This window comes from Chelmon rostratus, chromosome 12 (assembly GCF_017976325.1).
Source record: "Chelmon rostratus isolate fCheRos1 chromosome 12, fCheRos1.pri, whole genome shotgun sequence".
Taxonomy (NCBI): domain Eukaryota; kingdom Metazoa; phylum Chordata; class Actinopteri; order Chaetodontiformes; family Chaetodontidae; genus Chelmon; species Chelmon rostratus.
Window position 1 is genome coordinate 7,196,002 of NC_055669.1, and position 61,903 is coordinate 7,257,904.

General features: G+C 42.8%; 4 protein-coding genes across 4 annotated transcripts; 3 read left to right on the forward strand and 1 right to left on the reverse strand.

The window, feature by feature from the left end:
• Positions 1–5,603: 5,603 nt before the first annotated feature.
• On the reverse strand, positions 5,604–10,902 carry LOC121614997 (kidney mitochondrial carrier protein 1). Its single transcript, XM_041949117.1, has 9 exons — positions 10,727–10,902; positions 10,464–10,611; positions 10,004–10,098; positions 9,649–9,734; positions 8,717–8,812; positions 8,470–8,594; positions 8,196–8,319; positions 7,506–7,586; positions 5,604–6,961 (listed from the first exon to the last, which is right to left on the reverse strand). Exons 1-9 carry the CDS (start codon positions 10,788–10,790, stop codon positions 6,920–6,922), a joined length of 861 nt encoding a protein of 286 aa, XP_041805051.1. The 5' UTR covers positions 10,791–10,902; the 3' UTR covers positions 5,604–6,919.
• An 18,911-nt stretch (positions 10,903–29,813) lies between these two features.
• Positions 29,814–32,186, forward strand: erich2 (glutamate-rich 2). The gene is made up of 7 exons (XM_041948922.1): positions 29,814–29,822; positions 30,559–30,598; positions 30,686–30,777; positions 30,910–31,013; positions 31,209–31,266; positions 31,362–31,433; positions 32,101–32,186. The coding sequence occupies exons 3-7, from the start codon at positions 30,744–30,746 to the stop codon at positions 32,184–32,186; spliced, it is 354 nt and encodes a 117-aa protein (XP_041804856.1). The 5' UTR covers positions 29,814–29,822; positions 30,559–30,598; positions 30,686–30,743.
• A 1,263-nt stretch (positions 32,187–33,449) lies between these two features.
• Positions 33,450–49,816, forward strand: LOC121615566 (glutamate decarboxylase 1-like). The gene is made up of 16 exons (XM_041949949.1): positions 33,450–33,572; positions 34,618–34,734; positions 38,362–38,499; positions 39,419–39,661; positions 41,040–41,130; positions 44,931–45,043; positions 45,242–45,357; positions 45,695–45,774; positions 45,898–45,952; positions 46,079–46,195; positions 46,298–46,362; positions 46,473–46,551; positions 46,854–47,003; positions 47,155–47,262; positions 47,519–47,608; positions 47,890–49,816. Exons 2-16 carry the CDS (start codon positions 34,659–34,661, stop codon positions 48,061–48,063), a joined length of 1,695 nt encoding a protein of 564 aa, XP_041805883.1. The 5' UTR covers positions 33,450–33,572; positions 34,618–34,658; the 3' UTR covers positions 48,064–49,816.
• A 2,337-nt stretch (positions 49,817–52,153) lies between these two features.
• LOC121615120 (Golgi reassembly-stacking protein 2-like) lies at positions 52,154–60,556 on the forward strand. The gene is made up of 10 exons (XM_041949308.1): positions 52,154–52,302; positions 53,034–53,114; positions 53,215–53,418; positions 53,510–53,596; positions 53,723–53,853; positions 55,490–55,622; positions 56,034–56,157; positions 56,289–56,396; positions 57,010–57,126; positions 59,091–60,556. The coding sequence occupies exons 1-10, from the start codon at positions 52,240–52,242 to the stop codon at positions 59,360–59,362; spliced, it is 1,320 nt and encodes a 439-aa protein (XP_041805242.1). The 5' UTR covers positions 52,154–52,239; the 3' UTR covers positions 59,363–60,556.
• Positions 60,557–61,903: the final 1,347 nt, after the last annotated feature.

The following is a 61,903-nucleotide window of genomic DNA, read 5'->3' on the forward strand; positions in this document are numbered from 1 at the left end:
TGAGCTGAACTCCTGGTCTAACCTATAAAGCCGACAGTGTGAAAATTTCTTCGTGGCAGCAAGAAAATGGTGAAAGTGGCACAAATACACTCCTAATTTTAGCAGCAAGACTGAGACTCCTGCAGAAAATGTTTCTTGAGAATATGCCCTCAACTCTTACATTATTTAAGAGTGTTCGAGAGGCACACTAACTTGACTGGTGGCAGGCAGGTGGCTGCTTATCTATACACAGGCGGTGAGTCCTCACAGTATTTGTGACTGTTTTTTTCCCCTTAAGCCCACAGATGACATGGAGCTAAGAGATTCAGTGAGACATCCTTAAATACATCAAGCACGGCGCAGCATCCGACTCTCGCTGCAGATATTAAGGCTCCACAAGCAGCAGCGCACAGACGACGACTTTCTTTGCAATGAGCGGCAAACTTGAGTCGGTAAACGTCTGGATTCGACAGGTAATTTTCCTTTCAGTCATCATTTTGTCTCGATCAGTGAAAGGGAAATTGGGTTAAGATCTGGCGACTGCGGCAAAGGCATGTGATTCGCATTGCTTTTATGCTCTTCAGTCCATTCAGTGGTCTGTATTCATTATGCTTCTCTGATGATTTATTATGGGTTTTTTTCCTTGTTTTGTGAAATTTTTGCATCCCACATAACAACAGTGACAAAAATATGTCCTCATTTGACAACACAGTCCCAACTCAAGGCCTACTTAGTAGTTTTTTATATGCTTTAATCATAAGGCTGAGCTTCAATGTCAACAGTTCCATCTGCATTACATCTGAGTAAACTCAGTTGATGAGGGCCTTGTTTTACAGCTGAAAGCTCTGGAAGAAGCGTCTCAGTGGCCCTTGCACTGGAATTGTTTTATCAAACTACTATTTCCAAAGTCAAGAATTAACCAGGTGGAGCTATCTTGACTGTCTTGTCTGAGTTAAGCACCATGAAATGGTTCATCCTACAATTCCCATAATGCAACCAACAACTTCTCTTTAAGAGACCTGGTGAACGTCCATGTCTTGTAAACCCCGAGCCCCGTTTGTAAGGCAGACTCTGCGATAGATTTGTCTCCAGGCTGACACTGCAGTAACCCTGATGACATCGCCATGACCTCATTCGGGTTATTTTGTCATACTTGACAAAGTTTCACGCACATGATTTCACAGACTGAGTGCTACACCTCATGATCAGTAAACTGATCTTCATGATTAGATGAGGCTCAGTTTACCTCTTTTCTCCTGAGCTTGTCAACTTGCATCATAATGTATCGTAGCGTTTGACGGCTTACGATATCGGCGAAGATCTGCTTGAGAGTCGGATTCTGGTTTAAGTTTGTCTAACCAATTAAAAAAAAATCCTTTATCAACCAATGTATAAGCATTTCTTGTAGGAGTAACCATGCTTGCTTGTGTTTTTCAGATTTGGACTGAGAGTAAATACTGCTCTGGCTAACATTTGCTGGCATCTGGCATCATAAAAAAAACATTCTTTCCAATTTTACCTAGTTCTTAGACTGTTGTCAAGTCAAATAATGTCAGGGCCGGTAACCCTTTTTCTCGCAGCCCATTTGTGTCTTCAGTCCTTGGCACAGTGGCTGACAACCACTGTCTTAGAGGCTTCATATGGATGCTAATTGGAGCGCAGCAGAGAATCAGGACATATGTTGCATCCTCTCCCCTCTCCTTCCGATCCTTCTCTTCTTGTCATCTTCAATTCTCTTTCTTCGGGCACTCATCCTCAGCTTCCACGTCAGCTGAGTTCCAGTAAAGTTTTTTTTTTATCTCCTCGTTGACTCCACCTAACGTCTCATTCCATCGCTTCATTTTTTTTATCCCCGCTCCCCACCTCAGTCTTTCACCTCTTTCCTGCCTCCTCTCACTTTATCCTCCATCCCTCTCCCTCTTTAAAAAAAAAGGAAAGCGAGAGATAAACAGAAGAGGAGAACAGCAGCTTCAGACTGTAGTGTATATGTGGGAGGGCTCTGGTGTCAGCGAGCAATCCCACTAACGCCACCAACACACATCAGAGGCCCCAGTGTGTGTGTGTGTGTGTGTGTTTGTATGGATTGTGCATACTGTGCCTGCTGTGCCTGAGGGCAGGGAATTTTAAATCAGGCGTCCAAGGAAACTGATACCGCTGAATATTTGAATATTTATTCCTTATCAGCAGCTGGGATATTAATGAGGGAGCCGTGACTGAGCGGGTTATGGAAAGAGAGCGCGAGGGAGAGAGAGTCAGGCGGATGTGTGACAGGCAGATGGTGTGTTTACGCCTCTGTTTTCATGTCGCAGCTGAAGGAAAGCACATGAGCTCTGCCTAGTGTTTCTCCTCTGGAATTACACAAGGCCGAACACATCTAACAAGGATGTGGCGATGTTGTGATGGCTGTATTCCCTGCTCATCTGCAGTCAAGTCATTTTTTTTCCTCTAGCCCAGTTTTTTGGATGGAGCCTCCAGAAATAAGGAGGATAACCTGAGAATAAGACGGGAAAACCTGCTAATAGGTTCCCACGACAATTTTTAGAAAGAGCCATGAAAATACTTTTGTCGTACAGAGATAAAAACAACATGAAGTACAATTAAGTTACAATAAAGTCACTGCTGAGCACCGGGGACACACTATAAATCTCTGTCAGCATTTTGGGAAACATGCTTATTCACTTTCTTGCAAAGTTAGATGAGAAGACTGATACCACTTTCATGTTTGTCTGTTATGGTTTGCTTAATGTAGCTTAGTAAGATCACAACATCCTGTGCAGATTAAACAAAAACGGCCAAATTAGAGAGCCTTATGATTTTATGACCTTCGTACAGAGCCAGGTTAGGGTTAGTCTTTATGCTAAGCTAAGCTAACCAGCTGCTGGCTCTAGCTCCATATTTACTGTACAGACATGAGAGTGGTATCAATCTTATCATCTGACTCTGGATAAGGAATGGGCATATTTTATTTTAACAAGTGAATAACATTTCAAAGTATTTCTTTAAAGGAACCTAAAGGTCACTTAAACCTACAGGAACATTAAAGCGCCTTCAAGTGACACAACTGTCCCTGAATCTTGGAGTCAAAGAAGCCAACATGTGGAACAAATCTCCCCTCCCTTTATCTCCTTTAACATTCACTCTGTTGGCCTGTTCCCGTCTTAATGGAACAATGGAACAGCATTACCAGCGGCTCATCCTTGTGATCCTGTCTCCCTGGGGTCCCAGTCCCCTTCCAGTGGTGTGTAAATGTAGGTCGACTGCGCTGTGATTTAGCGGGCCTGTTGTTTGTTTGGATGAGGAGTTTCGGTCGAGATGAATTATCGGCTCAGGCACTTGAGCATGTTTACGGGCGGAACAGACAAGGACTGTAAGCACCTTTCTCAAATGGTCTCTTAGTAATGCTGATGTACAGCCAGCTGACAGAATTCAGTGGGGAGTCATAAAGTGCTTTTCCATCCACCTGTTTTTAATGCACATTTTCAATTTGCACATTAAAAAAAGTGAAGAGTTGGTCTATCATAAAGACATAATGCAGTGAAATGGAAACAGACATCAGATCTGTGTGCATGGATGAGAAAACTGTGATTTTCTTTGAATGAACACATGAAACAAGCACAGACATGAATTTTCTATCATGTTTTCTCCAGTTTTGAGGTTCTTCTGGTGCTCTTTTAATTCCATCATCTCATTGCAAATCTGTACTATATTTGGGGGGAAACTTGACTATAGTGTCTCTGTGGTTTCTCAGCAGGGACAGAAATTGTTCATCATTTTGGGGAATGCGATTCATTTTCTCGCTGAGAGTTAGACAAGATGATTGATGCCACTCGCATGCTCACATGCTAAAATTGAGGCTACAGCCAGCAGCTGGATAGCTTAGCTTAGCATAAAGACTGGAAACAAGGGGAAAGAGATTTTATCCAAAAGTAACACAATTCACCTAGTAGCACCTCTAAAGCTTGCTAATTAAAAAGTTATAACTTGTTTATTTAATCATTACAAAATTTGTTGTTTTAGGGATCGTGCTAGAAGATTTCTTGGCTTTTATTTTCCAAAACACTGAATCTCTTCTTGAGATTTACTACAGAATTACCTCTGATGTTTTTCAAGGAAAAGAGTTCCTGAAGCATCGTTTGGCATTTTTGCAGGATCTATCGCCTCCCCTTGTTTGAAATCCACACTGTGTCAGCTTGTTGTTCGCAGACCAGACGTACCAGCACAATTTATCACAGCGTTCACTACAGGCACAATTTTAAATTGCAGAAGGCTGCACTTTTTTCTCCGTGAGAAAGATGTTTCAGACGGCGTCCTAAGTAAGGTATTTGATGTTATGCAGAATGCGTGGCCTATAAACAATGTGTTTTCTGGAGTGAAAATCATTCATTTCACTCAAACTAAGCACTCGGGCATTTTCTGAGCATCTTTCAAAAGCTGAGAAAGAAAAACTGTTGTGTTGTATTTCAGCCCATATCTCAACTGCAATATTGAGCAAAAAAGAAATGGCAATAGGCCAGTGATTTTTTTTTCTTTGTCAGCACTGTGCAGCACAGCGCTCGTTCAAAATGGATCAACAGACTGCTATACATTTGTCTCCTTGTCTACATTTCCATCCGCTCGTCCATTCATTCACCCGTGTGTTGCAGCGAGCCGAGGAACGGCTGAAAGAACAAAAAAAGAAGAAGAGAAAAGGGGCAGGCTGTTTGCAGCAGAGCAGAGCCTTATCCCTGACACAAAAGCTCACTCTGATCCCTGGAACACAATAGAGCCAGCCCTCTGCACCCTTGGGCCAGGCAGCAAATAATACCCATAATGCAGCATGTCTGTGACTGCCGGAATCCCCCATGGCCATACTTGTCCAGCTTGTAGAGGACTGTGCCAGAGACATGATGCCAAGCAGCAGCCTATAATGCCAACTTATAGATGCCAAATCCTGGCACACACTCTATTCTTATTCTCTCGTTCATCTCGCCTTACAGACAGTTTGGGATGTTTTCGCGCCTACAGTTGACATAGATGTCAGCTGGTCTTGTAGAACAGCATGACCTTCGGTGCCATAATGCACGTACACATGCTCACACCAGCACACAGACCCTCGTCTCCTCCATCGCGCTCTGTGGGAGAATTGAGTTATTCAGCGCAGCCATGCTTGTCACACCAGCAATAATGTGGCAGCTCAGATGGAGCAGATACAACAGTTCTCACACAAGTAATAAGTCCCATGACAATGCTCCCTAAATAAAAGAACAAGGCACACACGCACGAAGAGAGACTGCGAAGTTTTCCCCTGCACTCCCTTGAGCTCCCATCATCTCCTCAAAACAGCTCTGACGAGGGAAAACTGGGAATTTACCCACAGAAATAAAAGAGCAATTACATCTTAGATTCCTCTGAATAATTCATGAGTCATTGTTTGTGGGATGCTGCGTGAACATGTGTGTTTGAAAGGAAGTGGGCAATCCCTCAGAAACAACACAACTGTGCTACATTTGTGGCCTCAAAGTTGAGGGTTGGGAATATAAGTAGACTCATAAACAGCTATTGGTTTCAACTGGGTCGAGCTGTGGCGGGCCATTTCACAGCTCCACAGCGCCACACTGTGGTGAAAACTAAGTACAACACTGACATAGTGGATTTTTCTCTTTTATTTCAAATATACAGGGCTACAGCAGCGTTTACATCAAAAGTATGACAAAGTTCCACTGGCTTACACTTTGGCAGCAATGGCAGCTCACGCACGACAGCCAGCAACATATTCATTCTTTGCAATGAAAGCTCACAAATAAGCATACAGCGTGCAAATACAGTACATGAAAATGCTCCTGGCGTTAACCACGGATCATGTGCAGTGGTTTCAGTGCATTCAAGCAATAAACATCGTCGTATGGCGAAACCTTGGATGCTCTAATCTGTCCCAGTGCTCAAAAGCGGTGTCAGAGATAATATGTAGGTTTACATAACATCAGAATGTGTTTGTAATGAGATTCTACAGCAACGTATATGAAAACACCAGAAGCCAGGCAGTGCAGACTCAACGTCCAGCTGCCCCAGGTTATATTTACTGTTTGCACTTGCTGGCATGAGGGACCACTAGTCTCGCCACATATGGGCATGTGATGTGTGCGTGTGTCTGTCTGTCTCAGAACCCACCATGGTTTGCAGGCTGTTTATAATACTGTTATTTATTACAGTGCACCGTGATGTATTCTTGGCTCTTGACTCTGTAAATACTCCAGGGAGACTCTTAGAATAAATAATTTCACACACCCAACTCCCAATTTAGAAATATAGAAAAAGAAAAGAAAAACACCAGATCCTAGTCCAAGTTTGTTGACTCATGCACACAAACATTTTCAAAAGGGAATGATGCGATTGTCAGCTGCTATCTGACATTCTCAGTCCTTATGCAACCCGGGCGCAAACAGCCTGTGTCACAAACTAAGGCACTCAATGTGGAGACCACTTAAGTGTAGAAGACTGGAAACCCTCATGTGTTTTCCTCATGACATTAGACTCATTTATAAAAGCAGCTTTTGACTGAAAACAAAAGGCGTCATGATGAAGTCTGAGCTTGTTTTTACATCTTACAGTTCTCTCCCATTTACAAGTCAATAAATTAGGTGACATGAGGGGGCTATTATTAAATCTAAATGAGCAGTTAAGCTGACCATAGCATTTGGATGAGCCAAAAACATCAGGTATGAGTGTCTTCCACACTTGCCATAGGCTTTAGGCGACAAGTAGCCCAAACAGGAATCAGGCGAAATTCTCATGCCTCCCCTCATACATGGGTCTACAGTGTAGACTCGACACCAACACTCATCCCCCGTTCGGCGGTTCCGTCAAGGATCCATCCCCGTGCAGACATTCCTGATTTTGGTCCTCTCAGCTCGTCGGAGCGCATGCTCATACTCATCTCTTCCTCACCCTCTCATTCTGTCCGTCACACATTGATCTTCTTCAGCTGTTCATAAGTGAGGAAGAACTGGAGACAGAGTTAAGGAAGACGGCTAAAAGGAGCGGATATGTTTGTTGAGCAGAATGTGAGGCACATTGAGGAGTTTTGGCTCTTACTGTGCTTCAGCTCAAAGCCTCCCTTGTTACTGTTTCATTGTTACCTCAGCCTACTCTGCTGTAACAAGTCAATAATCTCATTACATTTTTCAGGCCTGGTTGGAGCACACTGACGGCCTGCCAGCACGTCTCCACCCCTGTAACTCTCTGACCTTTGCAGAAGGCTTTCATAAAGTTCAGTCTCCACCCTTCCTCTTACCCCACCTAGAGGGGCCCCATACTGCCCCTCTAACCAGGGGCAATGGGGTACTGAGGCAGTAGTTACACAAGTTACATAACGGAGTTAGCTAGCATCAAGTGAAGCTTTCATCCACTGGAGCTTGGAATCCCACACGCCACTGAATGCATAACAGAATTTACAACTTTCCCTGCTGATTTCTCCAGTTCAAAAGATATTGCATCACAGAGGATATATGTAAACAGACTGGTGCACTAATGAGATGGTTAAAGGATACAATGATGTTCCACGGTCCCAGGCGGAGCCAGTTGGGAAAGAAACCCTTGTAGAGGGCCATGAAGCCCTCAGAGCGCCATGTCTGAAAAGAAACAAACATGTTAAAAACCCGTTTTATCTTATTTTTCTCTGATGATTGTTCTAAAGTCATCCCTGGGAATTTTTTAAAGGGATTGGAAAATCTGTGGCAGTAAGGTTCGATCTAGATAATTAAACATTACTTCATTATATTAAATATTCATTGTCACAGGAGGCGAAAATCAAATGTACACACCCAGCAATTCTTCATGTAAATAGTGTAAAAATCAAACTACTTTGACATTGTTGGTTGGATTGAATGTCAAAACATTTGCATGATCATTCATACAGTAGATTAAGAGTCATGCCTCTGCTACAAGTTGTGGGGATCACAAGAGACAAAAAAGATACATTGAATTTGAAGTAGTGGACGGTGAGACACCCGGACTATTAGTCTCTAGTGTGAGTTAATTTCTCAGACTTTAAAAGCTCCCTCCAGAGTGACAGAAAACATTCTGCATGACATTATCCAACGGGCTGAATAGCAGTCCCCATACTGTACACCGATCTTCATTTACAAAATCAGTGGCACCCTCTCTAATTTAGTCATCTACAAACACAACCTGAACAGGTGTGCGACGCTGAATTTCTCCAATCAGAGAACATTGCTGACCTGCAGTATACAGTCCAGCGTTCCCTGGTACAGAGCTCCTCCTCTCTGGTTCATCATGCGCGTCCGGACTACGTCCACTGGATTGGAGGCCAAAGCCCCTGCCAGACCACACACAAAGCTGGACCTGAGGGACAATGAGACACGGGCTCACATGATAATCTGTAGATTCTTCATGATATAGAAAAATGTCTTGCCCTGACAAGCAATTACCTCCAATTGATAACCATCACATGAAAAACAGCAGGATGATGTCCATGTGACTTGGGAAACTTACAAGAAGTGTGTGTACACGGTGTCCCCCATGTAACCCGACAGGATCAGATGCTTCTTGGTGATGTCATAGACTGGTAGCTCCACCCCGACCACGATGGCTGCCCGCTGAGCCGTTAGCGAGACGCCCTGATGCAGAAAGAGAGGGAACGTTACAATACTGAAGAGCCAAGTATTAAAGAGCAGAGTCGGTGCTACCTGAAACCCATGTAAAATGAGCTAATTTATTGATAAAATGAAGCTTTCTGTACCTTCCACAGTCCTCTTGTTCCCTCCTCCTGGTAGATGTTGATAAAGTTGCCCATCATACTGCCCTGGATCACATTTCCCTGAGCCTGCATGCGAATCTGGAAGGACAGACAGAGGTAATGTCCATAAACTTGATCTTGAGACAATGAAACCAGACACAACCAGTGCAGAATGTTGCAGGCCCACCAAGCCAAGCCTGGGGGAGTATTAATCACGCTCCCATCGGAATGCAAAGGCAAAAAAAGTTAGGAGGGAATTTTGGCAAGCAAGATGTCCTAAAGTCTAAATCTTTGTTTCCAGGAATTCTCAGGCCCCTGCTTGATTTGTTTTCATTTATAATAGCTGCTGTGTACTTCTGTCTGGTCCAAGATGGCTTGGCGGGCGCACCTAGAACACACCGTGATAAACACGCAATGTTCTAAACCTTAACAAACACACACTGTCTACAGGGGCTCATTATGCCCAATAGGGCATGGCAAAAAGAAGCCCAGCAAAACATTATGAGTGCAGATAAGTATGTGCGCACATACACACACACATATTCATGAAGCCATATCGTTTACAGAACACTATGTTAAGCCTTCCATCTATAAATAATCCACAAGTGGGGTCTAGATAGCACCAAGATGGCCTTCACTCCACGATGCATCATATTAAAACGCCACACCTATAACCTGGAGCTGTTGCAGACTCGTATAGAATGAACACACTGTCAGTCAGTTTTTCAAAACAATCACTTAAGTATAGTCCTACTCAAGGCTGCATGAGTAATTATAGCTGTGCAGCATGTAAAAAAATGAAAGAAGACCGCCCTGTTCATCTGAGGAGCATACAGTCAAACCTGCTCTACTGCTTTAGAGTATTCTCTGACTGCAGTTTCAATAGGACAACACAACACGGAGATCCAACGGTCTTCACGTGTGCAAATAGCTACCTTCAGCACATCAGTGGGGTTGGCGATGGAGGAGGAGATGACTCCAGAGAGAACACCACACATCACATTAGTCAGCAAAGTCTCATCTGAAAGAGGAGTGGGAGGCAGACTGTAACTGTGAACAGGCAGCATTTGACACCACGCATCATGCAGTCAGTTACAGTTTATCAGTACAATGTTGTGATGACAGTTGTGATGAGCTCTTCTAATGACAAAAGGAACAGACATATTTAAATAGGTCAACATGCACATCTGCACCTCCCCTTCCAGAGGAATGTGCCTGAGTTGACGGGGGCGGGTCACTGCCTGCCGAAATATGTGTGTGTGTGAGAGAGAGAGAGAAAGTGGGACTCACCCTCTGGTCTGTCAACCAGCAGTCGCTTCAAACTCTGGTATGTGCCAATTTTTATGGTCCCATAGGAGGCCTGGCGCAGCATGGCAGGCTGAATCCTGTAAAAGTCAAGTTTATTTTCATCACCCACTACCACAATATCTCAGCAGGCGTTACAGACCACTGTAAGAACACCCCCCCCCCCACAAAACATGGAGAATGCAGACAGGCAAATCTAAGACACCCCCCGCCCCGGCACTCTTTGGATAAGAGGGCGTGCAAAGGGGTCGAGGTGAGGATAAGTCTTAAAATGGCTGTTTATAAAACAGGAAGTGTACCAAAAAGAGGAAGTGTAAACATTTCGAAGAATTACAGATTACAGTGGGGTTACGCGCAAGGAATTAGCCAAGACGTAGTTTATGCAAGGTCTGGAAGGCAAAGATTTAGAGAAAGAAAACAGCGCACATGAACGCAGCATACAGACCCTGAATACAGAGCCCGGAGCCCCTCCTCTCTGCCTATCCTCACTATAGCATGGAGCATGCCTCTGTAGCGGATCTCTCGGTACTTGCTGTCGCCCACTTGGCCTTGAACTTGAAGACGCGTCTTGGCTAGGTCGATTGGGAAGGTCCCTGCAACAAAAAAACATGAGATACTTGCTTGACGAGACTGTAAATCGCACCAGAGATTTAAATAATGAACAGTAATCCGCGCAGCTCGGCCTCCCCGCCGCTCCTCATCACTCACCGCATTCCGCCGTCACAGAAGCTAGCCCGCCGAAAACAAAGGGCTTCCAGTTGATGTTCGACATTTTCTCCAGCCGTGTACCGAGTCACAGTGTGAGCCTCCCGGCGAAGCGGGGGGCCAGTGTTGAAGTCCGCGGCTGATACTCTCAGGCTGCTGCGCTTCAATCCCTGCCGGCGTTTGAGGAGTACAGCCCCGCGTGCCGGCTCCGCCCACCGCTCCCCGCCCACCGCCTGTTGCCAAGCAACCGTGCCAGACAGTAGAGACGGGCCACGATATCATAAGACTGGCGACATGAGTGTTAATTTAGTTTGATTCAGGACTAAAGCTATTTAATTATGATATTAAACAAATTCCACACGCATAAAACTGCAAATCTGGTCCACAATATAGAGCTTTCTCTGGTTTGAATGATCACGTTAGAAGTATTTTTTGAAAGCAATGATCAGTGATTTAAAGGTCAAAAGTGTCTTCCACCCCACAGACAAATACATAAATATAACCTGAAACTATATGTTAATTGTATTTCCTGTACTTTCCTGCTTAAAGACACTGAATGTGAGCTCCAGAGGTTCTGTGACCTCTGACCTCTTTGAAGAGTGGGAAAAGAAGAGCCTATCTTATCCCTGAGATCAGATGTCGCATTAACCTATAGCAGCAGACTTCTTGAAAAGGTTACTGTATGAGCTGCAGAGCATGTTTGGAGACTGTGTTTCTACCAACTTTCATTTAAATTCTAGAGCTGTAGTAAAAAAAAAAAAAAAAAAAAAAAAATTAGCCTAGGGAATAGTAAAGGCTTAATTCTGGGTAAAAATAAACATACAGGGGAAAAAAACATGAGCTCTTACTGCCCGTACCTCAGTGAACCACTTCTATGTAACATGGGGAAAATTGATTAAACAGGAGCAGATGTAAAGGGTTGCTCCACACTAACTGTTGGCTACGCCTATTGTTTATTGGCAAAAGTGTAATTACGATCAATGATAAGCAGTAACAAAAATGAATTACAATGAAGCATAGACATGAAAGAAGATATTAAAGGCTATAAAGAAATAAAGCTGAGTGACAGAGCATTACTGACATGTTCACACAGGAGGTTTCACCAATAATCTCTCCCAAGTCATGTTTAAAGAGCTTAAGCAAAGAAATAGGAATGTACATATGTGACGTGTATAAATATGCCATTAAAAACTGTATCATGCATGTGTCATGGCGAAGGCATGCTCTGCTTCAGTCATCTCCACGATAGGCAGGCGTGCAGGAGGAGTGTGAGGGTGGACGTGGAGGCCACTGACCCTTAACACCATTTGTCTTGGGCAGTAAATGATCAACACATTCATGCAGAAGGAGAGCAGCACTTCATCACCGACTGCCAGGGGTCCACGTGGACATTGGGCTGGAATGTCTCAACAACAGTGAGGCACGCACGTGTGTGTGGGTGTGTCTGCATGGTCAGTGTCATGCTGTCATACTCAGTGCTTCATGTGCCAAAGAGGCTGAGTCGCTCAGGTGAGTCATACAGGCTCTTTTGACAGAGCGATTGAAGAACCACTCGCATGCTCAAACCGTTTTATCAAAGGTCTGAGTGAGAGACTCATGAACTGTTGACAAGAGTCATAAACACTCCCCTCCTACCACCACAACACTAGAGGAGCGTTCCAGTATCTTATTGCTTGCCACTATGATTACAAAGATTACAAACCTTCCAACAGGTCTTCTTTAAAAATCTTCCTTCAAGAATAAGAATAATCCTTTACAGTCACTACACTACACGCCCCTTAACTTTATCACTGAATCGATATGTTGTTATGTTCAATGATTACATCATGTGCCAGAAGTTAATTATGTTTACATCACGTCTCTGTACCATACAGTCATGATGTCAATGTGCTATAATGCCAGCACGTCTGCTATTATAATGCAATGCCATTAAATCAGTATGTCATTTCGCCAATATTTCACTGTGTGCTCATATGAATTAATATCAATAACTTGCAACTTGTTTATGTCCACATGGCGCTACATCTTTTGTTTAATGTGTGGTTGTGGAGAGATATCACTGAGTCACACATGTGGAGAGGGTGTATTGGGAATAATGCGACCAATGAGTACTCGTAGACCTCTGCTTTCTTTTTTTATACTAGATTTTTTTGTAATGTTCTGATGTTGTTAATTACATCTCAGGTTTATTGTGCAGCTTCTTATATCTGCCCTTCCAAATCTAGTTTTATTGTATTGTGTTTTAATTTATCTGTGCAAGACACACACATAGAAACAAGAAGTCATCTGTAACATACAAACATAACAACAGAAAACAAAATGTAGCATTAAAGAGCAGTTTGATACCTTGTACTGGAAGAAAGAAACGATGAGGTCACACATTGACACCAGCCAATCACCATCGTGGAAGACAGACGGTGTCTGAGACGTGTTTTGGTCTTTTGGGAGGCAGTTCCAGAGCTGCCGCAGAACTGAAGAGCATGTTTTAACATGGTGAGATGTGAACCTGTATTTAGATCTAAAAAACATTTGAAACACCTTGGAAATGAAGAATGAGTGGTAGTTACATCTCACTGCCACTAGAGGTCAGAACAACACCAGTGTAAAATTCTCCTCCAGTCACTAACAGCACAAGCTAGCAGCTCAGTCTCGTTGATGGTGACCCAACCACATGTGTATCACAAAATTTAGGCCAATCCTTTTTTAATGAGAGGACACTATCTATACAGCAAATTAGGAAACACTGATATGTTTAAATGAAAATATGCATGTCCAACAGATCAACAGAGGTTTGTGGGACGTGGTTTTGTGAGGATGACATGCTTGCCTGAATGTAACTCGCTCTGCTTATCAAACACCTTCCACAGGAAGAATATACTGCTTGTGTAAACACCTCAGCTTCATCCTATCTGTTTTCTATCACATTTGTCCTCCTGCTCTGAGCTTCTGGGAAGCATTGGGTCTATACTGCAAGACATTCATCTAGAGCATATTTATTATGATCATATGCTAGTTGTATTGTTTGATTAATGGGTTGGCTACGGGTCAGTAACCTCAGTATTGCCATCAGTACATTATTAATGACCACAGAGAAAGAGAAGGTGTGTGTGTGTAACTGTGCACGTTTCCTTGTACGCGTCTGAGTGTGAGTGTGTGTGGCATGTGCGCGGACGAATGCGACGCACAGCATCGACAAACGGAAATAGATGAATGGAAATATTGCAGTTTTATCTGAAACCAATAAGCAGAGGGAAGTGTGGCACACCTAAAAATGGCCACCTTTAATGTGGTGATTTGTCATATGGAGCCTGAGAACAGACCTGGGATAGAAGAGGAGGGGATATATCTGTGTTTGGTGGTGTACAAAATGAGGAAGGAGAATACAGTTGTGTTGAGAGAGTGAGCGTGCATAACCTTATTCGTCATTTCTTTGACCTGTATACACACTCGCTCTTGAGACATTTATGCCTCAAAACAAATGAGCTACAGAAATATCTGGGATTCTTTTTTTACTGTGGTTAAAAGCTTGAATGCCTACTAAAGAGCGGCATACATGGGAAATTTGTATTACTGCTGCCAAGATCAGCATTTCATGTGTTCACCGTACACCCACACACTCCAGTTTTTAGCCCTGATTGCTTTATCCTCTGGCACAAACTGCATTGTGCTGTTATTGTGTCAGCTAAATAGGGAGCGCTTGTTTTGTGCTCACCATGACTGACTGCAGGAACATCGTACTAATGTCACTGAGCATCATTTGACTGGTGTTTTACACCAGCAAACCTCTCTGCAGAAAAACCTGTGTGTGCGTCTGTCTGTGCGTGTGTGTCGAGGTGTATTACTCATGTTGTGGGGACATAACGTACAATGTGACATCTATTTACACAGTCATGTTGTGGGGACTCCCTTCCTTATGGGTCCTCATAATGTACCTCATTTAATTTTAGGGTGAAGACTTGGGTCAAGGGTTAGGGTTGGGCAATTAGTGGTTATGGTTATGGTTATGGTTATGGTTAGGGAAGTCCCAGGGGAATGAACGAACTGTTCCCTGAAGTGACAGAAGCACAACTCTGTGTGGGAGGGTGAGGTAACTGATGTTCATGAGACAACACAGTACAATGTGTGACAGAGGATGTATGGATGCGGACTCAATTAGAAAGTGTGCAGTTACATAATCCTGTGCTAACTGTACCAAACACCCCTATAGCGAGCACACACACACACACATAGAATACCTTGACGCTTGTTCACTTTCTTGCCGAGAGTTAGAAGAGCCACAGCGCTCTCATGTTTGTATGCTAAATGTGAAGCTACAGCCATCAGCTGGCTAACTTAGTTTAGCACCAAGACTAGAAATGGGGAAAGGTAGCCTGCCTCTTTCCAAAGGTAACAAAATCTGCCTACCAGCACCTTTAAAGCTCATCAATCAACATGTTATATCATGATTGCCTAAAACTGCCATGTCACTAGGTTAAATATTAAGCAACAGGCTGACAGCTGATTTTAGTTTTTGTTTTTAAGTTTGTTTTGTACAGATATGTTAACTAGTGCTTTAGATTTGCTTGTGAGGCAGAAACAAATTGATAATGTGATGTTTATGGAAGTCAAGAGGGTTGTTAAGGCCCAATCTGCCTCTTCATGCTGAAGGGTTTAAACACCCACGCGTGTCCTAGATAGATGAAACCACTATCTCTTCTTTTGTTTCTTTCCCTTTTTTTAATCCAGGAAATACATAAACTTCACTCCATCTGGGGAGAATGACTCCGAGATGGTTGGAAATCCTAATTGCATCCAGTAATTGTGATATGCTGTAGGGATTACATTAAACCAGTGTGTTTTCACAGGCTTCCCACCAATCACACTGGTTACACTTTTTTATCCCTGTTTTTGTGGATGTGTTTTTCATTTCTTGTGTAAATTAGTGTGCCTTTTTCATACAGCATTAATTTGGAACCATCAACATTAAAGTAATTATCTTTCTGCAATTAAAATAATTATTTGTAGAGGATAATCAGTGCAAGGTGAGAGTACACTGATGAACACTGCCTCATACACACACACACACTGATTTGTTTTGGTCCCTCTCTTTGTGGTGAAGTATTTTTACCCCATCCTCAGGGCAGCACTGAACTTAATGGGAAGCGAAGGCTTGTCCACTATAGTTAGTGTGTGTGTGTGTGTGTGTGTGTGTGTGTGTGTGTCTGTCCTAGTTGTTTACCATGCCCCCTCTCACTCTGCTCCTCACACCCTCCACCCTCCAGCTCTGAGAGCGTGGACTCATCACTATACAACGATGAATGCGACATGCCGCATTCTAATTGGTCGGACCTGAGCCATGCTCCTCCAATCAGCCTCAGATATATAAAACCCTCACATCACAGTGACGCAAAATTTGCAGTGTTTTTCCAGACACATATTTTTTACAGTCACAATCTTTCCCATAAATCCGGGCTTCAAATTTTTATTCTGACACCATATAAGGACTTCTCATAAGACGTCATCACAAATCCCCATGATGCACTGATTCTCTGCTTGTTAATCTTCCTGCTGTGAGATAGGATTCAAATGTTCCCTTTATGCAGTAAAACACCTGAACACCTGCAGACGTATGCAACCGTGTGTGTGTGATCACCTTGGTTTGAGTTTCCTGGCTGTCCACTAAGCACTCAGCCTCCTCAGGGTTGCTGCCCTGTCAGCAGGATTCCCTTATCAAGGCCTCCAAAGAGCACAAGGTGGAGGCTTGCTCACTCAGAAACTTCTCATAAAGTGGTTCAGTTGGAGAAATTCTTCAAAACTCAGATGAAAGCTTAACGTCTCCAAGGCCTTTGACGTTGACCTTGACCCTCGGCTAATAACTAGTAAGAACAGATGATTTGCTGCACCTTGACCTGCACTCACCAAAGAGCTGCTGTTGCTGCCAAGAGGAAAGAGGAGTGGGCTTGAGACAGTGAGGTCAGCAGTGTGAGTCTGTGGACTGGATTTGAAATATGGAAAGAAACTAAAAGTTCTGCTAATTCATTCATCTGAGTTTTACTATTGGTCTGAGGAATTAAATATTGTAAATAAAACAGGACTGAAAGTGTGAGAAACAGGAAGAAGAAGCCGTAATGTTACGAGAAGGACAATCCCTGAAATTCTGAACAAAGTATTCATTACATTTGTTACACGTAAAGCTCTCCTCCACTCAGATGTTTTATATATGACCTTCACTGCGCAGAACAGTGTCAGTGCAGACCTTGATACCAGAGGGCCGTTTTAACCTTCAGCTGCTCGCCTTTGTCTGTGCTCACCTTAAATTAGAGCAAGATGGGTACGAGCCAATTGGGCGCAATATGCCAATGAACACATGTGGTTCTGCAGTGCTTTGTGTGATCATCAGCCATACATGCATAAATATGTCCTCTTCAATCAGGTCCTTCAGACAAAAACTCATGTGTACTTTTTAAATTCATATTATTTCTAGCCCTGTCGTCCTATTGAAGGGCAAGATGGCTTTGAAAACAGCTCACAATTATAATTAACCTCAAAGGAAATGTTTTACTTCAGCTCTAAATAAACCTCAAGAAGAACATAAGCCAATGCTAATAAAATTCTGTCTATTTACAGTTGAATATTTAGTGTATCTAATAAATACATTTTGATAAAGATTTGTCTATGAACTAATTAAAATAATTCATCAAATAAAATGCTATGAAGACGAGGCAAAGGAGAGGGAATCTGTGCTTTTAACATTCTGCTGCATCACAGGGAAAAGGCAAAGCTGCTCGCTCAGTTTCAATCTGCCTCAAATAAAATCTGGTCAAAAACATGATACAGCAAATGCTGCGATGGAGAACATTTGATTCTATTTTCAGATGAAACCAAGATGATCCTCCGGTGACAGATTGTAAATGGAAAACTGCCTGCAGAAGTAGTACAACTGCTGATTGATGAAATTTGTGTGTGTGTGTGAAAACTGCCATTGAGTGTGTAAAAGTTGTCAGATGTAGGACTTTGCCACATATGGAGGACTTTAACAAAGAGGTCATCAGAGTCATCTTGAGTACAGAAGGCCCATAATTCCTGGCGATGCCTCTCTGTGCCTTCATAATAATCAAACACTCCTCTGCTCCGTTTGGGTCTGTATTTAGAGCCATTAACCCACCGTTTGTATCCTCTTCTCTCACACTCCTTCCCTCTGCTTCCTAATAGCCTGGATTAGCCACTGCTTTAATAGACTCATCCATCTCCTCTGTTTATTCACTAGTTTTCCTCTCACACACACACTTTCTCCCGTCCTCGTTCTCCCTCCATCTCACTCTGCTCATGGGCAATTACACAAACAAATGCGGTTTGTTTTCCACTCAGTCCGACTGGAAGGCAAATGAACGGCTTTAGCAGGCAATTACTTTTGTAGTATAAGGTCAGTTGTTGTATTATATTATCGCTGAGAAAAGGTGAAGTCACAGTGTCACTCCTTCAATTTGCACAGTACATTAGCCATGCAGATTTATGCAAATTCCTGCCACAGAGTTTTGCCTCTGATTGGCCAGAGCTTTCCGCCCCTGCCAGGCAGACTCAGAGCTTAAATCCAAATTTGCGTAGCTTGACAGGAAGCGAGAAGGGGAGGCAGAGAGGAACGGCCCTTTGTCAGCTGACGTCGCCGGGTTGGCAGTCGTCAGACATACGTAAGACACCCACGCATGATTCAGATAAAAACATGTATGGGCAGCATGAGCTTTGAGCTGCTGTCATGGCCTCTGAAGGGCAAATCAAGGACAAGAGTCCTGTATTTTGTCAGTTTTGCTCATAAAAAATATTAAATAATCAGTTTGATTCGTACTTTTAAGTGGTCAGAATGACATTCAAAGCTGTGAGCAACATCATCAGGGTTTCCATGTTGTGTTCATTTTTCTAGATTTGACCCCCACTCAGGCCTTTCAAAATAATTCCACTTCTCTGGAAAAAGCTCAGCTCAGGTGAGTGCTGATATAGCTCCTCAATGAAGCGATGTATGTGTGTGTGTGTCTACATGCTGTTTATTGATTAGCTGCCATTTCCCTAAACCAGCCAATAGAGCATCAGCTGCGACGCACACTGACAGACTTGTGTTTTTAAATGAAACGTGTTTGACCTAGTGTTACTGTAGGCGATGACGGGGGACGCCACTCACGTGCACGCTTCAACTTTCAACTGTCAGCCGCCCACCAGTCCCCTCCTCCTCTTCCTCCTCCCCCCCCCCCCCCCCCGCGTGCCGAACCCTCACTCCTCATCTCCTTACGTCGTGTTTTCCTTTCGCTTGATTCCCTGAAGGGAGGAAAATTCCTCTTATCAGGCCCAACCAGATGCAGCACTGTGTGTGTGTGTGTGTGTGTGTGTGTGTGTGTGTGTGTGTGTGTGTGTGTGTGAGGATTATCCCCTGCCTTGCTTTTATTGGCTCAGAATTAACCCTTTTTTTTTTTTTTTGGAGGGGGTTGGAGCTGATGACTTGGGGTTTATTTTAGAAATGGCAGAGTTTCATTTAGCATTTTAAAGGTTATGTCTTTTAAATGGCACAGCAGCGATTACAACGTGAAACATCTTAGAGTGGCATTTCACAAAATTCATTAGAAACTCTTAACTCTCAGTTAATCACTTTGTATTTGCATCTGCTGACTGGATTAGAGCATCAGCATGTGTGTGTGCGTGTGTGTGTGTGTGTGTGTGTTGTATTGGTATACAGTGACTCGCTGAGCTTGTCTAATAGTGTTAGTGTCACTTCAGCTCATTCTGTTTTTACCAGCCTGCCCAGAATTTTCCTTCCTTATCCATCATGACTCCCTCAGTGGTATGAGTGTGTGTGTGTGTGTGTGTGTGTTTGTGTGTGGGTGTGTGTGTGTTTGTGTGGGTGCATGTTTCCATTCAGCGAAATCACAACAGTCCACCTGCACGTGGAAATCAACACCCCTCGTATCATTATGGGATGATTTCTTGCGACCAATCGGCATCAACATCCTAAAGTCGACATCCATTGGCTGCAGATGCTGAGCCGGTTTTCAGTTCATTCCTCCATTCAGCTCCTCAGCCACGATCACATGGTGGCTGCGTGCATGTGTGTGTCCTGGTGTGTTCCCAAAATTGAGAAAAGCGAAAAAACTCTCCTCGCTGTAGTTGCCATAGTAACCAGCGATTCGCCGCATCTGGCAAATTATAGGGTTGTATTGAAGGGCGAGAGGGTGTGCGTGTGTATGTGTGAGTGTAAAGTGTGTGTTGCTGTGTGTGTGTGTGTGTTTGCAGGAGAGGGCGAACTTCTCCTGCATACAAAAACTGATGTTCGGGTGAAAATGAAAAGGAGAGCTGGATGATCAATTATGATCTTTGCAGCTAATCGATATCAGATAGGACAGCTTTCACACACTCACACGTACACCAGACAAAGACACACACACACAACCTGGACGTATTAGACCAAAACTCAGAGCGTGATGAGACAAGGGCAGCTCTCTATACTGCTGTTTCATGGCTTTTGTTGTGGACGAGTGAATGGAGACAGGGACAGAAGGGAGATGTTGTCTGTAGTGACCTTGCAGCAGTCTCCATCACGGATGGAGGGTGTACAGGTATGAATAGAGGGAGCAGTGGGCTTCAGATGATACAGGTCCTGGTGGAGATGTAGGGGTCCTCACTCCTCCTCCTCACTCTTACACAAACCCTGTAAAAGAAGGTCAAGAGGAAATGATGGTTCCCTTCCAGTCCAGTCATTTTAGCAGCAAGCAGGGCTGTGCGGTGGACTGAGTCAGACTCAACACACCACACACACACACGCACGCACCACACACACAGATTTAAGACTAGCACTGTCACTGAAAGGCCCCACATACCAGTCGTCCTCCCTCACAGGTGCATTACATGCCTGATTTCATTCAATTGTAGTGAAATCCTATGCAGAGCACTTCACAACTTAGTCTTGAAAGGTGTTGTTGATATTGATATTATCTATGGTGACACAATTCTCTGCAGAGCTCCACCCAACATGAACCTAATGAGGAGAGATCTAGCCAATCACAGTCACCCGAAACACCTGTGTGAGTGTGCAGGGCATGTACGTAAAAGTAAACCAGAACTAGCATCCACTGTCAAAGCACTCACTATGCAGAATGGCACCTTTTGAATATGTCATATTATAGGTGGGGTTGAATCATCTTTGACTATATAACTGAACTGTATAACTGTATAACTGTATTCTATAAGATTATTTACAGTTCTGAGTGTACAATGTGAAATAAATGAAGAATGAACTATATTTAAAATTCAAACCACCCTTATACAATGCATACATTGCATCTCTGATTGAAACCCCTTAAACTGTAACACAATTGATGGCGATGGTGGTCAACCTACTAACCCGAGACAGTACATGCACGTGCGTGATGTCAGCGACACAACAAGCATTTTTACAGGGATAAACAGGAGAGCAGCCCTGCCAAGTGGCTGCAAGCGTTGCTCTATAAATCACATGGGTAAATGGTGTGTTTAACGTTTAACCACTGCCTATTAGAGAGTCATGTATGGCTGTCAGCATGGTCTTTATTGGGAACATTAAGCTATTTATAAAACACATTGATGCTACAGAGTGTGCATGTTTTCCCTCTTCCTCACCTGACAGCCTAGACTCCTCCTCATCCCCGGCATGGTGGAAATCTCGTTGCATCTCTTTGAACTGAGCCAGACTCTGACATCTTTATTTTTTACTGTACCTTGAATAAACTGAGCGATTAAGGAGGAAGCATTGGGGGAGAGGAGGAGGAGGAGAGGGAGGAAGAAAAGGGGACAGCGGAAGAGAGAAATGCGAAGCAAGGGGAGACGTAAGATGGACAGCAGATAGAGGGAAGACGGAGAAGAGAAGGAAAACAGAGGAAGAGGAAGCTGGATGATGGATGGACGTGTGTTTGTGTGTCTGTGTGAGCGAGGACAGAGGAACACAGAGAGAGAGAGGTGTGTGAGGGCACCATTAAAGCCTTGTACTATAAATCTCTGACAGTGCATGTGTGTGTGGAGATAACAGAGGGATGTCTCTCTCCATTCTGGCTCTGTCAGAATGATGTATGCGTCCCTTTCTTCCTGCCTGTGAAATATTAGAGGGGGGGCCCTGTGTGTGTGATCTCAGCCAGCATGTGGCCAACATGTTTGGTAATTCCTCACCTCTTATCAGCGCTCACATGAGGTATTGTGGGTGGGAGACTAGTGGCCGCCTGGGAAAAGAGGAAAAGTGACCCAGAAACACACTCACACACATACAGACGACCAGAAAACATTCCAGAACGAAAGAAAGCTGGAGACAAGAGGGAAACAGGCAACAGCTGACAGTGACAGCTTTCTTGATCGAGGGCTACGAGCTTGACAGGTGTGATTGATCACATAATGGCAAGCACATTTCAGCGCTCTGCTCTTCATTTAGCTGACAGCATTTTCTTTATGGCACCTTGTGTTATGGTATCATAATCATGCCAGTGCCGCTGGAGCGCCCAAGGAATAAATCTTTATAATCCCCCCCCCCATCCCGCCCTCCACGTGACACACCAGGAGACGCAGCTTAGCTGCTGCCGCTGCTCAGGCCTCTCTGTCTCCTTCACGCCGTCTCAAATGGCCGCCTCGGCTGTCACTCAAATTACCTCATCGTTCAACTGCGTCATGGATGGAGCAGAGAAAGGATGGAGAATGCCTTCCTCTGCAGGAGCCACCACGCCGTCTCGCTCGTCAGCCTATGGGCAGTGGTGAGCGATGGCATTCTGAAGACAAAACATATTAAAGCATCTCTTCTCTTTAAGGCTGCACCAATCAATATTTCAGTATGGACAATGGATGAAATAAGTGTGAGATGAGTTCAGAATGACGCACACACAATGAAATAGCACCTGATTCTGCAGCTCTACACAGCCTTTATCCTCCTCTGGCTCATTGTTCAGCTCTGATAAACAGACTGTGGGTCGTCTGTTCAGGACCAGATAGCTCAACAACAAAGTTAGCAACTAGCAGGGGAACAAAGTGGAGCATTTAGCAGCTAACGAGTGAGATTTTTCCCTCAGGAACAGCTGGAGACCAAAACACATTCATCAGGTGCCCAGAACAGGCTCAAAATAAATGCCAATATTGCTCCATGTTTGCCTAATATGTAAATAGGTTCAATAAAATAAATACATTCATGCACCTTTGAGGAAAATCCTCATCTCTACATTAATGAGAGCCAAAGAATCAGGACTGTGTGGGTGTGATTTCATCAAAGTCAGCAGAAAAACATAAACAAACAACCCAGCAGCTGTCAACAGAGTCTGATTTCAATTTTTTACCCCATTAAAGAGCAACTTAACACCCCATGAAAATCTTGTTTTTGCCGGCCTCCAGTGGTTTACCTTCTCACCTCGCTGCGGCGATGTAGACGTGTGCTCCAGGGCATCTGCACTGTTGAGATGTGGGTACAGGTGCAGCAGCGCTCACAAATACAGACATCACACATGTGAAATAAGCAATATTCTTTTGGCAGATTATAATGTGTTGATGTAGAACCCTGTCGCTCTCAGTGAGCAGTTGACTGAATGAAGAAAAAGGTTTTCAGGGCTTTTCAGGATGTGTGTGAGTGTGTGTGTGTGTGTGTGTGTGTGTGTGTGTGTGTGTGTGTGTGTGTATGTGTGTGTGTTTGTGAGAGAGCGACATAGAGGTAGGCTACAATGTAGGAGAGTGTGAGAAAATAAGACGACTAATTTCACCTAAGAAATCCTCTGAAAGGTATAAACCAGCCTTGAGGATCTCTGTTTGATCTGATTAATGAAGCATCCTGGTGGACCATCACTGCACCTTTTGCCACTTTTAAAGTCCTCTCTTGCATTTTCAGATGGTTTGAATATGTGTGTCTTTTTATGGATAATAAACTTGATAGTTTTTAAAGCTGCTGCACTGATTAACTTCACAGTGCAGAGCACCTTAGCCTGGACATCGGGCTGCCTCCTGCTGCTTTTTGCACAATCATCATTGCAGATTACTTGATCAGTTTAGTTTTTGAATCACAAGACTTCACTTTTTTTCTTTATTCTGGTAATCAGGTCCCCTAATAAAGTGAGCCCATGCAGGCTTTTTCATGGAAATAGCTTCCTCTATGGATGGACAGCCAGCAGAAATGACAGAGGCATAAAATGAAGCGAGGAGAAGACCGGATAGTTAAAAGCGGGAGGCAGACGGATGGAACGGAAGGAAGAGGTGGAATGAAAAAAAAAAACCCTGAAATGGGTGATGAGTGAGGGAGAGACAGAGATGGAGTGAGGAAAGAAAATGAAGAAATACAGAGTTGATGAGTGAGGAAATGATGAATGGGCTGAAGGAGAGACAGATGGGCCGACTCCATCACTGCTGCAGAGAAATGGGAAGAGTAAGTGGAAGAGTGCTTACAAAGTCAGAGATGATGATGATTATGATGATGACAGACACACACACACACACACAGGGAGAGAGAGAGAGAGAGACAATAAAGTGGCCAGTGGATGGAGTTATCCTTTTAAATAGAGTTCATATTAAAAGCAAAGCATGTGCAGTGATATAAATATTAGCAGTAAAACCCCTTGGCTCGTGTTACGAGGACACAAACAAGTGAGTGATTTAATAGAAATAATACAGTAAACTGATGTGTGACTGTGTGTGTATGTGTGCAACGCAATATAAAATGAATGAAAGAAGACAGAAAGGTGAGGACATGTGATGTTCTGGACACCTACAGACATCAGCATGAAATCGCACTGATTAACACACAAGATTTCATTTAAATACTGTACAGTATGCATTAAAGAAATTAGCTATACAGCTACATTTTGGTAATTTTTACATGAAGTTGAGTTAATTTATACATGTCCATTAGTCTGAGGTCGTTAGAAATATTATATTTCTCACCTGTAAAGTATTTTATTTTTGGAACTCCTGTTTTTTTTTTCTTTTGTTGCACATTTTGACACTGTGTCATGCGTTGCAAGGGATTTCGATTTGTCTGTTAATGCAGTGTGTGTGTGTGTGTGTGTGTCTGTGTGTGTGTCTGTGTGAGGATCCCTGGAAGAAAATGCTGATGAGGATCTGAATAAAGGAAATGAAATGGAAAATTACAAAATGTCACTGAAAAACACGCCTGGCTTCTCTGTAAATGACAGTGAATTCACACAATATTCACACAGTTTTGTGTTTCAAACACTGACTGTGGCGTTCAGGACCAGCTTGTAATTCACTGCCTCTCTTTGTTTTGATTTGTGACTCACAGTTAGGTCACACACTTTAATTAGCCTTACTTGGCCCTCACACTGGAAAAGTAGAATTTTGTCCAGCAAATAAATCAATACTTGTGCTACCTCACTTGTCTCACGTTATGTAGCCTGTTTGTGATGTAAGCACCTGGCATTTGGGACCCTGCCCCCCCTTCTGTTATACAAGACACAGACACACACGCACACACACACACACACACACACACACAGCCATAATGGAGCAATTATCCTCTCCTGCTCCGATCTGCTCCTCTGATTGTAATTTGCATTTATTATTAGCCTTCAGCCTGCCAGAGGCTGTGAGGCATGAGGATGGATGGTCATACGCCACATCACACTGACAGACCTGCACAGATGCTTCATAAACACGTGCGCTCGAAGACACAGTAACATGAGCGCCAGTGTACAAAATTAAGGTGAGCAGAGACCGCACAAAGCACGCAGGCCGACACGCAGCACAGATGAAGTCATTATGACAGCAGGATGCTGTTGCGTTTTGTTAATGCCGGTCTCTGTTAATGATGCTACAGTGGGAACAGTATGTTCTGTGGCGTTCCATCACACAAATACATGCTTCACATTCCACATTGTGATGTCCTGAAGGACTACAATGTGTCCTCCTGTCCCGTGTCCCTGTCTGTGTTCTCTTTTACTGTGAAGACGGCCTCAGGGCTCATCATATGGAAATTTGTGAGAAGCAGAGCCTCTCAAGGCACATACAGTGCTACAACCCGCCAGCACACTAATAGGTGTGCATGCCAGTGCTCACACACACACACACACACACACACACACACAAGCTCATACATGCACACAAAGAGGACATGCAGGGGATCACTGAAGTGTGAAATGATTCTGTTATCATGTCGTCTGTGTGGAATATATTTTCCCATCAACCCTCTATGGCAGGTGTGCCTGATGGACTGCTGGTGCTGTGTGTCTGCGGTGTGTATTTGTGCGTGTGTATTTTGTGGCTCTCCGTCTGTCTGTTGTTGGGCGGGAGGAGGTGGGGCGGGGGGGTCTCCGTAAAACAAGGTGGCAGTGTCAGTGCAGCTTTTCTCATTCATGTTCCACCTTGGTGCTCGACATTTGACAAAAAGAGATTTTATCTTAGATGACCGGTTGGGTCTGGAATTTTTTTTGTTTTTTTCCAATTTCCTTGTACAGCTTCTTATTCTACAGTTCTGGTTATTTCACATTAGACATCTCTGTACTTTCCAAGTCTTTTGTGTGTGTGTGTGTGTGTGTGTGCATGTACTCTTCTCATTAGTTTGAAGTGGGCGGGGCTTCATTGGAAAACTGTCACGTAAAGTATTTCCAATCAGAGTTTAGTCACATCTGAATCAAAATATGATGACATCTGCTGGCTGCTGGAACCGCACCGACACAGTCCTGATGAAGGAAATAAACTCTTCACATAAATACTAGCAACTTTCCAAACTTCCAAGCTCTAATTATTGCGTGTTTAGTCACAAATATTTAATGTTATAGAGACATGCTAAAGATAAAAAACCAGGGGCTTTAGCATCACATAAAAAATCCAGTTGTCCCCCTTTTTACTCTTCAGTAACTTCAGTAACAATAACTTTCAGGGTGGAAAACTCATCTGAGCTTGTTCCAACTCGTCATTGAAGCTCCATGATGTTTACACTGATAAACAAGGTCTGGCTGCACAGCACAGGCTTGTAATGACCAGTGGATCAGTAAGGTTTACAGGTTTAAAATTACCTCGCTCTATGTGTTAAATGGAAAAAATATCGGTCTCAAAATGTAGCTTTTTACGAGCATTAAAGCCCGAACTGGGTGTATTTATATCTTCTTTTATGCATGAAAGGTGTCCTGTATATTTGTCTGACCTCTTTGAATTGTGCACCTGTGATGCTGCAGGAAACTAATGGGCATTTATTTTGGCACGGCAAAGCAGAACAGATTTACATGTGCAACATTTAATGAATGCAGCATGTTCACAACACATTGCCAGGCCTCGGGGTTCAATAACCTCCAGGTAAGGCCGTGTGCACTCTGGAGACTTTTTCCCTTTTGTTTTTGTTTTAAAATGTACATACAGGATTTTGTCTTGACATTGGCAACATTTAACACTGCATGTTGTTAAGTGTAAATTATACAGGAATTTTACAAAATCATGCAGTTTAGGATAGCCATATGTAGAATTTAGCAGTCAAAGTTTAGAAAAATTGCACAAGAAACACATTTATTTTTCATAGTGTGCAGCTCATACAGTGTCACAATGTCAAATGTTACATTGATAACATATTGTGAGATATTCTGGGATAGTCAGTGGACTATCCAAATGCTAGTTGATGTGTAAAGTCAATGGGAACTTGAACTGTGAAGGAACAGCAGGCAAGAGACATAGCTGCTTTAATGTGTCATTCCTATCTATTAGTTTGGTTCCATGACGGCAGCCATCCACACAGCTTTAATGTACATATGATCTAAAAGTTTAAGAATTCCATGATGTTCTGTGAGAAACTGACTTGTGGATATTGTCCTCGCTCATGTCTACCTCTTTGCTGGTTTCCTTCTGCTCATGCAGTGACAAGGCAAACTTTTCTCTAGATAAGATTGATTGCTTCCTCTCCACAGTCTACACACTCACTAAAAACATGCACACGGTTCAGTGGCGTGTCTGCGTGCATGAGATGGATCCCGAGGGAGTGTTCAGTCCGAGCAACTTCACTGCACTGCCTAATTGATGTGTGCTTCTCTGTGTGTGTGTGTGTGTGTGTGTGTGTGTGTGTGTGTGTGAGAGAGAGAGAGAGAGAGAGAGAGAGAGAGAGAGAGCGCAGAGTGTGTAGCAGGTAAGGAGGAGGCATGCACATTTAACAGTCCAAACTAACCTCACCTATCTCTAAACAGTGCTTCACACTCTGGCAGCAGATGAACAAGCCTGTCAGTCATGTGCTAATTTAGTTTCTGTGGCAAGTATGAGTCTTCAGCTCGCCTGTCTAACAGTTTATATCTACCTGTGATTATAAGACAACCATGAAACAATGCATTCGCTGAGGAGACCTGCTGAGGAGACCTGAACCTATTAACCACACACACAAAATCTCCATCCTCACACACATGCACATCGACACACAGATTCAATACTGAGGGCAGTTCTTTCGATGTACGCGCAGCTAATGTAGCAGTTACAGCTACTTATTGGATGAAATATGGCTGACATGGAGGGTGGGCAGAAACAGCAAAGCTTTGTGTAAGAGGGGCCTGGGGAAAAAGCCTTCAAAATCCCTTATTTCTCAGCTTAAATACTGCATACGTTGCTGTGCATTCAAATGCATTTTTGGTGGCTTTCTGTTTCACAAATGAAGCAACCATAAAACATTGCATTTTTGTTGCAAACGGACTGAATTATGGTAGGTAACATGTCATGGTTCAATAGATATTAGGACATTACATGTATGACAAAACATTTACAACACCTATAAGGGCTAATTAAAAGTTAAACAACCCATGCAATGAACAGAAACACATAATTGCCTATTTAAAATAAAAACCAACTACGTACAGTAGCACACCACCCTTTTTATCTGCTGACATGACCTGCACACTCCAAAAGTCATGCAACACAATTAGTCTGTCTCTGGCCGCATATTCTTATATTTGCAAAATTTCCAGCAGCACTTGAAGGCAGCACGACTCAGAGTTGTCCCGTTGCTAGGGTAACGACTGCTAGCTTACCTGTTGCGTCGAAACCATTGTTTGTCCCACTGACAACTTAGCCGTTAGCTTTGAAACTCAACACCGTTATTTAGCATTACAAGAAAGTTTCAGACTTTCCAAACTTTCTGCTCAAAGTTGCAGTTTCTTTATCTTCCTCCATGAGCAGGTGAGCAACGGTAGCTGTCTAACGTTACTAGCTACATTAGCCTTAGCTCACAAAACATAGTTAATGAATGCTTACAGTTCACAATGCAATGTTAGCTTCCTGCTATTTTGAGCTAACAGTTACTTAACGAGCTACCCAACATAACAAGTGATGATCGAATAATTTCTTTCCTTGCCATAAATGTTGTTTTAGTAGGTCTTTTAGCGTAAATAGTAGTAGTAGTAGGGTGCTTTTATCCTTGAATAGTCTAAGAATGGATACTGTGTAATATAAGGTCACTATATAGGCCGAAGTACACACTAAAGTGCCACAAATAAGCCTGAACTCCCTCTGGAAATGTTAGGATTTTATAACCCATGCTGATTGATTCACAATCAATAACAAAGCATTATATGATTTCGCTGCTGTGTAATTTTTAACGTCCAGGTTAGTGTGTTTGGGGAAATCCTCCACTGGTTCCCAGAAACAGGTAAACACTAAAGAATCACACATTGTCCATGCTTGTGCATTGTCACTGTACATGTCCCAATAAATTATTCTGATGTAGTTGGCAGTAGAAGCCACCTCCGCTCATGCTGAGACACACAAGCCCAAAAATGGTAAGAAACAGTTCCACTTTGTGCATATGCTACTCTATAGCCTTTCATGGCACGCTCATATTGTGATTACGTTCCAGGCAATGCGGGGAAAAAGACCATTACTGATAAACCTCGGTAAGAAAAGTTCCATCTTAGCAAATACCTTTCTATCATAACTCACAATGCTCATGCTTAATTCTTTTATTTACTTTTTGCATCGCAGGAGTCTTCTTGCTCGTCCACTGCATCGTTCTGTACAGGTGGGTATTCTGAGATAGACTAAACCAATTGACTTGACAGAAATACGCTTTGCTTCACTACTGTACTGAAATTCTTTTTCATTCTGAAGGCTTCTTGTCAGGAGACTCAAAAGTCTGGGTCTCGAAGTGGTGACGTGCTGAATAAAGATGGTATGTGGTGGTGGAGGGAAACCTAATCTCATCTGTACTATTTCACATAGTGTTATATGCAATTACACAGGGAGAAATCTGTTTCTGAACAGGCAGAGGTAACAATTTCTCCATCGAGAGATGCCTCAAAAGACCAGAATGTAACAACAACAACCCTCAGACATGTTAAGGAGTGCAACTCTTGCTTCACTATGAATGATAAAACTCTTTTTAAAATTGCTGTTGATCACTCTTGACAGGTACATTGATATATGCATGCACGTGCATGCTTGTTAAATTTGTCGTTCTGGGAAAAGTAGTAAATCACAAACAAAGTCAATAACTGTGACAGAATTAGAAGAGACAGGCTGGGTACACTCAAGTAAAAAATAACACTTCACCACAAATAACTGCTGGAAAATAAATGCCATGCTGTGAACTGATGACATTTTGCACAGTAAGGAGAGTATAAATTCTGTCAGCATTTGGTTTTATTAACACTTAATCTGGACCTGCATTAGTGTTGTTCCATAATCTTGAGATGTTGCTGTCTGATTCATTTTTCCTTGTGTCCCCATACTGTTATATTAAGTTTAATGTTTTGTTTAGAACATCAAAACCAACTGACAGTTTCAGCTTTTTCTTTTCACATACAAATGACATTAAATTCTACTATCTGTTGTCTCTTTTAAAAAAAAAAATCAAAGAAAATTCATGCAAGTTTCCTGGCTGAAAAGATTTCTTGTATGTTCTCCAGCAGAGTCCTCACCAAAGGAATCCATCAACTTAACACCAAGGTCTGTTCTCGGAATTCAAACGGTAGGTGATCACAAACAAATGAAGTATCGCCAACACACAGTTTTAAATCTTAAATGGCATTTCAGGGTTGAAAAAGCACAGTTGACTGCAGTGCCTGATGATGAGCCGGAAAGGAGAGACTTGATGAAAGCCCAGCCCCCAGACTCAGCAGTAACAGGTGGGCTGATGTAGAACAAACTCAAAATACAAAGAAAGAAATGCAGAGATAGAAACTTATAGTGTAAGTTTTGTTGTCAATAATGATGATGATACTGGTTGCCATTATGAACAACACATGCTCCCCCAGTAGCTGAACCTCTTTCCACACATGAGCCAAATGGGGATGAAGAACAGTCCGAGAAAGAGGATGTTGAGGATGAAGACCTTAAGGCACCAGTAGAGCTGATAATCGAGGTAAAGTGACTGATCACCATCATTGATTCCACACTTCAAGCTCTGTTGAGAAAAAGGCTTAAACTCTAACTGTAAATCTAAATGATCCATAAAATATTTTTCACACTTTTAGTCAAAACTCCACCTTGAGTCAATTTGGATGAACTGTACTTTAATGGTAGAAACTGACACTGAAATGAGGATGTATGGTTTCAGTTCCTCAGAGCTGTGATGGACAGAGACTTTCAGCTGGCCAGCAAACTGTGTCAGATGAGTATGTATTCTGCATCCATCAACTGTATTTCTGTCAGTCAATAAAGCGGCCAGCAGTGTCGTCAGCCAGTCATGCCTCTTCTCTCCTCTTTCCAGTTCTCATCTATGAGCCGGACAATCCTGAGGCCTCTGAGTTTCTCCCGCTGATCCAGAAGAAGCTGTTGGAGGGTGAGAGCCCCCCCCCCCCCGTTTTTATACCAACACAAACATTTACCTGCATATTCCAAAACACACCGTGAGCATGTGACATGCTTTCCATGTTTTCCATTAGAGCAAGAGGCAGAGGAGAGCACAGATGAAGATGATGACGATGACGAAGAAGATGAGGATGACGATGATGACTCTGGAAGTGATGAGGAAGCATCTCAGAGCTCAAGTTGCTCCTCTTCATCTTGCTCCTCATCTTCACCATCTGATGAGGAGGAGGCGGAGGAAGAAAAGCGGGTGAACAGACACAAGCCGTGTCCTCCGTCTCACATTTGCCCCTAAATCTGTTCTGAGCTGTTAATAGCCTCCTGCGTTTATTTTAACCCTCAAAGCTGCTTTGCACAGGAAGTCCTTTTCATTTTGTAGATGTTGTGAATTTTAGGTAACTTTTCCATATTTCACCTGCAAATAAAATATTTATTGTGGACAAAGCTGATGCCCTTGTTTCCTGGAAACTGGTGAACTTGGGAATACGTGGTCATGAAAATATGAAGCTAAACATCTGCTGATATAAATCAATCATGTGTGGCCCTGCAGAAGAAAATGTAAAGATTTAGAGGGAGGAATTCACTTTAGATTTCCACCAGTTCGATCTCCTACCATGTTGTCTCACTCTCTTCTTCTGCAGTGGTGTCATGGCATCCAACTGGAGAAGTAGCGCCACCAGCTGTTTGTCTGGATGAACCAACCCCTACTCGCATGGAAACATTTTAACTAGAGTTTTCTTTTGCTGATATCATTTAAATTTGGTTAAAATGTGCTCTAAATTTGATTCACTGAGTAACATGCAGACTACAGATGGTCACAAATGAACCTAAGAAAAAAAGTTTTATGAAACACAGTGCGATGACATTTCACTGCACTTTGCTGTGATTTAACACAGATAAAAATATGATTGATTTATTTTTTTTTTCAAATGAAACCAGTGAAGGGCTTTTTATGAATGAGGATATATGCATGTTTTTCTGTGATACTCTGCTGTATGTGCACACTTTCAAGGTTAGACACCCTCTCTCTCTGTCACACACACACACACACACACACACACACACTGCTAATCCATCCTAGTGAAATGGTATCACCCAGTATATTCTGAGTTATTATCACATGGCAGAGCTTATCTTTATGAGTCGTCTCCACGCATGACTTGTGAGAGGAGAAAGTATGAGCGCCATCAGATAAAGGCTGTATAATTTGCTGTGATTGAATGAACATAATGGCTGGTCTCTGCCCGTCCAGTGGACCAGGACACAGGCATGAGGATGACAGCGAGGACACTATGTCAACGCCTGCCAGGCTGGATTCGCTGTGATGTCCCAGTGTTATTGTCCATGTCAAGGTTATAAAAAAGGATGCAGGTCAAAAATTATGATGCATGCAGCGTTGTCATCTCATGAAGGTGAATATTACAGTCGGTACTTGTGTGGATGAATGGATCATGGATGGTGCACTCTGCTCTCTCCATCACCTGCTGTTTACATAAGAATTGACTTTGTTCTGGGCTAAATAACCACATAGACACCATAAAAGCCCCTTGCAGAGCTTCCACAGGTCTGCCCAAAACTGTGATGTATCAAATCTGAATGTGTAAATGTTGTTGCTAAAACCCACAAACCAACTGTTTGTCGTCCCAAGGTCAATTTCTATGTAACCCACTCCGAATGCATTTCACATTCAAGTCTCCATCCTCCATTCCTGTGACACCCACCCACACCTGGACACACACACACACGGAGGGGTGGGTATACGTCACTGGTGTTTTTCCTTTTGCTTTTTAGGCTTCTTAAAGTGGATTGTGGCTGTCAGTAGCACTCAGGGAAGCTTCATTAGTCGTCAGAGGGAGGCAAGGCTGTGACTCATGCCTGCGTGAAGAGACCAATGGGCAGCCGGAGCCTGAGATATAAATAACGAATAAAAAAAGAATATATTCTTGAGGGAGAAAGGGTCACTCGCGCGCCGCTGGATGGGATTTTATTAGTGCGCTCTGTTGGTATTCCGCCATCGCCGCCACTGGACTGCTCCTTGTCGTGCCTTTGGGTGGCAATTGTAACATCCAGTTGTAGTTTCTCTGGACTCGACAACCTGTGCGCCTGTGAGCCGGTAAGATGCCTCCGCCTTTCATTTCAGCGGCGCCCTTGATGTATTGATAAGCTTCATGATTCCTCTTTATTCATGCACCATAACGTTATTTTGGAGAAAATTGCATGAACAACAACAACAACAAACAAACAAACAATTTATTACAATCCGCTGCGCCGTTTGGAAGAAACGAGCCGCAAATGAGTGACAGAAGGAATGCATTAGTTGCTCATTCTGTCTCTCACACCATGATGACATTGAGTGATGATGGTGTGGGATATGCTTGTTCAAAGAGCAACTTAATTGAAATGTCGATTGTTGAGTCAATAGGTGAATGACGTGGGTTATTTATGTGGACGTTATGGTTGCGTTTTATCAACATCTGCTGTGATTAACAAGATATCCTGTCATCTATTCGTTGAATTGTTTCTAATATGTCATCTTAACCATGTCAGGCTGAACATGTCTTTTTTTTAGCTTCTTGTTTTTATTCCTTAGAAAAATCAGCTGTTGTGAGCTCACTGGCTGATCACACATACAGCTCACAGGTTTTAACGGTCTGGTGCCGCTGTGCCCAAGACTGATATCTACTGAAAATTAACATTTTGCTCCAGCGAGCTGTTACCTATTCTTTTATGTCCCTGATAACAACTTTTAAATTCCATCCTTGCTGGCTCCGTGTTCTGGACCTCAGTGCCAGTTCAGTGGCCCTGGGAGTGCTTTAATGGCTAATTGAATTCAAGAATTATTGAAGGCTATCTCCAAAATGAATGCATCCACATAGGCTTTATCTTATCACCAAAACTATTTATCCTGATGTGCGTGCTGCTTGTGCGTCGTGCGCAATTCTCTCCAAATTGCGCGGCTTGATTCATGTCCTTCGGGAATAAAGCGTTCCTGGCGACGCACAGCGGATAACATCATTTTCTGAACAAACCCTGGCCTACTCATTGAAACTGACTGCACTTAATCTATATATATGTTTGTTTATATTTTTTTTCTGTAATATCTGAACCGGATGAGCTGACCTGGTCACTCCACTAACCGTGGACCGTTTTGTTCGCAGTTGAATAATTTCCCAGCTGGAGATCAGATAACAGAGGACTGATGGCCACGTCTGAACCGAGAGCCACCGGCGGGGACCAGGACCCCAACTCCGACAATTTAAGACCTCCGTCCACAAGTACGTCCTCACACTCCCCATTATTAACACCGTGATCCCCGATCGATCCCCGAGGGCAAATTCTCGTTAAGGCTGTCCCTCACCGGAGCGTTCAGGTCGTGTTTGCAGAAACAGCCCACTGGAGCTGACAGGGACTCGGTGCCTTGCTCAAAGACACACGTGCAGTTCGATCTATTGCCAACGCGGGGCTCAAACCCCGCACACCCCCACACACCTCTGTCTCAGCCTGTGTCTGCCTCCCTCTCTCTCTCTCTCCCCTCCTTCTCTGTCTGATAAAAGCGAGTCTCGCCCGGGCCATTTGCTGTGTGGGCTCCGTCGTTAATCATTCCGGTTAAAAACAGAGCCATCACAGCTGCCTGTCGCTGCCTGGCGGATCAGCGGTGCGCACCGAGCACTGGACCGGGCGCACAAATAATGCGCCGTTATGGCAATGGTGTTTATAATGATCCGAGTTCATTTACAACAACATTTTTGAATAAATATGCATTCTTTCGATCGAAAATAAAGGCTGGTGATTTGAACAATTTCCCCTATTTTCCTGCAAAAACGCATTCGTTGGGTTTTAAATGTGTAGGTTATTTTAATGATTTCGACAAATATCGCCAAAACTGCCTGTTTTTATTAATGATGATTTATTTCTGTCCAAATTCATCTCATCTCGTTCCCCACGATGCGTCAGGCCCTCGCATCTGTAGGCTGCACTGATGAGTTGCTCTTGGAAATAAAATATATTCAGCCGCTAATTTTAAAACGTTCCTGCTTAGGTTTACATTAACCTGTGGGTTAATTCATCATTTGAAGCCTCTGTCGCAGGCACAGAATCGACCCCATTACAGCGCACTTGAGCGGCCATCTGCAGCGCAAGGCGGGGAAATAATTCCGGCTTTTAGTCTTCAGCCAAACGTAAAGGGAAATAAGCGACGGTTCTCGAGGGCCGATGCACACCTCACTTTCATATTTTCTCTCTTTATCGAATAATATATATATATATATTTAAGCTTTTATTTGTGGCCCTTGGGTATCAATAAACATTTCTACAAAAAAAAAAAAAAAAAAGAATCTCATACTTATTTCAAATGTGAATTTGTACCGAGAAAAGCCCATTAAAAAGAAGATGTTTGTTTTGTCTTGATTTGCTCGTGTACTGGTGCTGGATGTTGCCATTATCTCTCTACCACGCTCCATCTCACGCCTGGCGGCTTCGCAGTGTGTCTGCGCGTGCGTGCATGTGCGCGCGCCTGTCTGCCTGTGTGTATATGTTCTCGGCCTCGGCGCCTCGGGCTGTCCTCTCAGTGTAAAATTGCCTCAGTGAATTTAAATACTTGCTCCTGTTTTGAAAGTTCTCCATCAGGTATGCGCACCGCCTCGGCGTGCGCTCTGCATTTTTGCTCCCTCCGGCTTCTGCTCCATCTCCGCTCACGCATGTCCACGCTCGCGTTTGTGTGCGGCTGTGAGTGCGTGTGCATGATGTGTGTGTATGTGTATGTGTGAGACGCACTATGCTGTGCTGTAAGTTTCTGCATCGAGCCGGCCATAGGCTTCCCGGCCACAGACATAACCAGCTCGCTCCAGTCACACTGTGTTTCACTCAATTAATTTCTGCCCTCCTCCGTGAGCTCATTTCACGGGCGTTAATTCCAGTCCGCCCCTTGGCTGGGTGTGTGAGCCGGCGGGGATGTGCCGCGCGGGCCACCGTCGGTGCCTATTGATTGAACTTAAATCGGAAATGTTATAAGACCCATCCCCTTATGGTCAGTGGGTGCTGTGGTAAATAAAAAGCTGGATGAAGTCTCGGTGAACAAAAGGCAAACAAAGCCCACACTGAGCCAAACTGCTCAGAGATTTCATTCTTCATAAACCCACAAAACACCCAAAGCGCTCGGAATCTCACACCTGGCCAAGAGCCGTCTGTGCTGCACTGTGCTCACTGTGCTCCACCACCCGCTTTATATCCATCATCCGCCCATCCGCGCCGTCTCCGCGGCCTGAGACTCAAACGTTCATTCTGTTTTAGCCTACGAGTACGCGTGGATGCACGGGTGCACGCGGAAACTGGGGATGAAGATTTGTGGTAAGTTTTTTTTTTTTTTTTTTTTTTTTTTTTTGGAGCACATCAAATGTTCCACGGTATGTTTTTTCTAATCACATTTTTGGTATTTTTTTTTAAAGCTATTTGGGAGGGATATGAATGTCTTCATAATATGTCATTAGTGGTGTGTATTTTCTTCTTCTATTCCTTTAAACTTTTCATCATAGGGTGGTTGTTATTCTTTTTTTAATAAATAAATCTGCTTGGAGGCCGGATATAGGCCATCCACGACTGTCACAGTGTGTTTCCATCTTGTAAAGGTCAGTGGACATTAGCCTTTAGGTCTGATGATGAGACCGCCCCTGAACCCCCCATGTCTTTTCCATTTCACCACCAAGACAAAAATCCTCCAGACAGGCCTGGAAATACGGATCATAAATCCCAGAACGGCCTTTCAAATAACCTGTAAATAAAGAAGCATTTTAGTTCCCATTCAGATATTTCTCTGAAGCAAACAATACAATTTTACCTCTGCTTGCCTGTATGTGTATATATACTATCAGTGTCACTCACAGCCCATATTAGAGCGGAGGGTAGCGGATGTGACGTAGCAGGACAGGTGTGTTTATTTCTCAGTAGTTTGAAGGAATGTGTTTCTTTCAGTGATTTAAATCTTTTCTAAGTGTATGGAGATTTTTTTTCTTGCCACTGATTAAAGGAAAGAGTAGATGTGGTCATTCATTTTTAAATGCAGAAATCGGCTCAGACCAAGGGGTCGAATAAGTTTGATATTTCTGAAAATGAGACATTGACCGATAGATTTTGATTGACCTTAGCGACATTTTAATGGACCGGAATGGAAATTGACTGGAAATACTTCTATGCGGACGCTGTGGCAAAGGGTTAAAGGCTCTCGCATATTGATTCTGAATATGTCATTTCGGGTTTAATGAGCAAGGTATTATAGAATTTCCATTGGAAAAAATGAGAGACAATATTTTATGTTTACAGATAAGAAGGGTGTGGGGTTTCCGCATATTTTTGCGCACAATTAGACCCGCGCATGACCCCGCAGCTACGGAGGGCCTACATGCACACAACAGATCAATCATGGAGTCGAAAACACACAGGCCTTGCAGGGTCAGACCGCTTTAGGGCACTGTGACTCCTTCAATAAGCCCTCTTTACAGGAAGTGTATTTATTGGCCGATCAGTCTGCTGAGTCTGTACCTCTGGGTGCTTCCTGACTGGGGTGTGGTTGTGACGTCAGAGGGAGAGGCGGGCACCCACCCACGCAGGCATAAAGGTGGTCCCTCTTCCTTGTGTATGTGTGTGTGTACATATATGGCCTATATAGCTTTGGCCTCCACCAGAAAAGCGATTCTGATGAAAGAACTCAGGGGATGAAGAGCTGACTCTAGACAGCTCACATTATTTTCTGTCTCTCCACGCACACGTTCATAGACTGAATAACAGTGTTTGAACATTCATTTTTATTTTTATTGTATCTGTTTTGGTCCCATCATTTTTTTTACTCCTTGTGTGTGGGATGGAGATGTTTGGTGATAACTCCCGCCCTCCGCCGTGTAACACCCTAGGGTTCCTGCAGAAGAACAACAGCCTCGAGGACAAGGGGAGGCTCGCGGGCCAGAAGAACTTGCTCTCGTGCAACAACAGTGACAGGGACGCGCGCTTCCGCCTCACCGAGACAGACTTCTCCAACCTGTTCGCCAGAGGTGAGACGAGCACAAACCTACATATATCTACACATGTACGTCAAAACTATTTGAGTGTTTGTTGCTGAAAATTAGAAAAAGTAACTCGTACAATTATCTTAATGGTATTTTTCTTAGGTGTGCTGTGATAGTTACCGGTTAAGACCTGGTGAAAAATATACGAGTTTCTCAGCTTAAAGCCAAATTTATGACGCAGTGATGAGATGAGATGATTAGCCTGCTGTTAGAAAGTACTGTAAATTAAAATAAAATAATGTGCTTTCTATGTTATGATTAACATGCTGGAGGGGCTGTCATTGTCACTTTGACAAGGGGGTCTCCATTATAGCCAAAGTGAGTTGGGACGCTGTGTAAAATGTAACCTTAAATAAAAACAGGATGCAGTCATTAGCAAACTGACTGTGTTTACTGACAAGTATTTTACAAAGTGTTCCTAAATCCATCTAGTAACATCTTTTATACAATCATGTGTTCACAAAGTGGTGAACCTTGCTCCATCTTCGCTTGTGAATGACTGAACCTTTCCAGGATGCTCCTTTCATACCCAATCATGATACTATCACCTGTTACCAATCAACCTGTTTACCTGTGGAATGATCCAAACAGGTGTTTTTGGAGCATTCCACAACTTTCCCAGTCTTTAGTTGCTCCTGTCCCAACTTGTTTGAAACATGTTGCTGCATCAAATCCAGATTAAGCAGATATTTATGAAAATCACTGAAGCTGATCAGTTCAAACATTAAGTATATTGTCTTTGTGCTGTTTTCAATTGAATAAATGTCAGGAACGATTAGCAAGTGATCACAGTCTGTTTTATGCCTGTTTTACGCAGCATCCCAACTTTTATGTTGTAACTTAATGATTTAATTAACTTGAATTAATCACACAGACTTAATCTCGACTACCTTCCACCTTTCAGACTTGCTGCCAGCCAAAAATGGAGAGGAACCTACCATTCAGTTTCTGTTGGAAATGGTCGACATCCTCACCAACTACGTCAAGAAGACTTTCGACCGCTCCACCAAGGTGCTGGACTTCCACCACCCTCACCAACTCCTGGAAGGCATGGAGGGCTTCAATCTGGAGCTATCCGACCAGCCTGAATCTCTGGAGCAGATCCTGGTGGACTGCAGGGACACGCTCAAATATGGCGTCCGGACAGGTAGGCCAGGACACCTTTAATAGTTGAGCTGTACTAAAGAGCTGTATATGAAGGGGGGTCATCTAGTTTGAGTCGAGAATATGATTTAAAAATCTGATTTTATCTTAGGCCTTTTCAATAATTCAGGACAGTGAATTTGTGGGATTAAAGGCAATTAACATTGTACTCTGTCAGTTCTAAATAGGCTTTTTTTGTCTGCAGACCAACATATAACCATATACATTATTATACAAAGCATAACAATATTCAAGCTCAAGAAACAAAATACATTTGTTTTATAATGTTTACATCTCTGATGCAATTTCCAGTAATATTCCTAGAAAACAATGATATGTTCTTAAAAACATGGCTATTTATCCCCTTCATGTCAATTAATATGGACAATTTTACAATGCAGAGGTGAATTCAACACAAACCATTAGAGAAGAAGTCATCTGCCAGATAGTGTACAGCCTATTACGATGACTGCCTTATTCATTGTCCCCCCGGTAATTCAGTTGACATCCCCCTTTTCTTTTCCCTCGACTTATTAAAGCAAGTGTTGCCTGAGGGGATCCTAACACGGGCCGTTTCAAGCTGTTAAAAACGACAGCGCTCAAACTGTCCCTTGGGTTTTATACATCACGCAGGGTCTAGTGTGTCTACAACTCAACACCACTTCTCATCTGGAGATGTGGTGTTTGGTTTTTTTTTTGTGCTTTTCAAACTGTTTCTGTGGCTCAAAGTCCCACCGGAGGAGCTGTCCACGGTGCTGAAATACAAAGCTGCTCTTTCTTTCCTCTCGCTGTTAAGCAGCGCAGTCAGTTTCTTTAATATATACACAATTTTAGATGTATTTGTCATGTTTGATCTTTTTATTCAAATTAACTTAATATGACACACATATTTATTATGTGAGACACACAGTGCTGCCTCTACAAGGTTCTTATATCCATGACTGCATTTAGGCTCCAGGCCTGTTGATGGTGACTGTGTGTGCAAGCACCTTAGAGTCTAAATGGCTGTCATATGGCCTTGTTACCAGCGTAATTATGGTACACTGAACAGTGCAATGTCAGATCCCCTAGGTTTCATGGCTGACCAGGGGAGTACAAAATGAAATCTGAATGACTGTGAACATTTAAATGAAGAACGCTTTCTTTATTTTTCTTTTAATTTTTTTCACAATCAAACTTAGGCAACCAGCTTAAGCCTGCAGGTCATTGTCGTCATTACACACCTTCATAAAACTTCTTATGGGCTCAGGACAAGGCAGACATATCAGTCTTTCTTATTGCTCTCTCTTTATATAAAGCATGATTCCCTCATAGAGGCAGCGAAGCCCTGTTAAAAGGAAATCCATTAAGACAGTTTGTGTATATATTTTTTTTATGTTTAGGTCACCCACGATTCTTCAACCAGTTGTCTTCTGGTCTGGACATTATTGGTCTGGCTGGAGAGTGGCTCACCTCCACTGCTAACACCAACATGTAAGTCACACAATAAGCTGCTCTTTTATGTGGATAACATAACTTGTATCTGTACAGGGGAAACACCTCTATATGTCACGACAGGACAACATTGATTTCCTGTTTGTAGGCCACTGGAAATAGCCCCCAGTCATTATCATACTGTATAAATTCATGGTGGAGGTACTTATGGCGTTCCTCTCAGCTCACTCCACAGTTGGTCCCAACGGCCTCTGAGGGCAGTTATATAAAGTGTTTGGTTTGTCCTTTGGAGACTGTGTATTGACAGACGGCAGGCTGCCACTGTGCTGTACTGTATATCGGAGAAAGCCCAGCCCCAGGGGTGGTTAGATTGCATATTGATCCCAGGTCAGAGTTACATGGTGGCCCAGTCTGATAGAGGGCACGAACCTTATCACACACGCTCGACACAGACACACACACACGCTCACACGCACACATTGTAAATAAGCTATGACTCTGTGTTATGATCACTGGAATAGAACGAGGTACATCGTGCTAATAATGCTGTACAGTACCAGAATATTGACTGTAGACACATGCATGAGTTTCACACATTGACAATCACATCTTTGCTGAAAGTGTTCCTGCCTTATAGTTATTACTCTGTTAATTCATCCTCAGTGGAGGGATGAATAAATCAGTTTAAGTTGAATTATTGGTTGAAATAAACAGGAACTCCTCAAAAATAAGAACTGAGAGCGATATGCACCATGGAAATCTATAAAATATATCTTGATGTTTATTCACAGCCATTTTTACAGTATTAAGACCAGAGAAGAAAAGGCACTGCCTCGTGTGTAGGGCTACAACTTTATCATTTGATGTGCCAGTTAATTTCTCATTTAACTGATTAATAATTCAGGCTATAAAGTCTGAAAAAATAGTGAAAGCTGCCTGTCACTCTTTCCCAAAAGCCTAAGGTAATATCAAACTCAATTTAGTATAACATGAGACAAAGAAAAGCAACAAATCCTCAGAATTTAGCAGCTGGAGCTATGTAATATTTGCCTTTTTTTTTTTTTCCTTTTTTTTTGCTTGAAAAAAGTGAACAATAAATTGATTGATTGATTGATGAATTGTTTCAGGCTCTTATGGATGAGACAGAAAAAGGCATGACAATTACTGAGTTAAAGACAGAAAGCAAGAAAGCTGAAAGAATCCTAACTGCATTTATAAATAAAGTTGAAAGAAGATAAGTCACTTAAATGTCAAAGTACAACAACTCTGCAAGACACTGATGTAGAGTCATGCTGACATCTTAGAGTTTCGTGCTACAAACTGACTTATAGCTGCAGAGACAGCAGAACGTGTGCTATGCAAAATGACCACACAGGATAACATTGCGGTCAGAGGACAATATACACCACAAATTGAGCATTCAGTATTCTCTAGCTATTATTTCTCCTAGACTGGCTGCTAAAGAAAAGATCGATGTACGGATAATAAACCAAAAGCTAAAGGAAAATTGAGACACTTAATTTATCCAATTTCTCAAAACATTAGCTTAGGAAACCACCCCCTCTTAGGAAAAACTTTCCCATCTCATCTCCCGGTTGGAAGAACGCCCCAAGAGACAGGGCCATTGAATTCACACACTCGCGCACACTTTCATAATGACACACACACACACACACACGCACCAGCTCTGGCTGTCCCAGATACAGCAGCTAGGGTTTCCAGTCCATTGACTGCAGGCTCATTGTGAGCTGGTCTTAGCAGATAGGCCAGCTGGGCCCCACACTGACACACAATGTCCTCCGGCTGCACAGAAAACCCCGTCGCACTGTGGAAACTGGCTGCTGCAGCTCCCTGCGGAGCGCTCATTCCGGCTCTATTGTCCCTGTGGATACAGACTGACTCAGTGCTCCTTTGAGGGGCTGAGAGGAGAGTGTGGTAGGGGGTCACAGGGTTAGTAACATAGAGACACACACACACACACGCATTCAAACACAGACTCACGCACATTGAGTGCCCTTGATGATGATAATAAGGGCATTTAGGGGCTGTCCCTGGAGACAGGCAGGTGACTGAGGGGTAATTTTCACCCTGAAAAGACCAATGATTGGCTCTGATTGTGATAATGATCACCATTATTGTCATTACAGCGTGAAATGACTCACAGAGAAGGAGAATTTTAAAAAGATGCACTGGTTTTGTGCCTTTTCTGCTGTGGTTGGGATACATTTAGGAAGAAATGAAAGTCAGGCACACAGGATGATACCTATTTTTGTGTTCGTTATACGGTATGAACCGTAATTCTAATAAATCACAGAACATATTTCTGAAAATCAGACCAGTGAGAGGCTGCAAGATGAGGTATTTTGTCTCCTCTGTGATTTTACGTGTGGTTGTGGCTGTTCATTGATGAAGCCCAGCAGTCATAGTCTGATCTGGTGTATTGACTTGAAGCTAATGTTCCAAACAAATTCATCCTTTGGGTGACCCCTCACCGGGCACAATTATACAAGAAAAAAATATCTTTCTTTCTCATTTCTTCATATCTTCTGTTTTTAATTCGGTTTCTATCTATCTTGAATGTGGCTTTCGCTCTCTTTTTTCCTTCTTGTCCTGTTTCTTTTCTGCACACTTCCCTTGCTCTGCTTCCAATATTATCCCCTCCCCTTCCTTTGTTGTCCTCTGTCACAGTTTCTTTCAGTGCATTGTCTCCCCACAGCCCCCTCTCCTCTCAGCCTTTATCTTCTCTCCTCTCTACCCAAGCTACGAAATGCTTTGGTCCTCGTTCAGATGCCTACTTGTGAAGAAAGCAGAGAGGAATCGAAGAGGAGAGGAGATAATGTTATTGTTTTAGATGGTACTGGTGGTGGTGGCGACTGACGGGAGTGGAGGAGTGTTGTGTAACTGGCCTCATTAAAGGCAGGGTAAACAGGGATCAGTCCTAAGGGTGTGTGTGGGAGGCGGTGAGATGGCTCGTCAGTTAGCAAAGAGAGCAAAAGCTCAGGCCTCGCTGTCAGAGTTGACTTTCTGTTACACAGTTAACCTACTTCAGCTTCTCCAGGAATTTTCTTGGTTTGTTGTCCATGGAGCTTGCAGCCATTTTGTCTTCTGTAAGCCGACGGAGAGGTCAGAGACACATCTAGAATTTGTCTGTCTCCCGTCTGTCTAACAATTCTTCTTGTGTTGGCCGTATTATTTTTTTTGCCTTTTTGTCTTTTTTCTTTTCTCTTTTTTAATAAGAGAATGAAATGAACAATTATGGTGTCTTCCTCAGTTTCTGAATATTGGGGTCAATAGAGGCTGTTATCTCTTTAAAACACTCTCTCCACCTGTCTCCCTCACACACACACACACACATACACACACACACACACATTCACGTCCTCTCAGCCGTCAAATCAGCAAATCAGCCCCATTCAGACTGCTGCCTGAGATTGGCAGGATTGACAGATAGCCATCGGAGCTCTGTGTGCTTTAATTAAACTACTGAGTGATTCTAGAGAGCATTTGAATATGAATGTTTGCTGCCCGACTCCTATCAGACACTTTTTAATTAGCGCAGTCAGCACAAGCTCCAGTTTGTGCTCTGTGGATGGAATTATAGCACAGCTAATGAAAAACCAATGAGTGTGTGTATTGGTGTGTCTGTATTTGGGCTGTCCAATCTGCACAAGTGTGTGTGTGTGTGTGTGTGTGTGTGTGTGTGTGTGTGTGTGTATGTATGTGTGTGCGTGTGCATACGAACCTTGTTTTATTCTTCCTTCTCACAAAGCAGTTGTTAGTAACTGTTACAGTGATGTTGAATGATGCTATATTCATACATTTTGTGATATGATTGACAGGTTCACCTATGAGATCGCTCCAGTGTTTGTGCTGATGGAGCAGCTCACTCTGAAGAAAATGAGAGAGATGATTGGTTGGCCTGACGGAGAGGGAGATGGACTCTTTTCGCCAGGTTAGTTGATGAATAACAGTGTCCATACACAAAATGTGTGAGTTATTGTGTGTGGGATGGTGAAAAAGTGCTTTTTCCACAAACAGAAACTGTAATGAATCATTTTTATTCCAATATTGTAGTTACAGTGGCGTACACTACAGTGGGTGTGTGAATGCTGCTGTCCAAGGTGCTGATATGTGTGTCTCACCTCAACAGGGGGTGCTATCTCTAACATGTACAGTGTGATGATCGCACGTTACAAGTATTTCCCAGAGGTCAAGACCAAGGGCATGTCTGCTGCTCCTCGCCTCGTCCTCTTCACATCTGAACACGTACGTGACCATGAGCACACACATGCGTGCCTGCACACACACGCACACACACAGACCATTTTAGGTGTTCTAATAAAGCAGGCGCTATGCTTCATTAGCTGTAGATTGAGGCCATAGAAGAAGTCCGGTAATAATCAGTAGGAGATGGCTAGTTTAATGGAATCCTTTTTCTTTTATCACGTCTACTTTTGTCTATAAAACACTGCACACTTGACAACATGACAGACAGCAAGCTAAGGCTCAAATAGCAAATACCTCACAAAATCTACACTCTCCAAATAATTTAGCTAATATTTCAATTAAAGATGATTTATATACCTAATCTGTGTCCATACAGAGCCACTACTCCATAAAGAAGGCTGGAGCCGCTCTGGGCTTTGGTACTGAGAATGTGATCCTGCTGAGCACAGATGAGAGGTGGGGAATTCATCTTAGAGATGTAAAGCCACAGTTAATACAGTGTGAAATAGGGGGTTTGAACAGTGTCACTTGTGTGACATGTTGTATGTGATGATAATATGATGCTCTACGCTCTTACAGAGGGAGAGTCATTCCTGCAGATCTAGAGGCCAAGATCATTGATGCCAAACAGAAGGTCAGTGTCATTGTTCCTTTTTCTTTCTTTTTTCTTTTACATAGTCAGTTAGTTTGTTTAAGTGTTTGTTCTTGCTTGCTATCCAAACATTTCGCCCTCTAATTGTCATGTGTGTGGATTCTGCAGGGTTATGTGCCGTTGTTTGTGAATGCCACAGCTGGTTCAACTGTGTACGGTGCATTTGACCCCATCAATGAGATTGCTGACATCTGTGAGAAGTACAACCTGTGGCTCCATGTTGATGTGAGTAGTTGACATTGGAGCAGTCACTGTAGAATTTGATTGTAGCAGTAGTAATGCCGTGTCCTTGCCTGCATACGCTTTATAAAAGTGCTGTTTCCTCAGGGAGCGTGGGGTGGTGGACTTCTGATGTCCAGGAAGCATCGCCATAAGCTTAGTGGCGTGGAGAGGTAAGTACATGGGAGCTGATGGGAGCTGACGGGCTGCTCTGTGTTGTTGTCTAAAGAAAATCTTCAGTGAAACTGCCTCAGTACATTAAGACATATATTAAACTTTGCAGGGCCAACTCTGTCACATGGAACCCCCACAAGATGATGGGCGTGCCTCTACAGTGCTCTGCAATCCTGGTCAGAGAGAAGGTACAGTAAACACACACACACACACAAACACACACAATTGAAACATTTCCAGAACATTTTTAACCCCTTCAAACATCTTAATTTGAACGTTGCATTTGGGTGCTGCACATTGTATCTGGATTATTGTTATGACTGGGCATTCTTCTTGAAAATAGCCACAATCACCAAAATGACCACAATACATATTAATGCACCCTTTCATAACACTAGCAGTCTGTGACAGTGCTCCACAGTGCTAAGCTGCCATGTGCAGAAGAGTCCTGGAAAAAGTGGTTAACAATGCACTGTATGTGTGTCTGTAGGGGATCCTGGCAGGCTGTAACTCCATGTGTGCTGGCTACCTGTTCCAACAAGACAAACAGTACGATGTCACCTACGACACAGGGGACAAAGCAATCCAGTGTGGTCGGCACGTCGACATCTTTAAGTTCTGGCTCATGTGGAAGGCCAAGGTGAGACGCAAGGAGACACAAATTGTTCTCTTACCAACATATAAAAATCAGGCCAACAGAAATTGTCATAGCTATCATAGCAGATGCTATAGCTTTACACTCCAAGCCTTTCATTGCAATGATTGCCTGATCGTTCCCCTCCCCCCTGCAGGGCACCATAGGGTTTGAGCAGCACATTGACAAGTGTTTGGACTTGTCGCAGTACCTGTACAACAAGATCAAGAACAGAGAGGGATACGAGATGGTGTTTGACGGAGTGGTGAGCTTCTTTCATTTTCTATTGCATCACTAAGGAAAATTCTAAATTATATCCTTTTAGTTTGATACACATTTTTGGTGGTTTCACCAACAAAAAAGAATCATGCTTTATTTAACTTATTGATTTACAGTAAAAAAAAATTGCTAAATGTTAATAAATTTTTAGATTCTTCTCCATGTGTTCCTCTGTCTGTGTGTGTGTGTGTGTGCGCACGCCTGTGTGTGGGTGTATTAACTGTATTTATTTCTGTCTGCAGCCCCAGCACACCAATGTTTGTTTCTGGTACATCCCACCCAGCCTGAGAGGCATGCCCGATGGTGATGAGCGGCGAGAAAAACTCCATAGGGTAAGACACCTGTCAGTGGCTTTGTTGGCCTGCACTTCACTGGTGGCCTGTGCCCAGAGGCTACAGATGAAAATGAGCTTTTAGCTATAAATAATTGAAGCTATGAAGCCATAAATGAATCGATTAATAAATTCTGATATTTCCACCTACCAGCTTTCATGTTTACCTTTCCTTTTTAATTCATACAATGAACTATGTTGTCATGAACACTAGTTACAGCAGATTCCCTTCAGGAAAATGAGGCTCTAATTCGTTCTCTCTTTTTTTTTTGACTCCACCAGGTGGCGCCGAAGATCAAAGCCATGATGATGGAGTCAGGGACCACCATGGTGGGCTATCAGCCTCAGGGCAATAAAGTCAACTTCTTCCGTATGGTCGTCTCCAACCCCGCAGCCACCCAGTCTGACATCGACTTCCTCATTGACGAGATTGAGAGGATGGGTCACGACCTGTAGACTCCCAACGCTGCGCTAGTGTCCAGATGGCGAACCTGCCGTCTTTTATCTGTTCTATGTCCACGGCAAATGCCAGTGAGGTGAAACATTCACAGTGCTGCAGACAGAATAATGATAGGACATGTTTTAGGCTCTTTGTAGCCAGTCTATGTTTGCCTGAAGCATTCTGACTGTTTCTCCAACCGAAGAGAAACTTGCAATGAGAGAGACTTTGAGTTTCTCTCTTGATGGTCCCACGTAGTTCCTCCTCTAGACAAAGAATATAAGTACAAAGTATCTGAAGGCTCCAGGTACAACAAACATGCTCTAATGTATGTGTGTGCTGTGGAATCTTGTAATGTGTGTGTGTTCTCGTCCAATGTAGTTTGTCTTTTAATGTCTGTATGTGTGTGCCTGAGTGTGTGTGTGTTTGTGTGTGTGTGTGTGCGTCTGTGGTGAAACGCTGAAAGGGAGAAAAGCACAGATCAAAATATATAACTATCATAAAATTATTCTGCTGTATCATACATTTGCTACACGAAATAGAATCACTGGTGCTTTCAGCTGTACATTGTATTTAATCTAGTGCACCGACCTATTTGTCCTAAACCAGTGTCCAAGCCCCTGAAGCAGTGTGTGTGTTTGTGTGTTTGCAGGTGTACATGTGGCACACTGAGTGTATCCTGTCATGTATTTTAAGCTAGCAGTATGATAAAGATAAGCTTATTATGACCTCATGTGCACACCCTAGGTACCAAGTGTGTTAGGCTGAGAGGTTTTAGATAGCCTCCAGCTACTGGTCTACCGTCTGCAATATTTTCCCTCGTAGAAGTTTAAAGATTAAGATTTAAAATGTCAACGGCTATCCCAAGTCTGTGACAACTTTTAACTAAACGCTGGCTCGTTGTCTGTTTCATGCAATCATGTGATGCCCATATGTGTTTATAACATTGTTAAAATATTAATATTTGATTATATAAGAGCAAATATTTATTGCATTTCCACTGTTTGCAAATTCAGGTATTTTATTGTAAATGTATCTTTATGCGTATTACATGGTAATACATTTGTAAATGTAATCACAGAAATTTGAGTAAAGTTTATTTATAGTGATTTTGTCAGCCAAAGAAAGAGAATCGGGAACAGAGCAATCCATCGTCCTTCATATAGAACTTCTTATAGATTATAGATGTTTGTAAAATGTTACCTATTGACCCTCGACTGCGATGCAATTTCTATAGTGTGTTTCTTTCTGTGATTGTGAGTCTTTTTGACTGAATGTTTTGAGACGACTGACTGGCCTTCTGATGAGATTAAGAATGAAGTCTATATGATCCTCTGGCGGTCGTGCCGGTCTTTTATTTTAGAGAGAAGCACAAGGATGTGAGAATGTACTCTCCTCTAGAGACTGGGACGAAAGGATCGTGGTATCTGTCTGAATCCTAATGCATTTACTGTAATATAATATATTAATTGTAATACATATTACCTGTATTCTCAGTGTTATGGGAGCTCAATGGAATATCTTGTATAAAGAGTTCCTGTTTGTGTCTTTGCACAATGTTCACCTTTCTTTCTTCCATTGTAAATGGATGTGTACTATGGCAGTATTATATAAGACTTATGTTAAAGTATTAATGGTATGTAGGGACCATATGTGAATGGCACAATTGCGTAAATCATATTTAAGGTAATCTGTGTACTGTATGTGGCCAATGATTCCTGTATGTGACCAATCTGTTTTTTTGATTAAGCCAGCCGTAAGGCAGCGTTTCCCAGGAGGTTTTCAGTAGGCACTTTAACAGAATCATAGCATCTCGAAAAAGATCTTTAATAAAGTCTATTAAAGGGAGGAGTGCGTCTGACTTATTGAAACACACACACATGCACACAATCCACAAACTGCTCTCCACAAAAATGACAGACATTGTATTTTTGTCTATAATCCCAGTCTGCCTCCAAAGTGCCTGCATCAGTAGCTACACACACACACACACACACACACACACACACACACACATAATATATATACATTATTGCCTCTCTGCCTAATAATCCTTGAGAGGCTTTGTTTGGCCTCCAGCTGTGTGTTGAATTGGCTGTTCTCCAGCCTGAAACACTCTTCTCTCCTTATTCTTTCTTTTCCTCTTCATTTCTCCTCTCTCATCTCTTCATCTATATCCTCTTTTCTCCCCTACTCATTTACACTTTTCTTCCCTCACAGTTGCACCTCCCTTTTCTTTTCTCTTTCTTAATTTTCGCTCCTCTCTCCTCTTATCTTTACTCACCTGTGAGTACGACGTGATCCAGCTTCACTAAGCCACCATTTCACAGAGAAACAAAAGCATCGGTTTCAGTGTTTCAGAACCTTTACATGGAGGGCATAAAAATATCAAACACAGAGGTGGGTGTGGAGTGAGGCTCATGATCTACGGTGAGATCAGCAATAAGGATGTGATGGGCGGCCAGCGCCCTCTGATGGTGGCCTTCTGTCTGCACAATCATCCCAAAGCAATTAGCAAGCGTGACAAAAAAAACTTGCTAGGAATGCTTCAGGAGGGATTTTAAAATATCCAAATAAAACCATGTTAATAATCTTGTTAATAATCATGATAGCACATACAGAAGGAAGCCCGTAATGGATTTTACACACACACACACATATATATATTTCTATCATGCTCTCATACCAAGACATTACAGTTACACTGATTCCTACCAACAAAGCAACAGCGAATAATAATTGTATGTCTTCATGACAAAGAGCAGCTGGGCTTCTAAAAAGCCTTGCCCTCTGTCCCATATAGGAAATGAAAAGCCTGCATCATACACCATAGTTCAATAAAAAAAGAGAAAAGTAGCTTCAGGGGTTAAAAGATGACCTCACTTTTCAGAGCAGTTGCAACCTATTGAATATTCCAGATGAATAAACCTACCAGATATTATGCCAAGAAATGTTACGTTAAAGCTTGACCCTTCAGACGACCACATTCAGGCTTCAGAACGATTAGATTTCAAACTCAAGATTTAGATTTACATTAAACATTGAACACACAATGTTCAGTGACTGTGGCTGTAATTACGGTATCTGTTTCATATGTATGTATATATGCACTGCACATATGTAGGCTATGTAGGTGTGTGTATGCATGAGATGAAATGACGTGAGAGTAGATTCACTGCAACAATACACTTCTAATACAACATAGTACCACAGAAATGTATACATCATACACATGGAATAGAAGCTATGAAGAGTTATTAACTTATTTTTTAAACTATCCAATCCAGCTTGTAGTCATGTGTGTGAGTGTAAGGAAATATGGATGCATGGGAGCACTTGAATGGAAATTGAAATGGAGCTTTATGTAAATGTGAAATTTGAGGGAGGGTTTGCAAATGGCAAGTTCCTTGACCAACTGCTTTTGCAGCTGTGGAGGTTTTAAGGTTTCAGAAAGTGTGCAGGGCTTATAGTTTTCACAAAGACCCTTTTTTTCCCCCAGTTTTAAATAGCTGCTTTTTCAAAGAGACGCTGGTGCTGCCGAACCAACAGAGCATGAAAATTGCTACAATGCGCTTGATGAAAGCATTTGTAAGAGAGCTTACAAATAGAGCAGTCAGTGTTACACAAGGGCAGATTTCTGAAAAGAATGTAGGTGAACTTCAACAAAGTTCTGGCACACAATTTTATGGAATAATGAAACTGTGTAACTAAATAAAACAAGTAAAGTGACAAACAGTTTGCAGGTTTGTCTGTTGTTCTAATATTATAATTAGAATTTGAATGGTGATATCGATCTAATTATAGTGGTTTATAATAGATTAAGTGGGGTGAAATCAGAAGAAGCGTATACAATAATTCTGTCAAGATTACTACATTGTTAAAATATCAAGAACTTGTCTGAAATAAATACTAAATATCACCCCTGTGTTTTGGAAGATGCTGATTTTAACACTTTGTGTGAACTCTACACTTTGATGTGAATGAGCTCCTTGAATTGCAAACAAACCGACTGGAATTTGGATATTGAATTGGAAATTTCGAAAAGGCGTTATTTCCTGCCACGTAACGGCGCATGCGCATCGTTAGCTAATCATTTGGCGACGTGTACCCGGTGAGTGGAAGTGTTCAGGCATCTCACCTCTGCTGGGTAACAAGCTGCCATAAAACCTAAAAAGCCTTAAAAGAGCGAAAGCATGGGAGGATCACAGAGTGTGGAGATACCGGGAGGAGGCTCCGAGGGCTACCACGTCCTTCGGGTGAGTTTTTAAGCTTCTACATCCTGCTGTTAGCCGTTAGCTTAGCGTCAGGTCAGAGGCGGAGGATTCTCTGCTCCGTGTGTTGACTAGAGGCCGGGGATGACTGCTGGGGCCTCCGCCTGGAAAACACCACGTCAAAAAAATGTTGTGTGCTTTCGAGTTGTGTCATATCATTTCTTCGTTATGTTTTGTCTTTATGTCTGCCTGTTAACTAACTAGTTAAATATGCCTGCTAATAGTAGCTACCTAGCACTGTAGGAGCTAGCCAAAGCTACGTAGCTGCACTGAATGACAGCTGCCAAGCTGTGTTTGTTAAAGCGACCAAACGGTGCTTCTTCTCCCTTGTTTTGCAAAATTTGGAGTGACCGTAAGACGCCTCTAGTAACAAGCGACCGCTGTCCACTTCAGTCAGTCGTCCTGTCTGTCAGTGACGTTTAGCGGTAACGTTAGTAGCTAATGTAGATGCTCTGCTTGACAACAGTGCAGTTGAAGACCAGCGTGTACACTAATGGACATTCACTACAGTGATACTTGCATGAATCGTTAGTCAAACCAAATCACATAGTGGCATGAATGTTTCCCGGCTCATTTTAAAGCCATTGTTGGCCCAGCTCTCCTGGATGTGTCAGCTCAGGCCGAGCCTGTTCATGCTGAGTACAGTGAAATGCAGGAGGTGACAGTGTGTGGTCCAGCAGCAGCAGCAGCTCAGGTTGTCTCTCATTTCTGTGCAGGTTCAGGAGAACTCGCCTGGACACCGTGCAGGATTGGAGCCTTTCTTTGACTTTATTGTCTCCATTAACAACACCAGACTGGTAAGGAAAGCCAGTAGCTGCATCTAGTCAGACTAAAGCCATAAGGGACTGTGTGTTTCATGGTTGCCCCTCTGCTCTCCTTCCCCCCTCTACTCTGCAGAACAAGGACAACGACACCTTGAAAGACTTGCTCAAAGCCAGTGTGGAGAAACCAGTTAAGATGCTGGTTTACTCCTCTAAGACCCTGGAGCTGCGGGAGTCGACAGTCACCCCTAGCAACCTGTGGGGCGGGCAGGGATTGCTCGGCGTCTCCATTCGTTTCTGCAGCTTTGAGGGAGCCAATGAGAATGTTTGGCATGTGCTAGTAAGTAACCCCAAAGACGAGTCTGCATTGTATTGTTTTATGTGGTCAAATGGTAGCTTGTTTACTTATCCCCCCACCCTCTCCTTAACAGGAAGTGGAGCCTAATTCTCCAGCAGCCCTTGCAGGCTTGCGGCCGCATACTGACTACATCATTGGAGCCGACACTGTTATGAATGAGGTAGTTTATCAGCCCTGTAGGTCCTTGAAACTGTCACTCCTGCACATTCTCCACCTGATAATGATAGTGATTGTTTGTGTTCTCATTTTGTCCGCCATCTCCTCCTCTCTGTGACTTTATCTACAGTCAGAGGACCTGTTCTCTCTGATAGAGAGCCATGAGGGGAAAGGCCTGAAGCTCTATGTGTACAACACAGACACCGATAACTGCAGGGAGGTGATCATCACACCTAACAGTGCCTGGGGAGGAGAGGGCAGGTAACACCGACTTTTAACACACTTGCACACTTGTACCCCTGCCTGTTAGTCCTTTTTGAGAGTTTGTCTGACACCCAAAGGGATTATGTAGAATGATTTTCAGTTGATCACACCTCAAATTAGCCTGAGAATCAGACTGAATTGAAACTTTCTGTTATGTGTTTTTAGTTTATTTTGTTTTAGCTTATCAGTGAATGATGCGTCCATCTAGCAGATGCTGCCATGGAAGGTGTGGCAGTGGTTGCTACGAGCATTTCCTTCATTTTTGTTGATGACCGACTAACTATGCTTTTTTGAAATGGCTATAATTTAAATTTATATTGTGGCAATAAAATCAAATGACAGTGTGAATACAGTTGACTCTCATAAAGCCCTTTTCCACCAAATAAGCTTTGGTTCTTGATCTGGTCCCGTTCAGGATTCTTTGAACCTTGGTGCTATCTAGCGAACCAGACTCCCATTTCCACCAGTGTTGAGTGGAACCATTGTAATCATGGATGCATCATTGATGGAGGGTGTTGCACGATGCACAACTGAAATAAACAGTAGTAGCAACTGATCACCTTGAGCTATTGTTCTGTTTATAGATAATAGTTTTTATCCAAAAAACAAGCATAGACTTGCTATTAAAGGCCCAGTTTGTAGGATTTAGTAGCATCCAGCGGTGAGGTTGCAGATTGCAACTAACTGAATACCCCTCTTCTCACTCTATATACTCTCTATATATATAATATAGAATATTCCATTTCTGCCAATAGATCCCCCTAAATCCTGCACACTGAACCTTTAATTATATGAAGACATAGAAGACTATTACATCCAAGACAAATAGTCTACTTCATCCTACGCTCTAAAAAATAATGAATATTGCACTGACGTTTGTCACGTGGCCACAAACACAACTCTGAACGAATAATAATGTTGGTCCAGCTGCTGGATGTGTAAATAAGCAGCGTCTTGCTAGCAAGTTTGCCATGTCAACTTAGTAGCTCCCTGTGGTGTTTTTGACCTCTAGCAGAGCTATGAAGCTGTTTTTCTATGAGTCGTCCCCGTTTTCTCTCACGTACAATGATGCACATTATTAAACGCGCCTGCGGGCGACGTGATTCACAGTCCTGCCAATGGTTTCACTCTATTCCAGTGATCAGCAGGTGGCCATAACATGCCAAGATACACATCAGTGAAACTAAAAACTAAAACTTGTTTGTTTACTAGGAAACTCACACAGGACATCTTTTTAAAAAGTTTGATAATATGTCAGGGTTGGGTCTACAATTTGTTTTGCACAGATGGCCAAAAAAATCTGTTATTGCAGATTTAAGTGTTAGTGAAATGTTCCAAGTCCACTTGCAACAGCCCACACAGCTTTGTCCATTTTATCTGTGCTCTTTGCCATTTGTGTGGTCATTTTTCTCTTACTATTCTTCATGGATGTATTTGTGTGCATCTGGCACAGGAAGATGACAATTTCATGTTGTAATTTCCCAACCCAGTCTGGAGAAATGTCCAATATGTACAACAGCAGAGATGTGGGCAGCTATTCAGTGGCCTGGACCCAGGCTAATCTCACATGTGTTTGAATGAAAATCTTTCGGCTTGTTCGTCGGATTTTGAATGTTTTTGTTCTCTTGTCCAGCCTTGGATGTGGGATCGGCTATGGATACCTCCACAGGATCCCCACCAGGCCATTTGAGGAGGGAAAGAAGATCAGCTTTCCTGGAAACTCTCCCAGTGAGCCTGTCAGTCCGCTGAAGGATGGATTCACTGAGGTCAGGACACACACACACACACACACACACCACTGGACTCGCCAGTTGTGTCGGTACTTGTGTAATTCTGTTGTGTATTTCCCTGAAATGTTACCAGCTCTTACTCTCTCACTGTGTATCCCTGAGAGCTATGGTCTCTTAAGCCAGCCAAAACTTTACTTATCAGCATGCAGCATGTGTGCTTGACATTGAAAAGACTGAAGTTTTGTGTCTTGTGGCCTCAGATTTTTTTTTCCACACACTATAAATGCAAGTAGCCTCATTGTGTATGCAGCAGAGCAGCAGAGGGACAGAGCAGTGTTGCTCATTACAGCTAATTGCACGTTTGGATGAATGTGACCTCATCTATTTGACAGCAGCATCCTTTTCTCTACCGCCTTCATGTTTTTTAATGTCTTTTAACTCCTTCAGGTCCAGCTTTCAGCAGTGACCCCTCCTCCTACTGCGCCCGTCGTCCCCTCTGGCCTTGAAGATTCACTGTCAGGCCTGTCAATCAGCACAGCCCCGCCCACCATGCCCAGTGAGCTGCAGACAGGTGTTTGTCAGTTTTTGCTCTTTTTTTCACACTCATCTATTTATTCCAGTGCTTCAAGCTTGTTATATGACAGGGGTCTTTTACTCCATGTATTTTTATCTAACATACTGTTGTGTCGCACTCTCCTCCAGGTTTGCCCACAGTACCTCTGCTCCCCTCCTCCACCAGCCCCTCCCTCAGCCCTCTCACTCCTCTGAATCCTGCCGCCACCAGCTTCAACCCCGCCACCACGCTACCAGGTGTGTGATTTCTCAAGCATACGCATTCAGAACAGACACATCAGTTTGCTAAATACGTCCGTGTTCAGAAGAAGAAAGAAGAGGTCTGTCTCAATTGCATTTGCAAATATCAAATCTTAGTGTGTGTACACAATATACACACTTTGTTTTCACAAGGACAAGTCGCAGCTTGTCCTTCAGTAAACAGAATCTATGTTACATTTTCAAGCACTTTGCAGATACGCTTAAACTTAGCAGTGTGTGACTTCCTGTCAGACTATTATCTCGTGATACTGTGTTTGTATCCTGGTTATTGTTTATATTGCCATAAACTGTCAGCTGTCTCTACGACATGAATTCCCACCTCTCCTTCACTATATCTTGTTGGCTCATGTATAAAAGGTCTTCCATCTCATGTGTGCCACGCCCTAAAAGCAATTCATTTTTCTCTCAAATGTACAAAGAAATATGTTCTTTTCCAAAGGGGCCTTCCTGCAGTAAAGTAACATGACTTTGATCATGAAGTTTAGTAATCAATAGTAATTAAGGCAGATTAAAAAAAAATGAATGAATAATAGTACACCCAACATAATGCTCTCTGTCTGTCTGTCTGTGCACGTGTGTGTGGTTGCAGGTCTGATGCCCCTCCCAGGTGGCTTACCTCCGCTCCCTAACTTGCCCAACCTCAACCTGCCACTCCCAGACCTCAGTGCCGTGTCATTAGCAGGACCACCGCCAGTAGGAACCACAGGTAAATGAACACTTTCTGTTCAGCTGCACATATATCTATGTATACTCTATGCACATGGCTCCCAAAGTGCTGGTCAGGACCTAGGGGGTCACAACTTAAATCTTTTTCAGGATTATCAATAGGTTAGGAAACATAACAGATTTCTGCTACTCAAGATTCTGTGATTGTTTTCCAAACTGTCAGGGTTTTGAAATTGGAATATGACTTTACCCTGCAGTTATATATATGAGTCTTGCAAGACTCTGGAGTAGTTACATACAAACTGGGTGGTATCAAAAGCAGAGAGTAAACACTTTGGGCACTCCTGGTCAAAATGTCTGTTATTGTGAATAGTTAACTGAGTGGAAGACAAACTGATGTCCAAAACACAGAGTTAAAAATGAAATTGCATTATTCTCTCTGACCATACTCAGTTTGTCATCATCATAGCTTGAGTGTGATGCAAATTTCAAAACATTATAAATGCTGTGATTCCTCAGACCTTGTCCCAGCAATCAGCAGCTATGGGCTCCTCCGAGCACCTGCCTAGCACCCTGAGAATTAAAATAACTGATGCCCTCAAAGCAGGAAAAGACTAAGAAGACAGAAAAGTGTTTTCAGGTCGCTGTTTCTTCAGTTTGTAATGTAATTAGGAAAGGACAGTTAACAGAAACAGTGGCGGTCAAGCAGAGATCTGGAGACCAGAAAGAGAACTGCTTGTAAAGGCAAATCAACCCCCCACAAAATTCAGTGTCCGTTTGCAAAGGAACATCTAAACAAGCCTGATGCTGATGAAATAGAACCTTTTGGCCACAATGAGCAAAGTTACGTTCAGAGAAAAAGTGTGCAGACTTTCATGAAAAGAACACCTCTCCTACTGTCAAACAGGGGGTGGATCGATCATGCTTTGGGCTTGTGTTACAGCCAGTGAGACGGGAAACATTTCACGAGTAGAGGGAAGAATGGAGTCAATTAAATACAGACAAATTCTGAAAGCAAAACATCACACCGTCTGTAAAAAAAAGATGAAAATGGAAAAGAGGATGGTTACCTCAAAAGAGCAGTGAATGCAAGACGGCCCAAGTATTTTTCAGGAAGAGTAGAAGGAAATCCCCCAAACAAGAACTGAAAGACTCTGAGCTGACTACTAAAGGCCTTTACAAGTTACTAAGTACTGACCATGCAGGGTGCCCAAACTGTTGCTTCTGGCCCTTTTCCTTTTTTTTTTATTTCAAAAAGGTGCAAGTATGAAATGACATTTTAAAGAAATGTGTCACCTTTAGCTTTATTCTGTTTGGAAATCAGGTCATCTTTTACTCATTTAGCTATTCACAGAACAGAAAGTTTGACCTGGAATACCCAAACTTCTGCATGCCACTGTATTTATACTAAGTATGAGCATATTGGTCTTCAGACTGGAATTCAGATACTATATGAGTACATATTATAAACTATGTGGTATGGCATATTATATATCGTCTTAATAATGAGTGTATCCTCTGAATTGAGACTATTATTAAAGGAATAGTTCATACATTCTTGCCAGGAGAAAATCGATATCACTCTCATATCTCTCTGTTAAATATAAGGCTACAGCCATCAGTTGGTTAGCTTAGCTTTTAGCTTAGCACAAAGACTTGACTCAGGGGGAAACTGCAAAGCTGGCTCTCACCAAAAGTAACAAAATCCACTAAAGCGCCTCTTAAGTACAAGGAGTTATATCCAGGGAGCGGTAATTTCCTGAAGTCTTATCGTCACCATGTGGTTGCTGGGCAGGGCTCCTGGCTGAGAAATAAAAAAGTCAGAATGTTTTTATTCTAAGCTAACAGGCTGCTGCCTGTAGCCGTATGTAAACAGGACAGATATGAGAGCAGTCGAGCTTTGATCAAACTTTCTGACAGTAAATAAGACTGAGTGTGATTGGTGAGACAAATTTTAAACACAAATCCACACATCTCACTTCCTTTTCCTTTTGTCTCCCCCAGTGCCACCTCTGGCATCTCTCCCACCCCTCAACCTCCCAGGTCTGGCCCCCTTACCCCCTCTACCCACCATGCTGCCCTCCCAGCTGCCTCCTCTCCTCCCTCAAGGAGTGGCCCCCCTCCTGCCCATTTCCACCACCGCTCCTCCAGCCTCGGTCACAGTCACAGCGGCGCCTGCGGCTGAGCCCGCCGCAGCCTCCACGCTCCCCACGGAAGCCGCCTCCACGAACGCCACGGATTCACCGGCCCCCACGGACGCTACACTAACGTCGTAACCTGGGAAAGAAGGTCCCGCTTGCCATCAAACCAAAACACACACCCGGTTTCTCTCTTTCTCCCGTCTGTCTTTCTCTGTGTTTTTCTATTTATTTGGCCAAGAGGGACAGGCAGACAGCTGCATTAGTTCAGACACGGAGGTCGGCATGCTCCAGTTTTGGGTGAGGAGGCTTGTGTGGAGCAATGAAGGATGAATGGATATGAAGAATGGAGGACGAATGTAGACTAGTCTTACCAACATGTCTTTATTGCCAGATTGTCATGGAGCTTGCCTCAGCTGCTGTATGAGGAGGACGAGGTTTGGCAAACTCTCTTTGGTTTGTAGTTTGCTTCGCACTTCTGCATTTGCAACATGGCAAAGAACTATTTCAAGATTCCTCTGTTTCACATACAGTACTTATTTTTATATAAACTTTGTATGTTAATGGGGCTGGATGATAAATCAAATTTACTGAATTACTGCCTACATCATGAATCCATTTATAGGTGGATGTAAACAGAGAGAACAGTTACATCAGTGAGGTGGAAGTTCAGCCAACCAGTCCAGAGGTCCTTTAACTGGTCATACTGTAATACATCAAAGATACAAAGATATCAGACTGTGCCTACAGGAGAGAAGAAATATCATGCACTGCTGTATTCGAACATCAATTAACGATAAAGGTGAATATGAATTAGTCACATAGATTTTTGGTCTTATCGTCCAGCCCTGACGTGTAACATTTTATTATTAGTTAACAGACCCCCCTGATCAATAGATTAATTTGATGTGTATTAATTTTTGTTGGAATTGCTATACAAGTCTCCACCCAATGAATGAATCTGCATTATTTTGCACCACCTTTTGTGTTTTGAAATTATTAGTCCCTTTGTATGTCTCCATGTATAGCCAGAATCCACAGTATCCGTCTCTACCACACAGGGATGGCAGCAGCCTGGAGGCCATGCCAGAGGGGACAGAGGTTTACAGTTACATGAGCTACTGAGATGAGTGTATGTGCTTGCTGTTGAGTGATCAGTAGGGCGAAATATGGGTGCAGGAATAATAAATACATGTCTCCTCCTGGCATTGCCTGTGAATTGGTAGGCAGAGTTGCAGTGATGCCGTACAGCCACAAGGTGTCACTGTAACAGAACTTTCTGAAAACATCTACAGTATGCACTGTGCGAGCAATAAAGCCAAATTAATTTTACATGATGCCTCTGTGTGTCTTTACGCAGTGTCTGTTTCTACTTTTGATAGTTTCAAATAAAAACAGATCAAGTTGATGACACAAAAACTACATTAAGTTGTAATGGGGGAGGAGTGAGAGCACAGTGTCACAGTAAAGCTTGTGGAAAGGCAAAAGGGTTGTATTCACCTGCCACAGGCTGGTGTAGGTTACACTGATCACCTGCAAGTTACAGGTGGTGAATGACAAAATCAGGCCCAATGACTAAAAAGATGGAAAAGCAAGCTTTGCAAAAAAAACATTTAGGAAAGACAACTGAAAAATTGTTTGGACCTGCAAAATTCAGGTGTAAAGCGGACAAAACAAGGGTGAAGAAATGTAGTGAATAATGCAAGTGAAAAGGTTTCATTAACACCTGAAGAAGTGGACTACACTCGTCTGCTTGTACCTTCTGTGGCTGCTCAGGTAGTGAAAATGACATCAGTAGTTTTTAAATGAGATAAACCACAGTATGGAAGCAAACAATAGCCGGAGCAAGTTGAATCATATCGGCAATTAAACACCTAATTGTGGAATTGAATTGCGAGTGAATATTTGAAACAGATATTTAGACCAATTTACAGCAACCAGATAGGATCCCCGGCAGCTTTGATGTTCAAGATTAGATTTTTCATCTAGAAGTCTGGTGTTTGGATTGAACCAATCCATTTTTTTACTTTTAATAGGACATTTTAATTTTTCTATGTTGCATCTCATGAAATAACCAACTGGAAATTTCTAGATTAAAGCCACGTAAACTCAGACATTCGGTTTTCAAAGTGAGATATTTCAATGCTTTAATTTCAGTGGCATGTAAAGTCAAGATTAAGCATTCAACAGTGGTTAAATTTCACAATCAGGTATTCAGTTAATACAATTCAACTTATCATTTGCTTCCATACAATCACAGATGATAGATTACATTGCAATAAACGCCTGCTGACTGAACAATGGCCAAGTGAGTTATAGTGCAAAAATTGTGTAAAGTTTAGTTTTTCAGATCTGTAATACCACCAAATTTTATGTGTTTTGCCACGGTGCCTGTGAAGCCATGCATAAAGAATTTCCATATGCCGGCGTCTTCTTGTCATTAACACGTCGATATCGCCTCCCTCTGTGCTCAATCTTGTATAAAACACTTGTAGCGACATTGCATAACCCTCCACAGGAAATATGGGTCACACTGCAGGAATTAAGACTTGTAAGGCAATCTTTATTGCATATGAATGACACGGCCTAGCTGTGCATCCCCACCGCTAATGTGATCCGACACGTAGGTTACTAATGGCTGTGCTTAACATCTGCCTACATACAGCCGTCATTAATCAT

What these genes read in the sequence shown, in the direction of transcription:
- LOC121614997 (XM_041949117.1), bottom strand. Translation starts at nt 10,790, where the DNA reads ATGTCGAACATCAACTGGAAGCCCTTTGTTTTCGGCGGGCTAGCTTCT. An exon ending in ACCCCACTGATGTGCTGAAG is followed by an intron (nt 8,813 to 9,648) that starts GTAGCTATTTGC and finishes CTGTCCTTCCAG; the next exon opens with ATTCGCATGCAGGCTCAGGG. An exon ending in ACCGTGTACACACACTTCTT is followed by an intron (nt 8,320 to 8,469) that starts GTAAGTTTCCCA and finishes ATTGTCCCTCAG; the next exon opens with GTCCAGCTTTGTGTGTGGTC.
- erich2 (XM_041948922.1), top strand. Translation starts at nt 30,744, where the DNA reads ATGAAAGCCCAGCCCCCAGACTCAGCAGTAACAG. An exon ending in CCCAGACTCAGCAGTAACAG is followed by an intron (nt 30,778 to 30,909) that starts GTGGGCTGATGT and finishes CTCCCCCAGTAG; the next exon opens with CTGAACCTCTTTCCACACAT. An exon ending in CCAGAAGAAGCTGTTGGAGG is followed by an intron (nt 31,434 to 32,100) that starts GTGAGAGCCCCC and finishes CTTCTTCTGCAG; the next exon opens with TGGTGTCATGGCATCCAACT.
- LOC121615566 (XM_041949949.1), top strand. Translation starts at nt 34,659, where the DNA reads ATGGCCACGTCTGAACCGAGAGCCACCGGCGGGGACCAGGACCCCAAC. An exon ending in TCCTCTTCACATCTGAACAC is followed by an intron (nt 45,358 to 45,694) that starts GTACGTGACCAT and finishes GTGTCCATACAG; the next exon opens with AGCCACTACTCCATAAAGAA. An exon ending in GGCGAGAAAAACTCCATAGG is followed by an intron (nt 47,609 to 47,889) that starts GTAAGACACCTG and finishes TGACTCCACCAG; the next exon opens with GTGGCGCCGAAGATCAAAGC.
- LOC121615120 (XM_041949308.1), top strand. Translation starts at nt 52,240, where the DNA reads ATGGGAGGATCACAGAGTGTGGAGATACCGGGAGGAGGCTCCGAGGGC. An exon ending in CCGACACTGTTATGAATGAG is followed by an intron (nt 53,597 to 53,722) that starts GTAGTTTATCAG and finishes CTTTATCTACAG; the next exon opens with TCAGAGGACCTGTTCTCTCT. An exon ending in ACCGCCAGTAGGAACCACAG is followed by an intron (nt 57,127 to 59,090) that starts GTAAATGAACAC and finishes TGTCTCCCCCAG; the next exon opens with TGCCACCTCTGGCATCTCTC.